Source organism: Spea bombifrons, chromosome 8 (assembly GCF_027358695.1).
Source record: "Spea bombifrons isolate aSpeBom1 chromosome 8, aSpeBom1.2.pri, whole genome shotgun sequence".
Classification (NCBI taxonomy): Eukaryota; Metazoa; Chordata; class Amphibia; order Anura; family Pelobatidae; genus Spea; species Spea bombifrons.
The window spans coordinates 34,713,499-34,785,587 of record NC_071094.1 but is presented as its reverse complement, the minus strand read 5'-3'; the positions used below and the strand labels follow the sequence as shown (position 1 = coordinate 34,785,587).

Sequence of the window (72,089 nt, the reverse complement as noted above, 5' to 3'; positions counted from 1 at the left end):
GTGCCTAAGAACTGCATCGTGATTGGTCTTGTTTTCGGTTCAAGGGACCATTTCCCATCTGTCCGTACATAAAGTGTACATTTCCAATCTCGGCTAAACTGCAAGCACGCTTTTTTTCCCTTATTTTTGGCTTTCTGTACTCGTGAACTACTATGTTCCCGGTAATTTTGTCTTGGTGCATTTTTCTTGAGATGATAGGAGACGCGTTTAGTAATACTACGTGCCCTAGCCTGTGTCACTGCTCTTCCGACGATGACGTTTACTGTGATAAGATGGGATTCAGAAGCCTTCCTCTTAACCTACCTGTTTCTGCAGTATCGCTATACCTGGAAGGGAATCTATTCCGAGTCCTGACATTCAACGCGTTCAAGAATGTCCCAATACTTCAAAACCTTTGGATAAACCAAAACAACTTGACATTCTTGTACCCAGGAGCATTTATCTCCCTCAACAACCTCAAAGAATTAAATCTTAGTGAGAATTCAAGGCTCACCTACCTTCACGCTCATACGTTCCGAGGCCTTTTCAGTCTAATCTTTTTGGATCTATCTTCCTGCAACCTCTTTGAAATTCATCCTCTTGTGTTTTCCCACGTGGTGTCTCTGGAAGTTCTCAATTTGGGTTCCAATAAATTTCACTACATCCCACAGGCTCTGAGGAAACTCCACAATCTTACGACGTTATCTTTGGAAAATAATCACATAGAAGCCATTGGGAAAAATTCCTTCAAAAATCAGCAAGCTTTGCGGGATCTTAATCTGAGGAGGAACCGGATTTGGGTGATAGAAAATGATGCCTTCAACGAACTCAACAAATTGAACGTTCTAAATTTAGGACACAACTCGCTATCTTATTTGCCTAATCAGCTTTTTAGTGATTTAATCCAGGTCAGGATTATGTACCTGGAAGCTAACTGGATTACGAGAATCAACTGTTCCTTTAACAGTCTTGTTAACTTGAAAAAATTACATCTTAATAATAACCGAATAATGCACATTGCACACAACGCTTTCTCCTCTTTGAAGGAACTTCAGTTTCTTCATCTAAATAAAAATAATTTAACTTCTATCCCCGGTGATTTATTTGCGAACATGCCCAAACTGAAGCACGTGTTCCTTTCGTTTAATCCGTGGAGCTGCGACTGCAGAATGGCTTGGATTGCAAACTGGATGCTGACTTACAATGGAGCCGTAAGAGGCCTACACTGCGTCTATGCCTTGTCTTATAAAACGGGTTCTGGCGTCTTCACGCAGAAAGGAACCCTGTGCTCCCATGAGAAAGCTGTCGACGACAGATGCGTGGAAATCTCAATGAGTTCTGCTCCGAAACGGACCAATTCTTTATGTGTTATAAGTATTATATTAATCTTAGTTTGGTTTTAGACATTTTGTGCTAAATGTTTTAGTGTACTGTGCCTTTTGTTTTATGATCGGTTTTAGTAAATGTACCTTGTTTTGTTGTTTGTGATTTTCTTTGCAACAACTTTGTTCTCGTTTAGGAGGATATCTGTAATGAAAATGTATTATTAATTCTAATAACATTTTTGTTTAGTATTGCTATAGAATAATGAAGGTTCAGGGGGTCTATTCATTAAACGGAGAGCTTGCAGGTTTCCGCTCTTTATGTTATGTCACTATACATTATGATGGTCCAGCCCAAAGTGCTTGATGTCTCTTACTGCAGAGACCTGCCAGTGTTGGTCCTTCATAATGAATAGTGAAGCGATGGAGTTAAAACCAGAACACAGCTGACAGCTCTATCCCAGCCAAATCTTGTGAAACTGCACCCGATCTCGTACACCTTCTCATTATCTAAGCCAGGCCATGGTGACATCCCTCAGTCTGTTCCGGGATCACTCCAGGTTTTCACTGGAACTGCGATTGAAGTTGTGTAATTCTGGAATGTGTCTTTTAAAATGTGTATTTAAAATTGCTAAATGTTTTTGTTTTGTTTTTTCTTCTTTCTTTTTTCATTTATTTTAAAAAAAAAAAGCTTCATTTGTATGGTGCTGATTTACTGATTTACAGACTGGAACAAGAAATAAATGTTTTTAAGTTAATGTTTTCTAGACTTTAATTTTGACACTTACCCACGTGTGTGTATGTGTGCGTATATATATATATATATATATATATATATATAAATAAATAAATTTTATATATATATATTTAATATATATATATATATATTTAATTTATTCTCACAAATCAATCAATGCTTACATGTATATTGTATTTATTAGGTGACGTTGATACCTCTTCTGTGGCTAACATAGGAAAAGATGGAAGTTTCAGTCACATCACAAAAACAAACATTTATTTATGCCTGGGTTTATTCTCTGGTTCTCCCAGTCAACACCCTAATCCTCCGGGTCGTGGGAGCGGGGTCTTGACAGGCCCCACTCCCCACCCATTCCCGCTTTTAAAAGGCGGTGTTTCCCACAATTTCAGCAGGAACGCCTTCCTGACATCAGCAGGACCGCCCACCGACGTCAGCGGGCAGTCTTGGCTCGTGTCCCGCGAGGGCAGGCTCCGGGTAGCCGGAGCCCAGAAGTTACCAGTTATGCCTTTATTAAAACCAAATATTGTGATTAAACCCCTTTAGCTGAGGGGCAATAGTGTATTATTGTAAAATTAACACAAAATTAAAGTGTAGCTCCCAATTGGAGACCCCTCTGGTCTATACCTTGCCTGCACAGACTGGCCATCCTAAATATCGACTAGCTTATCCGTGCCAGACCCAGCTAGGCCGAGTCCTGGAAAGTCTCCTGGGCCTGACCCTCAATATGCACCCTATAACAAAACACACTCTGTGTCCATGCCATATGTCCCCTTCTTTCCTAATCCTTTCTCCTTTTTGTTCTGCATTTACTTACATATTGTTTGTTTATATATCCAGAACCAGAAAAAGATCTTTATCTGGCAATACTTTAATTACTTTAGATAATGAAAACATACCAAGTTTAAAATATTTTATTTTTACTATAAAGTGAGGTATTTTTGCACGTCTATGTAAAAATCCATAACCTAATCCACCATAAAAAATAATATACTGTTAACAATGTATGACTTTAAGATTTGCAACTGTCACATATTATATACAACAAGCTAGAATTACGCCCAGATTAATATGTGATGTAACTATTATTAAGGAATTTAGGTGCAAAGTTCTAGAAAAGGGGTTTTATCGCCAAAAAACCAATGGAAAGATCCAATTGGCATGAACAAAAGCATTGATTGCTTTTCAATATTTACGCCAGACCTCCTCTTAATAAATAACTGCGTTTGTTGAAAACTATAAAAGAAAAAAAAATAGTTAATCCTACTGTTACTTTGGCGTTTATAGTTACTACGACTATGAAATTAACCATGTCCATTTTACTCAAGAAAAACACAAAAAAGGTAATGTACGTATTAATATTCACATTTTAAATGACTTGGTTTCATTTATACCCCTTTTCTATATAGCACACCGAATCGCTGTGTAACATGATATTCCAGCACAACTTGTACAAAAATGTAGAAAACAAATTTATCCAGATTAAGTACAACATTGCAGCATGTACTTGAACCTGGTTTTAATTAAATGTTATATTTGAGTGTTTCTAATTTTAGATGGCTCTGTTTCCCACGCACGTTAAACTAAATAGAAAACATACTATTTATCTTATGCACACATTCAATCTGTGATGCTCATGCATGTCCCGGACCTCGGATCTACTCCCCAATGCTATTGGAGGATCATAGGAACTGTAGTTGAACAGCTGTGGAGCTACGTCTTTGACATATCGCATGATGAAAGCGTTATGATATAATAAAAGGAAACCGCAAAGACATAAAACACATTTTGCTTCATAAGTATTGCTAGATACACTGTTGCCCTTTTTCAGTGTGATGTCCCTTTTACAAACTCAATAGATTTCTGAGACCCGAAACATTGGTGACAGGCTGCGTCATCAACATTCTTCATACGTTGTGTGCATTTTTTTCATAGAGGTTTATTCACTAAAGGGAGAGTTACCAGGAACGTTTGCAGGAGAGTTGTGCTTCGACTCTCTGACTTCACTAGTCACAATGAAGGTCCAACTTCTGTGAGCTTCTGCTTTAGGAAGAACATGGCTGGCTTTTATTATTATATAGTTAAATCATAAAGATTTCTTCAGACTTCTCATGCATGAATAATGAATAATGACATGAGGGAGATAAAAACCACAACTCTCCTGCAAACTCTCCCTTTAGTGAATAGACCCCCACAGCATGGATGTGTACCTGTGTGGTTGTCTGAGCATGGATGTATAATTGTGTAAGTGGGGTGAGATGGAGTGTGTGTTAGTGAGTAAGAGTAAGTGTGTGGAATTTGTGTAAATGTGTTTACATATGTTGTATGTTGGAAGGTAAGAGACAAAGAAGGTACAGATCAGTTGTGTGGAGGGAAATGATGGCACAGACTAGCTCTTGAAGTTGGGGGCTCAGGGCATTTTTTTGCACCAGGGTTTTTAGTTATGCCCCTGATATAACCCACAACAAACATAGTTCACCTATTCACCTTATTATACAAAGACCCTGCTGTGTTCCCAGTTAATGCCTACCATTTTGATTTATATTTTCAGGACTGCTTAAAGGACAAGCCACAAGACTTGTTTTACCCTTAGAAATCTCATGGTGCTGCCACAACCACAAGGGATTCTGGGAAGGGACATGCAAATAAGGTCAACATTTTAACTTGTGTCTATATTCTATTCCAGCACCAGCATTCACTAAGCCTCTTAATGATTCAAGCCCAATTGCCTGCTACCCCAATGGTTGTTTTTCTACGTACTCCGTGACCATCTACAGTGACAAGTTCTTATCAACACATGCCAAACTTCTCTTTGGACATTAAATAAAACAATAAAATATCATAAAACCTGAAAATTGATCCTGAAGAGTTCACAATTGTTCTCAAGTTTATTTTAATAGAACACAAGTCCTGGTTTCCAATGGTCATCTTAGAAGATACCTTGTTCATGAGTTGAGCGAATCATGTTGCATTTGTGCTGTGACATGAGTGAGGCATAACATTTTCTTTTCACAAGCCAGTTAATCTATCCAATATTCATCGTTCTGGCACAACATGTCCTTCAAAACACAAAAAACAAGATTAATGTCCTCCGCTGGAGGTGCTGAAACTCAAAAACAATATGTAAAAAATATTCATTGTTTCTTTTGTACATAGTGAAGGGATTACAATAAATATACTATTAATTTAGGAACATTTTTAATTATTTTACTTAAAATAGCAGTTATACAGAAGCAGAAAAAAAAAACGACAGCAGAACGTTTTGTTCTGTACTCAGGAAATAATATTAAAGTGAATCCATAATCCCCCCACCACGCAGAAAAAATGTACATTAATCAAGGGTATAGATAGGCAAACAAAAAAGAACTTCATTCATGAACACAATTCATGTTTGTGTTTTTTTTTAAGTGGTTATGCAGTTTTTTTAATATATTTTAAAATGAAACTTGAAACGTCGATGATTATTTATAAAGAGGGTCAACGTTTAAAAGCGGTAAATTACTGAATACCATATAAAAAAATCTGTACTGAAAAACATCGAATTTGGGGGTATATGAGGATCATTCGGTCCATCTCATCTGGCTGTTTTTTTCTGATATAAAGACTCGGACCTTAATCAGTCCCTGGTCTTGTCTTAGATTAAGGATAGTCTTATCCCTATCTCATGCATGTTTAAATTCTCAGGTTGTATTAATAGAGGCGAAAAAGCGTTCGCTGGACTTTGGAATAATTTGTCTGAAAAAGTTCCGTTTTATTCTACCATTCATGTTGTGCCGGTGATGACCCTCAAGTGCCGCTGGAGATGGATTTTATTTACAATCACCATATCGGCTAATGGATCGTTCCTGTTGATTGCTTTACTGGTATCGCTTGGCACAGGACCAGCTCTCTATACATAATCCTTGTTGGCTCTGGTGCTTGACTGCTCAGCTTACCTTGTCTCTTCCACTTAGAATACTCTCCATCCCACAATCATGACCAGCATTCACCAGTCCTGCCATTCCTCTCTTGCTCATTATTTTATGTTCTATACGTTACTAGAATAACAGAATTCCATGGTATGTATGTTAAATATATGTTTAAATGTGTTATTCCGCTAAGTCCAAAGAATCTCTCTCTACCAATCACTCTATGGCATGCTAACTAAAGGAGCTAAAGGGATAATAATGCCATAAAATAACTCATGTAAACCACCAATGCTTTTGTGTCACGTGTTAATTAAGTGTTTTTGGCACAAAAGAAAATAATGGATTATAAAGTTTTTTTAATTAAATTTTTTAATCCTTTGACACGTTTAACAATGGTTAAATTGAAGATTTTTCAAATTTTTTCTTATGTGTACTTAGAGATATGAAAACAATGCCGAATATCAGGTCATTTTCGGTATCCTTTTTAATGAAGATAAAGATGATGAATTTCTGCTGTTGATGCGGATGATGAATTTTCCCATATTAATAATTTGTTGACAGCTGCAATGGGCGCCAATGACTTTTTTTCCTCCCAAGGAAAGGTCACTAAGGTCCGTTCATCAACACAAGATGAATCTGAGGAATAAATGAGTTATATGTGCTTCACTGTGAGTAATACTTTTTAATCAAGCTTTAATGGTTTTTGTGTTTTTTTCTTTTTTTTTACTAACCTTGTTGATTGAGACAGGACAAAGTCCCTTTAAATGTATAATGCTTAAGCCTCTTGCAAGGTACGTCTGCAACATTTCTGATTCTCCATGTGCAGAATATTATATCTGATTTATCTGGAGGCAAACGAGGTTTTAGAGGCTTTCTGAAAGTTTTGTGAATGCGTGAGTTTGTGGATAGAAAATGAGCTGAAATGATCTGACACATAAAACTTTTAAAAGGCCTTATTCCTTTGAATGCCTAACGATCAAGAAAAAGTGAATGTCTTGCTGGCGCTGAAGATGCTAAATAAATATTGAGCAATATTATCACGAGAGAAAGGGGTGGTATGGGCAATGAACCAATAAATGATGTTTTAAGTGCACTGGTGTGATGATATGGGGGGGAAAAATACCACTATTACTAATTATACTACCGGGACAATAGAGGAGATTTGTTTAAAACATTATGGGTTAGGTAGTTAAATAGATAAGTAAAATAAAACATGGAAATTCAAAGGGTTAAATGAAATGGGATAGGCAAAGAAGCTGATATGCTATATGGGTAAGCAACACATTTTAGATGATATTCAATATAGTGATTTTAACCTGTGTGATGCCAGAGAAGAAACAGTCTCTGGTACTTAAAGAACATTAAGTAGTTGAGATAACGCGTCAAAAAAAGGTATATGTGAACCCATGTATGTAGAATCATCATTATAGTTATAAAAGTGTGGTTGTGTAAAAACATAGTTTTTGTACTGCGTATGTGCTCAGGGAGGGGGCAGTTATTCTAACTTCTCCCCATAGTATTTTTTTTCTTCTTCTAAAGCAGACTCATACAACATTTGGCATAAAAAGTATTGAGCGATTGCTTGGAACAACTAAGCCTGAGACAGCTAATTATAATGCTGGAGTTCACCCAACAAAAATATAAGCAAATCGTCCAAGTAGGGCAGCTCTCTGCTAACAAGCAGATTCTTCTTCTGCCTTTTCTCTGTCCGCATTTTTCATCCTTCCCTCCGCAGTAACGCTACACTAATAGCTAATTTTACTCTATTTTACACTACTTTCCTGCCAAGGTCACTCGGTGCCAATTCATTTTATGAGCAGGGAACTAGACGTGAATGACACTATAGAAGACAAACAGTATGTTTCTGCTGGTGCTGAGGAGCCAGAGATGTTGTTTGTTGAATGAATACAGATGACCGGGATGAAGGCCCCTCTCCTCATATCTTCCTACCCCAAGCTTGTTTACCCTACAGAAGAGCTGACCAGACGCTGCTAACATCAAACATCCCCCTCGGTATTTGAAAAACCGTACTTGATGGTAGGTGAACATCCATGAGCAGGTCCAGGCTGGCTATATGGCACAACGGGCAAATGCCCAGTGGGTCGCTGACCAACAGCTCCCCATACTTGCCCGATCTCAGCGCGGTGGTGTGCAGCGACCAGATGGAAATGCAGGGCCGTACGCTATGCGAGCATCAAAACGTAGTGTGCAGCCATGCATATCCATTAGGTGGCTGCTGGCCTTAAAGCGCCAGAGCTGCCTCACCATCTGCAGTCTGGCCCTGTCCATGAGTTACTTTGCCCACTGCAGGGCAAGTCCTGAAACTCAGAAAAAGTCCTTAAAAACTTTATATAAGATGAAAACACCCCTTCATTATTTCAGTGTTTTCTTATTGTGACAATGTCCAAGTTCATAGCTTATACCCTTGCAACCACACCAGGATCTGGGGAAAAAAGGGGGGGCAAGTCCTATATTAGCTTTGCTTATCAAAGAACCGATGTTTATTTAAACGATACTGTGTGTCTCCTGACCCCTGTTAGAAATGGCCTTAATCTGGTTGAAAATTACATTAACATTCTGTAACCTGATCTATGCCGGGCTCCCGTCCAATAGTCATATCCTTTACTACTTTTCACATTGCTTTGTGTCATTTACAAGCAATTTTGATCTAGTTGTGTAATAAATTTAGAGTTATACTCCGGAAAAAAATGTTAAATGGGCCGTAACTCACAATGGATCACATGGATTATATGTGGGATGTTTTCCAGTGGAACAAAAAAGAGGAGAAGTGTGAACTGAATGATTTACCTGCAATGACTACACACCGGCATCGGCATATTGTTATGTAATTGCTTGTGGATTGTTTGCGGACGCTCGCTCTCAAAATGAGACAGGAGACTTCCGGAACTTCCGGGAGAGTTGGGATGCGTGCATTAGGTGGTAACTTAAGACTATTAGATATCTCGGTGCCAGGAATCATAGACCTACCACATAATGTATAGTTATTATGATCTTAAATATATGTAAGTGGTAAAACCTGTAAAAAACGCCAGGACCATTTAGATCAAAGAGTTCCTTTATAGTTCATCGCGCCCTGGCATCCACATCTTCGGCCCAGAAAGTGAGACATTTTGCTTGACCTCATACACATTATATGCTGTATATGTAACAGCTAGGTGATAATAATCGAGTCGAAACAACTGAGTTTGAGTCATATACTTTGGCAAAACGTTGTAATCAAGATGTTCCCACGTCGCTCGCTAGTTTTTAAATATTTATAAGTCTTCTGTGACAGATACAAACGTTGAGTACAATTGGATGCCGGAACTGAAGTGAAAATTGCCAGAAGGCTACGCCTTCTGAAACGTTCTGTTAGAAAAGCGCTGTGAATTGGGATGCGAGGCCTGTGATATGCCGCTGGGCTGTTTTGAAATACGTGGAAGCAGACGTATCCTGGTCTTAGCTTAATAGGTCGAGGTTGGAAGGTATGAGTTGGTGGTAGCTATCCCGAGGAGGTATAATGCTGATATTCAAGTAAACACACAACCTCAGGTGGTGGACCAAAATACCAGCAGCCCTGGGGGAAATTTGTTCCTTGGTTCCTTGCCCCCTTACTATTTCTCTTCTGTGTTAGTGACCTCTTTGTGATATACATCTAATTTGATTTCTGACCATCTAACCATCATCTCAATTGTTTACTTTTCTTTCATGTGACTTCTGTTCTTGAAAAAAGCATGGAAACGGAATGTGACACGCATTGTGTCTTTGTGTGCATGTCTTTACTGTCATAAGTGTATTTTTTTTTTGTTTTACAAAAAGCATATATCCTTATTTGGTTGGGGCACGCTTTCATTACACCATTCCAGGGACATGTGCCTCATGAGTTCCAAACACTGGGGAAGCTCTCATGGATTCCCAATGGATTTGGGTTGGCACATGCATACATCCATAACATCTTTATGTATAAACCGACTGCCAATAAATCCTAAGTCAATGTTTCAAATGGGAATCAACCCCAAAGGACAAGGAAGTCATTTCGATTTTAGAAGCCATGCAGAAGGAGAAACAAATTTATTTGCTTTGTTTTTCTGTGAATTTATGATAGGACAAAGTAGGTTGCCTTGGGCATCAAGTCATTTTGGTCCAGTTTTCTGATCCATGGCCATCTAAATATAGGGGATTTTAGTGAGAACAGTTGGGGCAAAACTGAGGGACCTGCTCGGCACACATCTATATAAAACAAAATAGACATGTCTTCTGCCCCCAGCAGCTTGCCAGGGACACACAATACAAATACGGAAGCTCTGAGCTAATCAAGAATTACTTCAAAGTGAAAAGGAACTTCATGATGTATCATTTATCAAAGATAAATAATATTGCATCATGGGGAGGGTATCTGCTCCCAAGTGACAAAACTTTATTTTCTTCTGCAGAAGCTCAAGATTTAGGATAAAGTAAAAGTCCCAGATACCCACATTGCAGTCGGAAGGGCTTTTCCCTCTAGAGTAGGAGCGCCGATGCTTGCTTGGTGATTTACTGTGAGTATTATCCAATGTGAAATGAATAGAATTTACATTTCCCTGCCAGGAAGTTTGTGCCAAGAGTTTGTGTTCCATTCTTGGAGTGATGTAGCTTAACGTCTCCCAGAGGAATACACAGAGGATATAAGAGAGAAACAAGACGCTTCAAGCAATTACTCGCTATCAAGGACTGAATAAAGCAAGACTTTTCTTACCGGAACCTTTATATTCTGGTAAGCTACTTTATAATATGTGATAGAACCTTTCCTAGGGTATTGTTAATTTTTTTAAATCATTCTCTCTAAACAAAACTATTGTTTTTAAGAATATATTGAATATGTGACAATAAAAGACAACATCAGTTTGATGTCATCCAAGCATAGTTAGATGTATGTATTCTATATTAAGTGAAGCAAATGGTCCGGTGCCAATGAAAACTTTTTGTTATTCAGAGACATGATCAAATGTACTAGAACTGTGCAGATTACCATAAAATTGTGGTCATAGTATGCTCCTGTGTGTAGTATGCATGCTTAACTTTCAGGAAGATTATGTTATTTTGTATCTGTATATAATACGCACTCCTCTCTGAAGCGTCCTGACAAAAGGGAAAAAAAAGTGTATATCTGCATAAAATGTGTATTGTCAGCAAAATACAGTCTAGTATCTCTAGTACCGTAGTGACACAAAGTGTGTATTCATTACAAGGAACACAAAGTAACTTGGCACTTAATGATAATTCAAAATGTTTTATTAGGTCAAGATATTGACCTTCTGCCTATCCCATTTATCGAGCAATAACTACAATACCTGCAATTCCCTGCAGACTGGATGTTAAGAAACACTATGATTTAGATGTGAAATGTATACTGTTCTCATCACTGGGCTGTTATATATCAGTACGCTGGATTTACATTTACACCAAGGGTAGGAAGGGAAAGCCTTTGTGCCGGACAATACCCCAAAGTCATAAATGGCTTCCACATGTCTGGCCATGGACGCTGTGTCTTTGTGTAGATACTTTACCTACTGCCGCCCTACGCTATCACACGTAACACTTATACACTGCCAATGTCACACTGAGCGTCATAAAGTAAAAGTGCCACGTCCCGTAGACCCAATGTGCAAATTGTTTTACCCACCGAATATAAGTAAGTTCCTCGCCTTTGTAGTCCTCAGTAGGTCATCCACATAAAAATCTGCAAAATTTCAATTTTCACTTTAAAAAGGTTTATAAAAACAAAGAGCTAACAAGCTGTGTATTTGTTTTTTTTTTGTTTTACTTTGCAGAGAACCTGTGTGGAACGCTGCAAACTGGAGAGGTTATACCAACCACCATTATTATGTTCTATGGGAACTCCTCGGTGATCATCATCACCAATGAAACATTCTATGATATGTCGATGACACCATCAAACCTCACGAATGATCTGAAATCTGCAGAATTATGTCGGAACACTTCCTTTTTGGAATATGAATTTGACTTAATTCCTGTGTTCTACTCGATCATTTTTATCCTTGGATTTATTGGGAACAGCTTGGTAATAACCGTACTGTGTCTCCAAGGGGACCTCAAAACCATTGCCAGCATCTACATTCTGAATCTAGCCGTGGCTGATTTATTGTTTTTGGCAACGCTTCCATTTTGGGCCATATACTACGCCTTTCGCTTAAACTGGCTTTTTGGAAAAGCGATGTGCAAAATCTCGAGCTCCCTTTTATCTCTGAACTTATTTGCAAGTATTTTCCTAATTAGCTGCATGAGTGTGGATCGGTACCTTGCCATTGTGTACCCACTACGTTCTCAGAGAAGGACGCTGAGACAAGCATTCATTGTGGTGTTCCTGGTTTGGAGCCTAGCAATTTTCTGCTCTTTCCCCTCGTTTTATTTTCGCAATACATATTATATTAAAAGCCTGGGAGTGCAAGCATGTATAATGGATTTTCCAGAAGGAGCGTATTCAGCTTGGTGTGTGGCACTCTCCTTATTGAAGATCACGCTTGGCTTCTGTTTCCCAATGGCAGTGATCGGTACCTGCTACCTTATGATTGGTTTGCATTTAAAGAAAGCAAAGGGCCCTGCGATAAACAAGCAATACAGAGACAGAGTCCTAAAAATTGTGACTGCGATTGTTTTGGCGTTTTTAATCTGCTGGCTGCCGTTCCATTTACTAACGTTTTTGGATGCCTTGATAAGAATGAATGCCGTTAAAAATTGCAAAATAGTAAAAATGGTCGACATGGCCATGCCTTTCTCAATATGCCTTGGCTTTACAAATAGCTGCATTAACCCCCTGTTGTACTGTTTCGTGGGAAACCAGTTCAGAGAGGATTTCAGGCATTTGTTCAATTTCAGACTTTCCCAGAAAACCAACAGCCAACACAGCACATCAAGAAAGGGAAGCGACTCCAAAGAACAGCCAGCTGCTCGCTGTGAGAACTCCATGGTATGATCATGGGGTGTTTTCTCCAAAGGTTTTTTCCCTAATAAAGGGATGTGCACCCAGTTACACTGACCAGTTTATTACTGGCTGAGAGTCATGGTAGTTGTAGTTTAACCATATGTGATTAGTTTACCATGATGAAAAGTGATAGATTCCGTCTTCTGGAAGGAATCAGATATTATAATTGTGTATAAATGTTTACCGCAAGTCTTTCTGGCATTATAATCACACCTGGGAAACCGGACACTCCGGAAATCAGAGCTGATTACAGACCTCTGGCTTAGTGTGTTTAATATCGGGACCACCAGGACGCTACTCAGTCCCTACTATGTCTTCTACATATCATATTATTAGTGATATTAAAAAATGTAGTGCAGCCTTTTGCAAAATGGAAATGACTAACATTTTAAAGAAACATAGTTTCACAGCAGATAACGGCCCAGATAACTTACCATTTGCCACCCTCTCAGTAAAGTAAAGTATATTCTATTTTATGTATGTTATTAACAAATTATAATATATTTCATACCACTAAATAAGTATTACAATAATCTTATACTTCCTGACATTCATAAAAATGTGCGCGAAAATTTGTCATGGGGCCCCCAACTTCAATTGCTGGTCTGTGCCTTCTTTGACCCTTACCCCCCTTTCAACATACACTCTGGCACACATGTGTAAACATACACAAATTACACACACTTACTCACACATACAATTACACATTCATGCTCACACACAATAACACACCTATGCTCTCGCACACACAATTACACATCCGTGCTCACATACACTCAATTACACACCCATGCCCTCATATACACACACACACTGAATTACACACCCATGCTTCACACGCACACAATTACACATTTAAGCTCTCACACACAGACACAATTTACACATCCATGCTCACATACACAATTATACATACATGCATATATACAAACACATATACATACATCCCACCTCCCTCCCACTCCTGCTTACCTCTCACCGATCCTGCAACTTTATCTCTGGCTGCCTTGGTTTCCCCATGGGTTCCCATGACATAACGTGACCCCGATACGTTCCTGCCTCCCTTTGCCAGTTTAAAATAGTTCAGAAAGGGCCCTTCCAACCTGGACCAGAACGGCCCAGGTTGGAAGGGCCCTTTCTAAACTATTTTGGCCAGACCCGAGGAGACAAGAATAAGAGGTTGCATCCCTGTGGTTACACTGATCGCCATACAAGTTTTAAAATTGTACATACAGTATGTTCTATGGGTGACTATGGAACAGCTTTGGATTGAAGGTATGGAAGAAATTGGAATTTCCATTTATCCCTCAAGATTGTAAGCTTGCGAGCCGAGCCCTCTCCGCGTAATGTATCGGTTTGTCTTATTCTGTCAATTCTTGTCTTGTCATACACCTTGAATATATGTATTGTATTAAGTGCTGCGTGAATTGTTGGCGCCATATAAATAAAAGATAATAATAATAATAATAATAATAATAATAATAATAATAATAATAGCATGCCTGTGGGGCCTTGTTTTTGAAGGCATAGATGAAGTTGCACAATAGATGTTATTCTCTGCTGTTGTTAAATGAATGGAATGCCTTCAAAGTACAAAAGTTTGAAATTAAACATAAAACTCTTTCTTTTCAGTGAATTTTGAAAATAATAGAAATGTGTTCACTATCTAGATATTGTACTACTATAAAATGTTTTCAATGTATAATAAATATTTCTATGGTCTTAAAAATGACTGTAAGTACATTCTATGAATGTTGACTAAAATTAAACAAAAACAGTTTCAAACAGTGAAATATATGCATTATTATTTTTTATATTATTGATTTGCCATACATACACTCAGCGATTAGTTGTCAAACCCTTTTTGTATAAAACGTGATGAAGCCAGAAAGTTACCAAAGTAGATACCAAAGAGGGAAGAATCAGAGAAGATATAGAATTTCGTCCCCACACAGCATTGTTGATGTTGTGCATATTTCATGCCAACATTACTAAGGTAACTAAAAAACGATGTCAGAGAGGAAATTCTGCAGATAGAACAGTAAGTTATCCAGCACTTTCAGCTGTCAACACCAGAGAATGCCTGCAAGATGTATGATGTAACATTAACTCGAGAGGAATGCTTCCCATGCACACTGCCATCATATTTTGGGATGGATTGATACTTGTTGCGCTGCTGATATATTTCGAGAAGTGTCGTTGCTCAAAGGTACAGTTTCTTCTGTGAAGTTATGAAATATTCCTTCTCTATAGCGTCAGTATTTTGAATCTCATGATATGGGTGATGCAGGGAGAAGGAACATCTCTGTGCAAGGGTTGTTGTCTGCTACAAGCTGAGTAAAATACGCCTCACAGACCCCGTAGACCCTAAGATTTTTAGGGCCAAAAATCAAGTTAACGGCCAGCCTCTCCATGTAGAAAAGCCAAGCAGCTGGTAGAAGTCACAGCCCTGATGTTCTGATGTTCTTTCGACCAAGGGCCCGCACGCAGGGGTAAGACCATAACTACTGCAGGGCAAGAAGGGCAGCTGCTCCGCCTGCCAGAAATGCTTTTTAAATTATAGGAAACGAATGCTTACCTTAGTATGAGATTTTGGAGAGGCCGCTTACGACTAACATTATCATGGACCCGAGGACACTACAGTGTATTCTAGAAGTATAATGGCGCTCTATAAAACAATAATAGTTTTCAGTTATTACTGTTTGACACAAAAACAAGACTGATTTACTTTAAGAGGTAAAGAGAGGTTAAAGAAATGGAAAAAAAAATCCTACAAGAATTATTCAAGTACTCACACAACCCTTCATTGTTTAGATTTTACTTTACTGATATAAACACTTGAAACCATTTAAATCTTACAGTCTATGTACACTTATAGCGAGAGGCAGGAAAAAATAGGATTATAGGAAGTTGGAATAGGCTAAAGAAAACCAGAGATACATGAATCATTCTGAAGAAGAGACCTCAGAGGTCCCGAAGGTTACTGTTAAGTAAAGGCAGTAGGAGATCACAAAGGCATTTTAAACATATAACAGTTAAACTGTAATCTCAGTTAGCCTCGCGAGTAATATCAATGCTGACCTGTGAACAACCAGCCCCCGAGGATGAAGACCCCATGGAAAATGATTATATCTGGGCAGTGGCACCAATTTGCTGGATAGCATTGATTCTAGCAGTCACCATGATCATTTTTAGGAAGTGTAATTCATCCAAGGTAAAGATCCATTACAGTGTCCATCCCACTAGCCATAGACAGCTCCATCTGGTGCGACATATTCTTTAGCACTGGACTTGCACCCATCGCCGATCTTATTCTACTGGGTAACATAAGGCCAGGGTAATGAGTTCCTGAGATGGGCCCCTCAGATGAGTTTGACATGTTTCTGCTAAGGGTGTTTAGTATACAGGTCCCCCGGTACCACAGCCCTTGCAGCAGTTACCCAAAGAAAGGTTAACCAAGCAGATACAGTTGCAACAAGGGTTTAAAAATAATGTGGCTTGCGATTTATTAAAATAGGCCACAGCATTTTTGGTGTGTCCAGGCGACTGCTGCAATCATTGAGGGACACATGCTATTTTTAATGGGGGAGTAGAGCGTGCAGCAACGCTGCTCCCGCAACACGGCATTTCCTCTTCTCAGGAAGTCTTCCTGCCCTCATGATCAGGTCTCCTAATCTCCAGGCTGTGGCATATTCCATGGAAGACAAGTTTGAAATGGTTGTAGTGTCTGGGCCTATTAGGCCTGAAACACTTCTTCCTCCTCTATTTTGTACAATAGAATATTTTTCATTTGTTATTATTTACCCTAACCTATAAACAAGGCTTTCGTTTTTTGTAGGACGGAGGTAAAGCTAATGCACCCAGTGAAGGTTCCCGTCAGTCAGGGTCTTTAAATGAACTTTCCAATTCTGGAAATGTTCTTACAAATGATGGGGAAAATGAAAGTGAAACACATGACATCGCTGAACTGGAGAAAAGAATAATGCATAACCTCTACAAAACTGCAAATAGAATCCCAAGGTTGGACTTTTCATGTGACAAGAGCAATAAAAGCCATTGCACTTATCACTGCCCAAAATGTCAGCAAAGAAGAAAACAATAAACGTGCATAATAAGCAATATCTTGTTTTGATGTGTATTTTTGCTGATCAATAGGATTTTGAAACTCCCACAAGAGTGCAAAAAAAAAATCCTTTCACAGAAAAATAATAAAATGTTTATTAGCAAATAATAAAAATTATATTTTGACTCAATGCACTCGCACAGAGATCTGACCGATCCTAAAATATGTTTTTTGTGCTTTAGTTATTTTTTGTAAATACTTGTAAATATTAAAATGTCCTTTTATTCCATTTTTTTACCATGACATGTTTCTTGCCTATAGAACAAACCTTTGGCCCAGACATCCAATGAAAAATGTCACCAGGCAGCGGTAAGCTCAATGAAGACGATGGAAAAAGAAATCATTTTAAGAATGATTCTGGAGAACTTAATTATTATTAATTTACAGCTATCAGCCCTGGAGGGGCTAAAGGCTGAAATTCAAAGACGGGAGCTTCACAAGCAGTAAACAACATCATCAATAAACATTGCATGCATGCAGCAATGTCTTAATGTATTGGTCTAAATGTAGAAAAACCTTCAAATATCCTATGAAACCCCCTGTGCGCGTGCGCAGAAAGCACGGCCATTGATTTCAAGCAGCCAATCAGTGGCCTGAATTGTCAGAGTACTGAGGGTTCTTTGCAGGGAGCTGCAGCTTAGAAGTATTAATGTATTGTATTAACGTACTTAGAAGGTATGTTAATATGTATTCATTGTTAAGGGGCAAAATTCAAGTGAGCCTTGTCTTGACATTTGTAAAATGGTCCCACCTAAAATAATGATGAAGCAATGCTCAGAAGTAAAATAATCCTTTATGTACATCGTATACCACCACTGCCGAGATAAAAGCAATGTGAACCTGTTACCAGCTAGTAACACCTCTGCTGATTTGGTTAATAAAGGGAAAAAGAAAAAATACCTCTAATTTTGACTAATACATTTTATCGTACCAAGGAATAACTTCACTCTTCTTCTGGGTAAAGAAAGGGCACCTTTGGTTAGGATATTATGGATTGTTTGGTGAGTAACTGTCCAGGGTTTCATCACTGATATACCATGCCTTAGATTATGGTCGGAGTATTGGTTTAAACCTCAAAAGGTGAAGGCTGTATTATACAAATGGCAAAGATGTAGAATATATGACCAAAAGTATGTGGAGACCTGACCATTGTACCTATATGAGCTTGCTATACACCCCATTCCAAAACCATGGGCATCAATATGAAGTTGTCCCCCATTGAGGAATATAACGGCCTCCGTTCTTCAGGAAAGGCTTTCCACAGGGTTTTGGAGAGTGTTTGTGGGAACTTTTATCCATTCAGCTAAAAGTTGTTTTTTTTTTGTGAGGTGGAACAGGGCAGACCTAGCAGGGCAGGAATTGTGGCAAAGATGGCATCCTATGACCAATCTTCTACGGCTGTGTGTCATAGAACCGTGTACTCACAAGGTCTAGATCCCGGATACTTTTGTAACCGCTGGAGAAAAAAAAATTTCACTTGAAGCAGGTAAAACATGGAGAAGGGAAGGTGTATGCAGTCCAACTATTCCACTAAAAAAAGGGCAACACTAAGAAACCGGTAGAACAAAAATAATAAATGCCCCATATTTATTTAAACCTCTAATCCATGCACAGCGTAGGTTTTTCTCAGTCACTCTGAAATGCAGTGTTATCGAAACCTTTAAAGTCTGGTGTATCCATATTTTCAGCAGCTTCCATACTTTCAGCACCTTTCATATCTGGTATGTCCATGTTTTTATCGTCTTTAATATCTGGAATGTCGACGTGTTCCACGTTGTTCATATGTTTGTATCTCTCACCACGATTTTTTGCAAGGGCAGGCCCCCATTTTTTGGTTGGTTTACAGCATTTAACAATGCGCTACAATTGAAAAAAATATATATATATAAATTATTACCTAGTAAAGCATATTTGGACGGCGACATATTCTGCCTGTGTATCATACAGGTCTCACGCGGGTTAAAGAGGAACTGCTGCCTTCCCATCTTATAACATAACTCATTTATTTTAATTATCACTACCTATGGTTTTTGGTTTCAATTAGTGTGAGTTACAGATATTTAGCTTTATTGCAAAGAGATGAATTTACTTTAGGGAAGCTAAGATTTATAGCAAAAGACAGTAATAGGCCTTTCTGAAGCCCACTCTTCTTTCCTGCAACCCTTATAAAGTCTGCCTGCACCAATCAGCAACAACCAGCAACTTAACAATAGGAGAAAGACAAAGTAATGGCGGAGAATAATCTGCAAATGTATCTACAAATATTATTACGTTGCTCTCCAATGCATGTGACACACAATTATTATAATTAATATCAAAGATTTAATAAATGAACTCACATATTTTATTTGGCACAATAGCCATGGCATCTCTGTATACAGCATAGCAATTATTAGCTAACGTACAGCTTATTAATCATACCATTTTATTTCTGTTACAAATCAATTTACTTAAATTCATTATCTTTTTAAAAAAAAAAAAATGACTCACCTGCCATAGAGTTCCCGGGGTCTTTATTATTTTCCATACTGCGACTACAAGAATCCATATTAAGCAGAATACAACCATAAGGGCTCCCAGTATTATTCCCCACTCCGGGAACAGCACATCACCATATTTAGGTGGCTGAAATGTTATCAAAGACCAGACTAAAATGACCTGCAAACAATTAAAAGCAGACTTTTGATCAATATTTTAATTTTTTTTAAAGTTTTAAAGTTATAACTTTACTTTTTAAAATAACTATAAAAATATGCAACATGAGCAAAAACTTACTGCTAGAATTACGGGAGATATGAAATACCAACACATTCTCCACCATAACCAGAAGAGAAAAGACTTCTTTCCGAGCATCATCTCTATATCTTCGATTACCCTATTGCCACCTGTTGGGTCAAAAACACCATTGGGCTTACTGTGTGGTTTCTGGCTGTATTTATCTTTACAGTCCTTTCAAAATTCTATCCTGGCCATTTTTAATATGAGTTGAAAGTATATGTTTGCTGATTAGACATATAAATGTTCTTGGTTGTTGCTACGTACCATAAATCCAGATAATTGCTATTAGCTCTAGCACGGCCACGATTAAAATAGTCCATCCTCCACAGAAGGTGTCGATCAGAAGCACCCAGTACAGTCCTGCCTTGAAATGACAATAATTTAGAAGTCGATGAAGTTACACATGTGATACACTTCAAACGAAGGCCAAGGGGTGAAGAAGCTCGAGAGAAACTTGAGCATTTTACTTGGCCAAGATATCTGTCACTCAGACTTCAACAATATCCTTCCAAGGTCTAGTGGAATAAGCAAACCTGGAAGGCGTACGAGATACAAAAGGAAAAGAAAAGATACAAAAGGAAAATAGAGAAATCGTCTGTTATTTTTCCTTTTTATCTTTGTTATAAATCGAGTACCTGGCTGACACACGGCAAGCCAAGAAGAAATAGCACAGCACACACTGCAATCGTAATGGGGATCCTCATTTTCTTCATTGCCTTTGGAAATGCATCTTGTATTGATGTTGTAATTGTTTCTGTTAAAATAAAAATAAAAAGCATGGAACCATCATAGCAGATACTAGGCAGGTATTATTTGTATTTATCTGATGGACGAATCTTTTTTGCATTTAATAACAGATCATAACAAACTGCTATTTGTTAAAGGGATGTTCATGTGTCCCACGCAAACCCCACCAATTAACAATGAATATTAAAATACTCTGTAAATACTTCAATGTGGGTTATTGGACCTGTAGGAGGGGAAACATAAGGCATTAGTAGATGATAAACCTTAAGTGGAAGCTGCAGCAAACCACTCCCTCTGTGATCCTGGTTTCATACCACTTCTGGCTACTTGAAGCAGCCAACCAGCGGCAGGAACGCACATATCCTACAAGATTAAGCGTTGGGGGGAGGAAAGAAGCAATTGCATAGTGGGGGGATCGTGCAGAACCCCCTTCCATTCATTTGGAATTAGGATAAAACCATAATTTCTAGGGGAGACTCCACCATCGTGTGCAGTAAATATGAGTTTTAGTAATTACTAAAAACCAAATTTGCAACTAAAAATGTAAAAAAAACAAATGCGATGCAAAAATTACCAATCATAGCAAACTGAGAGTCGAGTCCTAAAGTCAGGAGCATGAAAAAGAAGAGGATGGACCAGAGAGGAGCTACTGGGAGCTGGGCTAATGCTTCAGGATATGCAATAAATGCCAGATCAAAACCTAAAAAAACAATAAACAACATGTTGTGTCAATGGCGTGTCAATAACTATTAAACACAGATTTTTAAATAGGGTGACTGTCAGCAAGTGGACTCTCCTTTATATCTGACAATGCTGCAATGGCCGTAGTGATGTGTTTACCTTCATTTATCACTTGTGAAACGGGCTTTCCGGAAATAAGTGCCATGTGCCCGATGATAGAAAAAATGACGAATCCTGCAAACAGACTGGTGAGGCAGTTTATGACGCAAACCACAATGGAATCCAGGTAACAGTTATTGTGGAACTTGTTATAAGAAGACAGGGCTGTCAGCCCTCCCCAGGCCGTTGACAGAGAATAAAATATTTGGGTGGCTGCGTCTCTCCAGACCTAGAAAAGATGAGAAAACAATGATAATGTACATGTCCAATAATGGCAATAATTACACACAATGCTAGATAGTAGACTGCAAGCTCTTGAAGTGCCTTGGCCGCCTTATTATCCTCAGTCCGACCCTGTCTTAACCAACAACCTCAACCCTTAACCCAACCTAAGTTACATTTTCAAGGTAAAACAGGAAATTTGGGGGCAAGGCATTGATTTTGAAGTAATTGTCAGGAACATTGGAAGTTGTGAGATCCACTATGAATATTCCAGATCTATTTGTTATTGTTGTGAATGTCCTGGTGTCTTCCAAAATTATGGATAATTCATGTTTTAATGTGAAAAACTAACAGAGTTGTTTATAAGCGGTTCAGAAACGTACATCTCCATTGGAGAGTTTTGTGATATTAGATTGTTGTCCAATAAAATACTCAATTCCATCTCTAGCGCCCTCCAAAGTAGCTCCTCTGATGAGAAGGATCAACAGCACAACGTACGGGAACAAGGCTGTGAAATACACCACCTAATCAGACAAAAACAGTCATCAGTCACAGCACTGACAACGTTACTCTCATGGAAATTGAGTGAGAATTCAAGAAATTGTGTTAACTGATAATGAAAGCAAGTGCAAAACGACAGGTTATTAAGAAGTCATCTAAGAATGATTCTGGAACGTTTAATAAACAAAACTCTATATTATATCTTTATTACCTTTCCAGAAGACTTTATCCCTTTTGCTAATGATGCAACAACGATGATCCAAGCCAGGAGCAGACAGAGTGCCAAGTGCCACACCACCACTCCTGTCTCGCCCAATCCCCCCGATAACCTGAGAGCCACTTTTCTGAAAACGTGAAAATCGGCAGGTCAACATAATTCCACGCTAAATGTAATTCACATACAGGTATGGAAAAGCTTAGGGGAATATGCCCAGTATATTTCAATACCAACAATAAGGTCTCATCAGAAATAATATGTTTTGTAACATTATTTTCCGGTTTGGTTTCTCATTTTGACATTTCCAGACTGTTTAACTCTTGACAATATTTTATATATTAAAACATTTGCATTAAATGTGTTTCATTGAAACAAAACTAATGCAAGGTTAAAATTGTATACTTACTCCCAGTACTGTTTGGTTGGTAATTCCTTTGATGCGTCATTAATGCAGGAGAGATTAGTTCCACGAATCAGAGATATATTCATAAGTAGTGTTTCATCCCCCAGAGTTACGTTGCATGTTTCTAGAAAAGGTATGTTATATTAAGAATAAGTAACTCTCTTAATATATTGCTTCAATATGTGCTTGCGTCCTTATATTAAAGGCGTATATTCACTAAACCAAGAGTTGAACAGCTAAAACATTTCATCTCGTCGACTTAGCTGTGCATTCTGAAGGTTCATTCCCACTGTGTTACGCTAAAATAAATGGTATTAGGAAAAGGCATTTTTTGTTGAGCGATGGCTATTATCTCACCAATTAAACTATACATTATGCAGGTCCAGCCCAGCCATTCTTGCCAGAAAAGCTAACAGCAGTTATTATTATTGTATTATTATCTTTTTTTCTATATAGCGCCAACAATTTATGCAGCGCTTTTTACAATACACATAATCAAAACTAGAACTGACAGACAGATTCATTCGGTAAAGAAGGTCCGGTTTTTATTATTATTATTTTTGTTTTAGAAGTAAGCATATTAAAGTACTCACAGAGGGTTGGGATGCTTTAGTATGCATTGTTCTATAATAGAGGTGTCTGGGACATTACAGGGTCCCGCTAACTGTCCGTCCGCCTAAATCCTATATAAGTTTGTCCACATCTGAGTTGATGACTGCATTGGTAGGGACCACCATCAGTGATATGCCTCTGGTGATCTCGCACTGGTGGTATCCTTCTTTCTCTAATACTTTAACGTTCTTTAACGTTCCCGTCTTATCTTTCCCCAAAATGTGCAATTTAAATAGAAAAAGATTGCTACCAGAAGTACTTGAGCCTGTCATTATATTAAAAAAATGCTAGCGTATTTTATAAACTAATCAACGAATAAATTATAATAATACATTACCAGTTTTGCTGCTAAAGCAGTTCTCATCTGCCCACTCAAAACATTCGGACCACGGCAAATAACTTCGAAATGAGGCAAATAAATAGTATAGGCTGTAGGCAACAATGACGTTGTAGTAAATTGATACTAACGCTGATACAAGCACCATCGTGAAACCAACACCTGGAGGAGAAAACAATACAGGTAGAAGCGCACGGACAGAATGTCTGCATATGGGGAAGACTCTGACTCTTTGACTCTCAACCTTTATGGATTGACTTCCAAGGTCACACAGATGGATCTGACTCATTCTGTTCTGATTTAATGGTATCTGGGCATTTGAATAAGGCTGCTGTTCCACTTTGATAAAACATTGATCACTCGCTCTAGGATGTTCAGTAAATGAATGATAAATAATGTTATTCTTTCACCTGAATGTTTAGCCACATGAAAATATCATAAACTGTTAAGAAGTGTTTTTCGGGTTCTATGGCAGCAACTTATCATTATCTCAACTTTTATGTCTTATGGCAGTTAAGTGTTCCTGGGAAACAAATATATTACACGACATAATGAATTCATTCTGGCAAGGGTTTGGGAATTCGGCGTTAGTAGTAATGAGGTTTTTAATGAGGCATTGATTTACAAAAGTTTTAATTTAAAATGATCTCTGCAGGTTTAAGGTAAGTGAGTGAGAGTGTTCATGCAGGCTGCAGACCAGTGGAGGGCTGGGATCTCCAGGAGGCAGGTATAGCTGAGTGGCCCTCGGCATACACTCACTTTAACGCTTTTACTTACACTAACAAACACACATACACTCTCGCTCTGAAAATCAGACAATAAAACATAGTCACTTCTCAATGACACCTCTATAACATCTCACTCTGAAAGTAAATTGATACTTTTTCGGATCTGATAAGAAAACTGTATTTTGATTTTGTAGGTTTAAGTAGATATATGCAATAATAAATTCATGATTATGGCTCTACTGAGAAGTACCTTATTTAACTAACCTTGAAATAGTGGTACAATCTCCCATACGGCCACAGGCCCAAGACTTGCAAACTGGCCCAAGGAACATTCTAGAAAAAACAAGGGTAAGCCCGCCACTGCCAACATTATAATATAAGGAATAAGGAATGCTCCTGATGGGAAAAAAACAGAATAAAATGCAATTATTACACTTTTTCCTGCCTTGTAGTGAAATAATATTTGATTATGTATCAGTTACATTGCTATTTGTTGTTACCACTTTCTATTTGTTATAGGGTCGGCCCTGCCATATATAAAGGACCCAGAAGTGTGCCTAAGGGTCTAAGTTTATATGGAGTGCTACCAACTGGTTTCTCCCAAGCAAGTGAATCCAGGTAGGCACTTGGAGACGTGGTTCACCTAAAGTGCTAGCGCCCCGGATCGCTTATAATGTATTGCACATAGTTATTTTTGTGCATTATGTGACGCGAAAGGCTCAACATTATAGAAGATTTGTGAAAGTATTCTTCACTGAGAGGGAGTTGGATATGAGGAAAAGCCTTTGAGTAGAAGTGGTAGTGGTTACTACATTGATGGACTCACAGCTGGCACTGTAAGTGTATTGTTATGATGGTCTTGCTGGACCATTATGGTTTCCACTCTAATATTATCTTTATCCCAGTAAAAATCATTACCTCCTCCATGATTAAAAGCAAGGTAAGGGAATCTCCAGACATTTCCAAGTCCCACTGCGTATCCCACCATAGAAAGCAGATAGTCTGATTTACGGGTCCAGGTTTCTCGCTCAGAGTTTTCCTCACCATTCTCATTATCAGTAATTTCATCATCCTGAAAATACATATACATTCAACGCATTGGAGTAACTGTATGAAGCTGACCACAGTGCATGTGCCAGATTTACCTTCTACAACATGTACACCTCTCAAGAGACACAGCATGCAGCTTTTGGGCACCGGCCCCGTGGGCATTTGCCTGGTGTGCAAGATGGCTTTTCTGGGCTTGTATCTATGTCTCCGACCTCATGACCTCATGTATTTGCATTTTTCCTCCCTCAAAGTATACTTCCCTCTAGTACTTTGATCAATTAGTTAGAAATGAATGTAGCCCAATTTAAATAATCATACCCCCCCTTCCAGTCTTTAAAACCAACTTCATCAGAAGTTGCCTCCATATTGATGAGAACTTCCCTACGTCATAAGGGAACAGTCTTTTCTGAGTATGGGATCTCTTTATGCCTCCATAGTTGAGACAACCCTCCAATCTATGCCCCTATCAGTTAATTAAACATTTATTTTCATTAAAATATATTATTTTACCTGTTCAGTGGGTGGAAGGAACATGAGAGCTACACAGTAGTATCGCAGTCATATATTTTACAAGGTGACTGTATTCTATTACAGAGCAATTTATCAATGTCATCATAGTTTGGTTTCTAACAGCAATATAGTTGCTTAATATAGCATCTGGTACCCAACCCAGAAACTGCATTAAAGCAGACAGTCCACTGATAAATCAGTATTTTGTGAGCATTAAATACAATGACATATAGTAATCTAGTTTAGGATGGAAAGAAAGTGGACACCACACAATGGAATCCTTATAGCAATACCAATGAAGGTCTATTGAAGTCCTTTACTACATTGTCTTTCATGAGTCAAGGAGTCCTGCTGGGTGATTAGGATTGAGCCATTCAATTCTTTACTAAAAGGCAGTATGATAAGGTGTTTGCCTAGTAGATTCAACTCAGATATCAGAGTTAGAGCTAGAGTACATACACATGCCAAAAATATGGCTGTCTAAAAACATTATATTGTGTGAAAAAATATAAATATTTAATAATGCACTTTCATGGAATATTAGTAATGTAACGTTCCACATTTACATACAATATCTTTGGAGGAGGACAGCATATAGAACACAAAGATAAAATCTTTATGTGCAAAAAACAGTCCAACAATATGCCAAGGAAGATTTAAAATATATCAGAAAAACAATAATATATTAAACTGATGACTTACTTTAATTTCAGCAGATTTTTTTCTGCAGCATCTGAGAAATGCTGGTGCCTGTATATTTCCCATGGCCTGTAATCAGATCGGACTCTCAGATAATCCCTTTGTTATAACGTTGCTGATGTCCCGGCACTGACTATAGTTCTGTATAAACTAGTTACACAGCTATATGAACTATAATTACATATGTAAATATATCAACTCCCTTCCATTGCCCAATAAGCTCATCTAAATGAAAAAGCAAGAGTTGATGGCACAATCATGCTTGCAAGAATTAAAGGAACTATAGCACGGCTGCTTCGGTACGTAAACATTTAGCCACAGCTTGTATCTTCTAAAGTTATTGCAAATTAAGTTTTACATTTAGTATTTGAAGGTCCACTCAACAGGTGAGAGTTGGTGCTGTGTTAGCTGTAGAAACACAGGAGTCCAGTAGAGTCAAGTTGACACCTTTATTGGCTAACTAAGTACTTTTAGAATGCAAGTTTTCAAGACCTCCTAGGTTTCTTCCTCAAGCATATTATACTCAACAGAATCACTGCTTCCACAGGTACATTCATTGCTTATTTACTTAAGATTTCCTGGATGGAAAGCAAAGCATCGTTTACTGGAACACATCGTTTGCTCCAAGAAAAGAAAGGCTTATTAGTTTTTAGTTAGTAGACCATATGGTTGGTCCATAAAGCAGAACCAGACGGTGAGGCTGGGTATCAAGATCGATAACAGCCCCAAATAAGTGGATTATTTATAAGAGATATGAGCAATAAAAATCTTTTGTTAGTCTACTGGGGACGGAATCAGTTTTCACATCACAATGCTTCTCAGAAATGCCTTCCAAATATTTCATAAGTTTAGTTTAATCTTCCAGTCGTCATTTTGGATCTCCAGCTGTGGTGATGATGGCTAGAAGGTGAAATTATCTAAATTAATTTCATGTTTTTCTTTCATTGGGACTTTTGTCCATTGTGTTCAACATAATCCGCTTTGGGTGTTAATTTAGCCCTGTTTAAATAATTACTGATTTCGTCATTCATTACGGTTTATGAAAGCAATTTCACTGAAAGGTCAACAAGACTTGCTAAAGACAACTCAGCAACATGAAAATTGCAACATGGATCAAATGGATTCAAGAACAATGCATTCAGAGTGTATGCCAAGATATTTATTATGTAATGTGGCTGTAGTTTAAAGTAACTATTCAAAAACACAATAGAATCTAAATGGGGTTCCAAACTATTTTAATGACAGTCCTTCCCTTGACTTATGCTGCACCTCATTCCTTTCTACAGGGCATCTGTGGCAACGAAGGCCTGCAAGGCTATAACATGACTACAGCGACTGCTGTTCAGTTTAGATTAACCAGATATGGCATACGCCGAGGTCCCAATGTAGGCATCTGGAGTACATGATGGTCAGCAATCGTTCTAGACAAAGAAATGTGTCCATGTTTGAGTATCATAGACTCCGTAGTTCTGTAACAGTGGGCGATACATGGATGGCATGACACATTACATACTGGTTGATTTGTTGGTAGTTTCCAATGACTTGACTTGACACTTTGCCGCGGCCTCAAGGGTCCCTGTGTAGTTTGTAGTCGCCCTTTCCTCCCCTGATGTCCCTTTTTCTAGGAGCTCAGAAAGTTTGTTAGGTATGAATGCCTCACAGTGCTTTGCAGCCAAACGTCACAATGATGTGTATATATAAACAGAAGAAAACACATTTATAAGTTGGTTAAATAAACGACATTACTCTGCTTCTCATTCCATTACTCAAATAGCTATCAACAGATCACATTGGTAAACACTGTCCCCTATTCCTGCTCCCTATTCCTAATGTTTCCATCTTTAGTCATTCGAAACGTTGGGAAGTATGTGACATTGTCCCAAGTTGTAGGACTATGTGTGCCCGGCACTCAGCTATTTAACCATTTCTGCCCCATAAAGACTCCTGCCGGGGACACCCTCTTCTAGCTTAGAACCTAGGGCTGGCTCTGCTGGTAAGATTTTAACTGTTTCGGATTCCTAATACTAAATACACAAAAGCAGTATTTTTACAGGTTTTATCCTCGTTAAGAAAAAAAATAGATTGGTACTCATTTCATTTCTTTATTTTTTTCATGCATAATAAATGTTACCCTATTTAAATATGTGGAAAAAAGACTTTTTTCACTCTGTGGTTTGCATACAGGTTTCTGACATGTATCCAATGCCTGATCATTCTTACACTTCTACCCTTTATTTGCGTACTTTGGTAAGGTTTTGTGCATTTTTTATTAATATCTTTATACTTCCTTTTCTTTTTAAAGTGCATATAAAAAAACTTACACTTCATTATTGGAATCATTGTTATAAATACTTTATTTCACACAAATTCATAAAAATCAACAGTCTTGGGTTGTTCTGTAAAATCCAAATCCCCCAAAAAAACAATTTTACAAAAATCTACAACAGTTCTGTGCCATTGGCATTGATCAGAGATAGGCGCTATTATCATATCCACTCAAGCCACTGACGGTAGGAATCTCTTCCATATTTTTTCCTTTGGTGCTGTCTGGAATGTGTTGGTATCTCTCTCCTCGATGTTGACTTAAGGCTGGTCCCCAGTTTTTAGTTGCTCTGGAAGCCTATAGAAAAAAATATACTAAATTACAATAGAGTAGCTCATCATATGTCATTTTTCTGTACCAGCATAGAGCAGCATAATAAAAAATCCCCAAACTGGTAATACATGATCCCGCCCAAAAACCTGCTATTCCAGATAATTAAATGGCGTAAAATAATAATGGATCTTTTCATTGCATTATACTACATTATGGGTGGTTCTCTCGGGAGGAGACTGAGAGTAATACTAATGAGTTTAGGTACTATCTACTGTTTTATTTAAAAAGGAAGAAACATTTCAAATTGTTTCATGTTTTCATTTCATTTGGTTCTTTAGAACATGGAAGGTTCTAAAAAAAATGGTCACATAGTCAAAGTTATCACATACAGAAATAGACCCACTAATTAACAGTAAAAAAAGTGCAGATTTGGGATTCATTCACTCCACTATTGAAGAGAAAAACACATTTGAGAATTATTGCAAAAAGTCACATTTTTTTACTGAAAAAAGTTTCCACCAGTGGGGCTTTTTTTTTAAATTTAATTTTCTATTGCAAATAAATGCATTTTTGTTATTAACCACTCGAGGGTCTCCCGGATTGAGGTGTTCAGTCACTGTCACCATTCACAAGCCCTGATAAAGCCTTATTTCTCCTTTCAGTATATTGTCCCCTTGTGGCTGGACGTGCCACCGAACGCAGCAGCTCCCAGTCCAAACCGCTGCCTTGAAAGCATTTTTAATTAGAGGCTACGATATAAAGTTCTTGATGTCTCTGTATAGTGTGTCTTCTGGAAACACATTGCAGAAGCATAATAAAGATAGAACAGACATAAGTCTTACATTAAACAACAACTGAAACAAACTTTAAATAGTATTTGTACCATTTCATTTGTTGATTTTATCTATTACAATTACTTATATTACACTAAATGAGTTTGTATATTGTTACATTTCCTTATGTGAGTTTGTGTTCTTGGAATGACTTACTTGGATCACATTGCCTTTTGCCCGCACAATTTTCAGTATCGCTACAATAGGTATCCACAGAACGCAGAAGCCGATCATACACCAGCCAACTGCCACTCCCCAGGTGGGGTACAATACAGTGCCATATGATGGATATTCAAAGGTAATGAGGGACCACAGAAGGATTGCCTGTGAAGTAGATAGGAAGGTATATAAGACTGAACGCAAACGTCCCTATTCACTACTAAGTTCTAGCTACCAAGTAATTTATTTGAATCCAATGAGATTTAAAGGGACCAACTGGGACAAAGACTAGGCCCTGGCGTTTAAAACAAAAGAGCCTAAAGGTCAAATAGTACCTGCCCTTTGGACTGGAAATTAAGGCCAGGGTCCAGTAGCATTCGCCCCGTATGTTCTATGACCAAATGAGGCCAGATACAATGGACAGTCGGACAGTAACATCGATCTTAGACAGCACTCTGGGATTCAAAATTGTCCAGGCAACCTCAATCATGGTCTCAGGCACTCTGCTGGCCCTTAATATACGAGCTGTTTTACTGGCCCAGGTATTTGCCCAGACTGTGTAACGGCCAAGCCGTGAATCAATTAAGAAGCATGTACAAACAAGGGAGCCCGGGAAACAATGGGCGACATTCCTTCTCTGTGCGTTTCCATGTCTTTGTCTAGAGGATAAACTCTATTGGGGATTTTGTGATTTAGATTGAATCTTTATATTGTACACATGTAAAAAAAATGCATATTTGCTTTACAGCGAATATACTGATTTATCATAATAATTAACTAGGGTAGGGTTGACCTAGATTGAAATCATAATTTAGTCTGCGGTGCAAATGGATGTGTTCATTAATAATTGAATCATAATAATTAATGAATAATAGTAAGTGACATGAAAAGTTTGCATGCATTACAACGCGCTTGCTTGTTATGGTTGTCTGTTCGTTGAGTAATACAAACTGCATGAGTGGAGGCTTGTATGAGCGGACTGTATATCACTCATACACAATAAGTGATAAATTATAGAGCACGAGTAGGGTTTCTATTTTAGAGAAGCATGCCGTACCCCCAACAAAAAAAAGGTCAGGTGCATGTAATTGAACACTTTTTTAGGTGGAATGGTTAAAGGCGAGGATAGGATGATAAACCTGCCTTAAACGTCCAATCACAATGTATTCATCATCATATACTGGGATATTACATCATTTTCTGGTTCTCAGCGTCAATGTGACACAAGGCAGCCATGTGGGTACTGCAATTAAGGTCTGTGCTACAATAACACAGACTTCTGTCAGTTTCACAGCTCAGTAGGAGATCCACTGACATCCATAACTGGCCCAAGATCAGGACTCTCCTGGGCAAAATGGGACACTTGGGATGTATGCAGGAGGTACTGCATTACTATCTATCCCTATAAAGCAAAGCAGGCACTCACATCAACTGTCCATTTTTTTAAGTTGCTGCCTAATGTTTATGAAACTTGGGGGTATTTTACTGCTTTGTTCATATGATTCAAACACATTCAAGTTAAGGAGCAGAAAATGAACAGTGTACTTGGTGGAATAAAAATGGAATGTATCCATAATAAAGGAAACGCAATGAGAAATAAACTTTTGTTTTGGTTCATATATGAACATAAATATCTTTTATCGCATTCAATACCAGTGATGTTATTTTTCAAGGTAGTATTAAATCAAATCACTTGGCTGGAGGGGATTTTTATAATGCCATGGACTATGATAAATATCTTGACATTTCAAAATATTGCTTTTATTGAAAATTCATTCACCTTTACACTTTAGAGAGTTTCAATGAATGATTCCAGGGCTAAATAGAAACCAGGGACAGAAGTCTTAACGGACTTAATGGACTGTGCCCTAAAAACAGGGACATACGACCTTCCGTGGTTAAATGGACATACGCCACTGTATCCCCCCACAAACTATCTACGACCAGAGGCTGGATATGCCAGGCCGGACGCTACATTAAATTAACCCATTGATAAAACGTTTTATATATATATATATATATATTGTAATGCACAGACCAGTCATTTTGATTGTAAGCTGAAATGACTACAGAGTATTTTAATAGACTTGCCAGAACATGTCAATTTCTAACAAGAGCCTGGAAATGTGGTTGCCTAGATTTGTTTATTTCAAAAGAAAAATAAAATGTCAACAAGGATACAACGTAAAAATATTTCCACGTAAACACTAATACAAAGGATCTTTAATGATTACTCACTGTCAATAGTACAGGCGAAAGGAAAAACCAACAGGCTCTCCACCACAGCCAGAAAGCCCAGTGTTTCTTTCCAATCATCATTTCAATATCCTTAATGAACCTGTTAGCACCTGCCAGACACATCATGAATGAGTCAATTTGTGAAGGTAAATGATGCAGAGATGCCAAATAGACATATGATTCTATCAGAAAAGACACGTTACAATGAGCAATTCGCTCTATGTCTTTATCTGTCTGCCGCTAAGAATGGACAGATATTGCCCTCTAGCGAACAAAGAGTACAGGAGAGTTTTTCCTTATTCACTATTTACTAGGAGTAAAACTTCATTCATTCACCAGTACATTGGTATTCAAGTCACCGATCACTAAGATGCTTAAAATTTTAAATCTTCGCTACTAGTTTAAAACAAAGTGCCCAGAGAAAAATATTAAGGCACAACATAAGATGGACAGGAAGAAAGGAAACATGGTATTTAGGAGCCTATGGTTCTACATAAAGCAATTATATTTAACATTAATTACTTCTGATATAATATTTTATGCAATAACGGTTGCAATGGAATCACTGTTAATATTTGCTTAATCCAGTGTGTTTATCAGCGACCGTGTATGGCCACCTTACCATAAATCCAGCACACTCCAACAAGTTCTAGAACCGCAGCAATGAGAATCGCCCATCCACCGCAGAAGTAATCGATCAGGTTAACCCAGTAAATTCCTGCCTACAAAAAAAGTGCGAGCCAGGATTTATATAAAAAACTATTTAAATATGTCATCAGTTGAATTATTTGTAGATAAGGACGCCTTACCTGGGTAACACACACAAGCCCAAGAAGAAAAAGAAAGGTACAGCATGCAATAGTGATGGGAATCCGCCTTTTCCTCATTATTTGTGGGAATGCATCTTGAATGGACGTAGTTATTGTTTCTGCAGACGCACAAATCAACTGATAGATTACATTTTTATTTATAAATATAATGTAAAAAACAATCCTTTTGTTTTAAGTACTGTTAAATATCATATTATAAGACACATTTCTAAGAGTGCTGCTCCTAACTGCTTGCTTTAAAAAGCATATTGTTTTTCGAAAGATTTATTCTGTCTGCCAACATGGCTCATTGGGATAAAATTCAACATTTTGCATAGCAGGACAGTTATTTAGTTAATAAAGCCAATAGGTGGCGCTACTGTGTAACAGGAAGTGCAGAACCCTAAAGAAGTATGACACAGATTGTAATGTTACATCACTATTCATGGTTTTAAGGAGGATCATTAATAAAATGGCAAATATTTAGAGTACTGGACAATTTTTTGTAATAATGTATCATTTACTTCAATATGTATCCAAATTTTTTTTAAGGTCTATGTAAAAACAGGCTTCACATGACATTGGAGAAATTGATCTATTTTAAGAGAGAGAGAGGTTTTCAGCAAATATATAAATAAATATACATTACATTTTCTGCACTCATTTTATAGAAAGGGATCCTGGACATGAACCCTTTGTAGAGATACTTTAAGCCCGGTTACCCAACACGGGCCACTTACCTATCATGGCAAACTGAGAGTCCAGGCCCAAGGTCAGGAGCATAAAGAAAAACAGAAATGACCACAAAGGAGAGACTGGTAACTGCGACAAAGCTTCAGGGTATGCTATAAACGCCAGTCCAAAACCTAAGGGATAAGTACAAGATCACAAATTACTACAGTTACTGTTGGTTTGGGAAATTCTAATGATTCTGATTCTCATACCACTGAGGAGTATTTTTATATTAGCGACTGCTCAGTGTACCTCCCGACAGTCCTGGTTTTCACAGACAGTCCTGCTTTATGTCACTGTCCCCCTAGTGTGTACCCAGAGATCGTTATAGACTGTAACGTATAGTAAATGTGTGAATGTATACATATAATATTACTTCCTCAGGCAGGAGAGAAGCTTTTTTTTTTTTTTTTTGCTTTGAACCCGTAGCTCCCTACTTTTCTCCCGCCATTTATTTCAGGGTGTGTAATTACACGTTTTCCTGGGTGGGGCTTTTATGTGGCTTTGTGACCTATAGGGTCACTATTGTGAAGGAAGCGCACATGGACCAAACCACTTGAGGCAGGGGGTAGTGAACACTGTTGTTCTCCGTCAAACTTATTTTTCCTGGTGGTTTCTCCACCGCTGATATTTCCCCCGACACCCAGGGTTCAGTCAGGTCTGCGAAGGACAATCAACAGGAAAATGAAAGCTGTCCACGGGTCCCTGTGGAGGTTGGTGCCCTAGACCACTGTCCCTATTTCTCTGTGGTAAAGGCAGCCCTGGGTATAACGATTAATAATGAATGCACTAGGCCACATATTTTGTAATGGTGGAAATTAATTGTGTTATCACATAGCATAGCTGCACAATAGTGTCTATTCTATTTTTTTTTCGTTCTCCGCATTATTTTTTCATAGATATATTTCTAACTCCCAGGGCATTGACATTAAATGTGGATTTCACCTTTACTCTTTTTCCAGTGGTCAAGGATATCTACTTTGTAGTTAATAGAACACAAACTTTACACGTTACTCTACAGTTCACTAATTCATGCGGCATTTCTGGTGTTCCTGATGTTCCGGAGTGAATTTTCGAACGTATATCTTAATGAAACCACTTTTCATTTTACTGAGCTAAGATCCCTAAATCATTTGTGCGATTGTTTGCCTGATTCCTATCGTGGCTTAATATTTGCATGACATGTGGGTTTATTCATCAAACTGTTGAAGGCAGTTTAACATTAAAGAAAACAAATTTCATGTTCCAATAAACTTCCTTTATCTGGAGGCCGCCATTGTTGTCAGCCATGTGATATTTTTGGGAGACTTTTCTTACACAAACACGACACTGAGCTGATACTTTACGGCAATGCTAATGAAGTCTGTTTCCCCCATAGACTTACATTAGTCACAGTGTCTAGCTGGGTGATTTTAATGATCTAATGGGAATATATAAGATACGATAGATCTAAGGATCTATTCTATTATTTAACCCAAGGCGTGTTTGTCTAGTAGACAGGGCTAAGGTAACTGAGCTGGAACGTACAAATACCTAAAATGCAGCTGCCTGAAAACATTGAAGAGCTGCAGCGGCAAACTTATGATTTGGTGGGTAAAACCGGCTAAGGATCACAAAATGGAGTATTCGACAGTGAGTAGAAATAGGATAAGGATAAGATCATGAATGTATAGCCAAACAAAGTACCTGAATCCACCACATCTGGCACAGGTTTCTCTGAAACAAAGGCCATGTGACCCAGGATAGAAAATATAGCAAAGCCGGCAAAAACACTAGTAGCACAGTTTGTGACACAAACTATTATGGCATCGGTGTAGCAGTTATTATGGAATTTGTTGTACGATGAAAGCGCTATTAGTCCACCCCAGGCTGTAGAAAGTGAAAAAAAGATCTGGGTGGCAGCATCTTTCCAGACCTGAAATGGAAAATATTGTGTGTAATTTGCATTAGCAGTAACGATTATGGATTACTATGTCAAATTTCATAAAATACTGAAAAGCCATTTGCTGAGTAGAATGTATCACACTGCAAGGCTTTTTGTGCAAAAGATAAAAAGATAAAAAACATACATTTCTTAAGCAGTTGAGACAAAGAAGTAGCTACCACAATTCGAGACCTATAGTTCAACCTCCATGAGCCATAATGGGGGGGGTTCATAAAGACCCAAAATGCAACTATAAAAATAGATAGACCAGCAATGGAAAACATAATGCCCTATAGACAAATGTATAAAACAATGCAGAAATTGGTCCTCATCCTGGAACAGGTATTTTTTAGAAGGTTATTTGGTCGGCCGCCATCAGTATAGTGTTAGGACTATCCGGGGCCCCTGGACAAATGGCTTTTGAAGCCTCCAAGCAAATAAACACGTATTTACACTTACTGTTGGGCACTTGGCACATAGTAGGAGCTGCAATGATAGTATTGTGGTGTCATAAAAAAAAACTGATAACAATGATTATCCAGTAAAGCACCAGGGGCTCCTAGGCACGCGCCTAGTGTGCCTATTAAATAATCCGGCACTGGCTGCTATATCACATTTTAAACTGGTGCCCAGCTAGAAGCTATTTTTTTACAGAAAAACAATCTGTTTTTGCTAATGTGCAGTCTGTTAAACGAATGGACACAGGAAGCATGTGGAGAGAAAACGGTCACATACCTCCGCCTCCATTAATTTTGTAAAGTTTGATTGTGTTCCGATATAATAGTTAATCCCTTCAAAGGCTCCTTCCAGGGTAGCTCCTCGAACCAACAGGATGATAAGGACAACGTAGGGAAATACTGCGGTAAAGTAAACCACCTTGGTGGACAACAAAAATTCACACAATATATGTCAAGATAATGAAAATAATGAAATATCACAAACATTTGATTATTATTTTTGAAGAGTATAGTACCACTTTGGTCAAAGATAAGATTTATTTATCAAATGATGTTATGGTAAAATCAACTCGAGTTGGAAAGTATTATTTTAACTAAATGGAATCTTGCCATGTATCTCTCTTGTACAATTATCCAGGTCCTTCAATGTGGGTCCGAAACAAGGACCAAGTTCTCATTATTAAAAGCAATCAGGCCCCTGGGTTGTACAGCTAGAAGTATTATCATCTCCATCTCCAGAAGTATATTGACGTTGAGAGACTGAGGGATCTCAATATGTAGAACTAGCAGAAGAGAGGGAGAGGGGATGCGATAGAAACATTTAAATACATAAAGTGATTTAACAAAGTACAGGAAGGGAGGGAAAGGGAGGGAAATGTTAGAATCATAGGTCATAAACTAAAACTAGGGGCTCAGGAGCTTAGATGTAATGTAAGGAAGTTCTACTATATGAAGATGTTGGTAGATAAGTGAAGGAGGCTCTCAGAAGAAGGAGTAGATAATATTACAGTGAGGGAACATGCAAAGAAGAGGAATATGGCTGTGCTTAATCTTAGATGAGACCAAGGTTTGAGTTTTTGCTTCAAGAAAACATTGGCAGGTTAGATGGACCTACTGGTTCTTAAAGTTGAACTCTATGCTTTATATCTATACGATATATTTTGTCCTTACCTTCCCAGATGATTTAATTCCTTTGAAAAGGGCAGCTCCAACAATTATCCATGCTAAAAGGAGACAAAGAGCCAAGTACCACACAATTCCACCAGTTTCACCGAGACCACCTGAACGTTGAAGTGTTACTTTTCTAAGAAAAAGATTTTTAAAAATTAGAATTGTTTTGCCATCTTATTTTTTTACACCTACAAAATAGACATTACATTACCAACATGTTGGTTTGAGTTAAGAGAATGATACCATTCGTGTATCTTAATTGAGAAAGGCCAAATCCCTCTGCCTTATTTCTTCCCTTGAGGTCCCTGTTTTCTAGGAGCTCAGAAAGTGTTCTGGGTATGTCTATCACAATGCTATACAGCCCTATACAGTACTTCACAATGAGGCAAATTGAGTACTTTATTATTCCTTCTCTCAATGCCTTACTCAATCACAAAAATAGGTATTGAAAGTTCACAGTTGCATAAAAAGGAAAACTGTCCCTCTTTGGCTACTTGTTAGGAGGCATAGGAAAGAACAATAAACATAGACTTAATAAGCTACGGCTTTAAGCAGTCAAACCACTACATTTTGGGAGAAGAAGTGGATTTCTGGGCACTGTTCTACGTAGCTACCCAACAGTCCTGCTTTTGCAGGCAGTGACAATCATAGACCGGCTCAGGGAGCTGTAAAACCAATGGAGGTCTGTACTGTTGCAGCACAGATCACCAGCACTGCTCCTACGTGGTCACCTTAGGATGCTCAGCGCCTGAGCACCACAAGGTGTCTGTTTGGGTATGGTGGGGAAAATTGCATGATCTTGCCCCTAATCAATGTGCACACCCCAAATATTGGGGGAGGGGGGGTGCTATAAGCCCAACATAGCCTTAAACTTGCTAGCACAGGTTCAGCAGAGATAGAGGATAATATTTGCTTACTCTATGGTCAGTACATTGCTCCCATTGCCTTCAACAGTGAGAACTCTCCAAACCAGGAGTGTTCCCAGGTATGGACATATGATGGACATATCCACCTTAAACGGCAAGAACAATTAAACATGTCAGCTTCCAGTCTCAGGGTTATCAGAGGGCAGCGCAGCAGTTAAAACATGTTTGTGTGGCTGTGCTGTGTAAATTCTGATTTATGCATTCCTGGTGTGACCCGATCATAATATTTGTAACTGCCTATGCCGGTTGTTACCATGCAAATGAGGCTATATAGACATATATGTCTCTCGGTGCATTAATAACTTACTCCCAGTACTGCTTGCTTGGCAGATCCGACTCTTCCAGCACTGTAGTGTTTGCAATGCAGGTTAAGTTATTTTCTTTTACCCAGTCTAAAGGCATCCATGTGGTGTTAGTTGCAGATATTGTCACATTACATGAACCTGGTTCGGGTACAAAACAGTAAGATTGTAACTAAAGTTGACTAAAAAACAAACTATACACCATGCTATAGGTAGTTTGATAAATGAATCCGATACTAAAAACTTTGATAAAGTATGGCGGGTTGGGTCAGTTCCCGACGGAAACCAAGTGCTCTTGGAATGCAGTCACTCCAGAATGGAATTCTTCTTATAGTTCAAAAGGCATGCAAGACCCTCACTTGAGGGGAAAAAAAACATTCCCAAGTTCTAGTACTTATAGTTATACTTATAGGAAAGGTTCAGTCATCCTACTAACCTAACGAGCAGGATCATAATTAGCAATATTAAACCATCCAACGATGAATACCATTCCATCACACCCATACATACACAATCTTCCGATTACAAATGTAAATGTAAATGTAAATAGACCATGATGAGTTGAGGCCCTTTGAAGAATAGTTATATGACATATATAATCCCTTTCATAAAATGCAAATGACCAGGGACAATGAAATTAAAGAGCTCCTTTTAATGTGTATCATGGACATGCCGCGCTCGTCTGGTATAATTCACCTATTTACTTGATTGTAAGAATGTCAAAGAGATGTACAAACCTCGTGTTGTCTTACTGCACTTCTCATCCGCCCAGTCGAAACAATCAGACCAGGGTAATATTGATTGGAATGAAGCAAACATATAATACAAACTGTAGGCGATAATGACGTTGTAATAAATGGAAACAAGCGTCGTAATGAGAACCATGGTGATACCAACACCTAGAAGAAAGCAGAACGATGTTATTAAGTCATTTGTTTGATTCATCTCCTTCAAGCTATTAACATTTCGGTGGGAGTATTTGTGAATATCTCGTAAGGTTTTTAGCTTTCTCTAAATCTGCCATGAAACTTGACGTGGTGCAAAATAACCACTTATTGAAGCCTCTAATTCCTGAAATATAGTGTGCACTTTCACATACTGTTAATGTCGTGACATACGTGACATCAATGGCGTTGGAAACCATTCCCGGAAGCACACGGTGCAGAAAGTATCATTTTAAAGCATTTTAAGAAGAGTGATGAATGTTTTTGTCCATCTTTAATTAATCAGAAAGTGACAGCAGAATTCCAATACAACCCCTGATAAGACATCTTGGGAAACAGAGAACATTTTATTGGAAAATCCCTGGGTATGACTTTGGGGATGCTTTGACGGCAGATAAGTACCATTCCTTGGATCTACGCTGCCCAGTTTTCCTGATGCAGAGACTTAGACCTTTGTAAGTCCTTGGTCTTAGAGTCTGGATAGCTTTATGTATATTCCATGCGTGTTTAAACTCCCTGTTTTCTACCACTTCTGCTAGGAGGCTGTTCCATGTATCTACCACTTTCTCAATAAAGTAAATCTTCCTAATATTACATCTAAATGTAATGATGGAGACATTCCTTCTTTTAAAATAAGTTTTCCTTTAATAGTGAGAATTCCAGGAGGACCGGCAATGGGATATGGGGATAATTGTATGTATAATTTGTGAGCTGTCACACCTTTACTACCTTATGCCAGAGAGGATCTTTATACATGACCAGCTAAGAATACTTTTTTAGATTTACTATTTGGACCAGAAGGATAACATAATATTTAAACTCTTAAAAAAGCCCCATTTCCTATAATTACAGAGTAAACTCAGTGATCTACCAAACTGTGGGACAATATTTATTTCTGCCAACTTCCTCATCCCTCTTATGTAAATAAAATCTGAACGTGTTTTTCTAAAGCCATATGCCATTCACGTGCCAAAGATCATATTGCTTGCACAGAAAAAGGCTTAGGAAAACAGTTCTTACCTTTAGATGATATATATGTTGCAGAACATTATTATCATTATACAAGGCATGTAATAATTCGTCTGTCTGCCACTTAAATCTGATTCAAAAACCATCAATAACAAGGACTCCAAAACCCTACTTAATGAGTACTGTGATTCATTAAGGATTCATAAGGATATAGAAAAGGATGATGATGATGTACAGAAGTAATATTGTATTCACAGGTGCAGTATAGGTATACCTTGGAAAATTGGCACAACCCTCCACACTGAAACGGGACCCAAACTCGAGAATTGCCCTATCGAACATTCCAAGAAGAACAAAGGGAGTCCAGCAAGTGCAAGCATGATGGTGTAAGGGATCAGGAAGGCTCCTGTGTGAAGAATATATACATTATCAGTCAAAAGCAAAAAGTACAACTATGCAGTTAACATTATAGAATTAAAGTTTATATTAGATTAAATGTAAAAAAAAAAAAATATATATTACAAATTAAAAGATCTTGATCTTGACTATATGGCAATTTGTATTTCAAATGTAGTTGGTTGAAATCGTTTGTTGTAATTGCATAATCCAGCCAAACCTAATAAGGGGTTTTTCAGAATAAGAACCACCCCTGAGGATAAGATATTAAAGAGAAAGTGGCTCCTCAACATAGAATTTTCTAGATTATAAACTTCTTGGATCCCTCTCCAACCTTGGTTTCAGTAAGTCCACATACACATTTCACATATGTGTAAACTGGATGTACATGAACATACACATGTTTCACTACATGTGAAACATGTGTGTGTCCTGAAAAAAAATGGCTGATGTGGTCACCCTAGTCAAGACCCTTTCTTATATGGAAAATCATTTTGCTTAAGGCATACATAGAGCAAACTTTGCTTTTAGATCATAAAGCAATCTTGATGTCGCCATGGAATGAAAACAATTCTGTAAATTGGATCATTGCCATTTCCTATTCATAATATGAGTACTAATTATGGAAACCCCATTATTACTTAGCGACAAAAAAAAAATTCGAGATTGCTCTAAATTCCTTTGTGGAGATTAGTCAGTGGCTGTGTTTACTTAATAAATCCCTTCTGATACAATGTAAGGCGCGTCTATCTTTTTAATCACTCTGCAAGTTGTGTTCTGAGTTAAAATAAATACAAAGTATGAATTAGAATTAGATTTATGGCAATCGCATGAACACGCATAGTTCTAGAAGTATACAAGGAGGTATAAATCTGTGATGGTATCATATTTTTCCTTTTTAATTAAGCGTGATATTGTGTGTAAAAGTTTAAGTAGACCTGTAGATTCATGTCACTTATTAACTGGAAACTGAATAATCAACAAGGGTTTGTCCTTATTCTGCCATTGATTGACCAGCACTAAAAACAATGAGACCTTTTAGAATAAGTAGCCCAGTGAGAAGGGTCAAAATCACAAATGATTTTTAGGAATAAGTGTCAGAATCTCTCTATTTTCAAGGACACCCAAGTCTGTTACAACCCTTTATAAAGTATTAAAACTATCTAATTGACATATTATGACGCTATAACACATCTAAGCAGTAGTGTTATAGATTATTACATTACATTTATTTATAAAGCGCCGGCTGATTCCGCAGCGCTGTTACAGTCAATAGAACAATTTAGAATCACACACAATAAAAAAACTGTTGCAAAGGAGAAGAGGGTCATGCTCTTGTGAGCTTACAATCTAGTCTGTGGTTGAGGGGGAAGTGAGACAATAGGAGAGGACTGCTTGGATGGGGATGAGTTGATCTGGTTCCGATGATATGTTTATCATGTAATCCTGTCTGTGTGCCTCATAGACAGCACTGCTAACCCAAACCTTAGATGGGGTGTTTCTGCCACTTTACAGATCTCTGGTCAGACCTTACCTTTAGTATTATGTACAGTTCCGGAGACCCCATCTCCAGAAGGATATTGACATTGATGTTTTTTACAGTTTTCTTTCTCTGCAGATCTATCTGTATTATTATTATTATTGGCTCCTGGAGCACTTCCGCATCAGGGAAGGGGCCTCAGCATGCATTACGAGGACAGCCTCCAATCAGTGGAGAGCACACCAAGGCTCCACCCTGATGTGGAAGTGCACCAGGAGCCAAGGGTAACGCAGAGAATCACTGTAGAAGAACGAAGATTGAAGAAGCAGAGATCAGGAAAAAGAAGGAGAAGAAGTGAAGAACAAGAAGCAAAGCTGTGGAGACACAAAGAAGGTTGATTAGATATTGTGAAAGTGAGTGTGTTTTTTCCTATCCCCCCCCCCCTAATAAAGAAGCTCTCTGAATTCTGTCTGAACCAAAAGGACAGGGAATGAAATTAATTGTCTGAAAACTAATGGGTCAAAAACTACACAAAAATTTTGTTCAAATCGTTTTGGTCCATATACACAAATATAATAATCACATAAACACATGTGTAGTTAAAACAGCAACAACCTATCAGTTCCTTCTTTCATGTCATTAAGTAATCAAGGCACAAATTATGAATGAGGCAAATTTTATTTCTGGGAACGGCTTGGGGCATCAGGCAGTACAACGGCTGACATTTGTAATGCTGCATTTAAATTCAGCAGAATATATCCTTAAAATACTGTACCTCCTCCATTCTTATAAGCCAGGTAAGGAAATCTCCAGACATTTCCCAGTCCAACAGCATAACCAATCATTGACAGAAGGTAGTCTGATTTTCTGGTCCAGTTTCCACGTTCCTTGTTTTCATCAGTAGACTCAGCATGGGAGTCCTGAATGAGTAGACAATAGAATATTATTTTTCTTGTGGATAGTTTTATCAATATTTTATATTTTTGGCTCCTGGCTATAGACGCTGATCAGGAATATTGGTTAAATTATTAACTCAGTTGAGGGGAGGAGAGGAGAGGAGAGGGGGGGAAAGGAGTGGAGGAAGAGTGAGAGAAGAAAGGGAGAGAAGGGTGAGAAGACAGGGAGAGAGATCGCAGGCTCCTCATGTAGCAGATGGAAGGATTCTGGGATTCACAGTTTGGTGCATAATATGAAAAGGGTTCTTATCGCTGTAGTTTTCAATAAGATTTTCCGGAATTAGACCATAACAGCGCTACGGAATTTGATGGCGCTATATAGAACAATAAATAATAATAAAAATAATAATAACATTGGTTTTAAGACAACTCAGCATAAAATGCTTTTTTTTATTACCCCCACTTCCTTCTCTTTCTCTGTCCCTGCCTCTTCATGTGACAAAAAAAGAGCAAAAAGGGACCATCATGAACCCGTTACATTTATACTTATTTACTGATATACCTCAAAATAATCCATATATACCTTTCAGTTTTATATTTATAGCTATATCTCTTTTTTCTTAGTTATTTTTTTTAATAAATTATTAAAAGTTATGGTTTAATAGGTTACCTTGCTCCTTCTGGTTGAATTTTGGTAATGAATTAGTCGTAGTAATCTTTTCTGGTGGTATTAATTACTGTTAAACGATGTAATTGAGCTGCTAATATTAACAATAGGTAGCTCTTATTCAATCCACACGAGGTTAATGATTAAATATCAATGTTATTTGATACGATGTATACCCGCAAAAACTCAACATGCAAAATGGATTATAAGGTAGGAAAGTTCATGAAGTAATTCCGATTACAGCTAAATAACTTGCAAGAAAATATTTAGTAAGTAATGAAGTCATTTTTCCACCTAAAAGTTATTTATTTTCTGGACCTTGTACTGTTTTTGTTTTCCTTAAAAAATGTGTTATGTTAATATAATATCTTGATTAACATGTTATAACAAATAAAATTAATGATATAATTGTACAATAAAAATAACGCTCTGCAACAAATTATTGTATCCTAATAATTTGACATAAAAACTGAACAGTGGATCCTCGGGGGAAGGTACCATTGTGGGTCCTTTTTAAGTGAAAAGTTCCACCATAACAACCACTGGAATGTATCAAGTTTTTGCCCCATTCTTACCAACAGAACTATTCAGATGACAAGCATGGGAATTTAAATCTATATTCTTTTCTGTAACTATAAGTAGGGTATAACTAATAAAAAGAATAATAAATAAATAATTACTAATGAATACAAGTTGCGACTCCCCCATCTAATAGGCAAATAAAGCAATCAGACCATGCTAAAGGTTGTCTTATCTTTTTGGAAGCTCTCACAGATACAGTTATCCCTCACGCTTGTTTGCTAAAAAGGCTTTAAACTGCTCACCTGCTTTCCTGATTTTGTACACGAACTTAAAATGTTTTTGATGCCCATTATTCCAGTCTTTGTTTTCAGTTTGTATGATGACCCAGTTGACTTTTTGGAATCTCTCTCCTTCCTCAGGGTCGCGCTGGTACTGTTAAGCTGCACTCCTGGCTTTTATTCTCGTGGATAAGCATGTGTGTGTGTGTTTTTACATAGGTGTGTAGTTAGCACCTCCCATGTCATTCAGTTACAGGATAAGGCTACAGCAGAAACAAACTCTGTACTTGATACTGAGTGATGCATATTCATAAGTCCCTGTAAAATTCCTACCTCCCAACATTTCAAGTGGCCAGAGGGGTACTTCTGTGTAAGGAGGAACAGTTGGAGGCTTGAGTAGGTGGCAGAGCTTTAAAGAGACTTTTTATGTAATTTTTGTGAACCATTTAGAAGAAGGATATTTATCAACACATTTTGTGCTGTTCTATACACATGATTTTGATTTGACACAAAACATCCATTTTCACTCTTAGAAAGAAGGAAGAAGAGAATAGGGATTTGGCTGCAAGATAAGGAACCGGTAATACTTGGGCAGCATGATATTTCACGAAGAATATTGCCTCAAATAGCTGCAGTTTATCAAACTTCATGCTCGGTGATATTTAGAACATAATAGTACTTAAACAAATATACATTGGAACGATATAGAACTGTAAAGGTTTTGCTATTTTGTAATGATGATGATGATAAGGGCTTCCCTAGTGATGTAGCATGAATACTAGAACGCTTTGCCAAATGGGTCAAGGGTCCATCATTGAAGTAGAGTGTCGACTGGACATTTGTAGGTGTGACAGAATGACCTGTCATACAGGGGCCCAAGGTACTCAGAGATGGCTCCAGCCTGGCTGCAAAACAGGCAGGAACTCCATTGTTAAACTAATCCCATTAACAGGATGGCTACCAGGGGGGTATTCAGTAGCTAAAGGGGATTAAAGGTTGGGTTGTCTACCTGTTTATCAATGTTGATTTATGTTAATGAAGTTCTGTGGCTATATCAGTCTATGTTTTACAACAATAAACTGTTCATTCCTGCTGTACTCAATTCAAGGTAGTTGTGTCTACTTATTGGGTACACATAGCAGGGTTCCAAGGTGCGCATGCTGACTGGTGCTGGAAGTGATTCCGTGGACAACAGAAGGATACTGGGTGATCTCTGAGGGTTACTACAGCTCTCTTGGTGAACCCGTTACAGTAGGTATCGTGGATTAGGCTGCATATGAAGTGCCAGCCAATGGGTGATATGTCAACATAGATTTTTATAAATAATCGGGGCATTCATTTCTTTGATATGCTTCTAGAATGTGGGTATGATTAGATCTGGAGACCCACTTTTAAAAGCTCTACAGTAATGTTGTCAGTAACTTAAAATGAGCGGTGTATCTTCCTAGGGCAATACTAGAGGATCCCAGCCTTGTTGGACAATAGAGGCTTTCTTAACATTTCTTTGCTTGGTGTTTGAGACGTGTTGGTTTTGTCCAAAATACAGATATATATTGTAGATTATTAGCTATGGGATGGATCAAAGTGAGCAGTGAGGGCTGAGAGCGTCATGTTTGTCTTGCTGCTGTCTCACTTTCTCTTCCAATAAACATGGTTGAAGGGGCATAGTTTTTATGCAAACATCTCCTCTACAACTCTTAATATATTGACCTTTTAAAAGCCCATTGCAATGTTCTATAGTAGGGATTTACTAAGCGTGACAGCCGAATGGCTTATATAACCATCCTTATTTTGTATAAAATTCTTTGTTTATTGATTTTACAATGTCCATAGTTCATAGTACAAAACAACAGCAACAGTCACAGGCATCCTTGCATATCTGACTGTAGTAGTCAAGACGTACAGGATATTTGAGACCTGTCTGTGCACACAGATGTATGACTAGGAGCATAAATGTCAGGAGGTACGGATATTCTGCGTTAAGCCACTTGTATTCAAGCAGGGATTTCAGTCATGATAGACTAATAAGAACAGTACCAGCTGACATGCTCAGATATAATTATATATATAATTCTATAAGAGTACAATATAAAGGAGTCAGTGGTAGACTGAGTGACCTGAGAATCTGCCCATTCACTCTGCTTTTGGCTTAAAAATCCTTAGACTCAGGGGCAAGTCCTGAGAGTTCCCAGGAATGTGTATAGGGGTATTTTATGACAAACCGTATATTATATACAATAACCATATTCACTGCCTGTGTCATTACCATGTGCACGTAACAGCAGCTAATCCAAGATAGTGGAAACAAAACCCAAAGTCTACATCTCAGTAAGACTGAGACAAATAACTCTCCATCTGTAGCTGCTGCTTGCACAATGTACAGACAGTGACTGACTTTAGCAGTATTGTGAAATATGTACAAATCTGTCAATGTATCCCCAGTCGTATATTAATACTCTTTCTTTTCTGTTTGTGGTATAAAGTCATCAGTTAATACCAGCGGCTGTATGACCGGGTTCACTGCCCTTGTTAGTTTTTTTACATGCCCTCCCATCCCTAGTAGATTGAGGTCATTGAGGTCAAATAGGTGCATGAAATATACTGTTACCAGAAATAAATCAATCTGGAGCCAAAACCTAGGTATCTAAACTAATAAGCCATAACATTATGACCACTGACAGGTGGAGGGAATAACACTTCATGATAATCTTGTTATCATGGCACTTGTCAGTCGGTGGGATATATTAGGCAGCAAGTGAACATTTCGTCCTCAAGATCTGAGTGACTTTTACAAAGGCCAAACTGTGATGGCTAGACAACTGGGTCAGAGCATCCCCAAAATTGCAGCTCTTGTGGGGGGTTCCCGGTCTGCAGTGGTCAGTACCTATCAAAAATGGAAAAATGGTGAACCGCCGACAGGGTCATGGGCAGCCGAGGCTCATTAATGCACGTGAGGGACAAAGGCTGTCTGTAGCTCAAATTGCTGAAAAAGCTAATGCTGGTTCTGATAAAAAAGGTTGCCTATGGGGCTGCGTAGCCACAGGCCAGTTAGGGTGCCCATGCTGACCCCGTCCACTGCGGAAAGCGCTTATAATGGGCAGGTGAACATAAGAAGCAATGGAGCAATGGAAGGAGGTGACCTGGTCTGATGAATCACATTTTATTTTACATCGCGTGGATGGCCGGGTGCGTCGCTCACCTGGAGAACACACGGCACCCGGACGCATCCATGAAGGCCGCACCTCACAACTTAAGTGATCTGCTGCTAAAGTCTTGGTGCAGATACCACAGCACACCTTCAGATGTCTAGTGGAGTCCATGCCTCAATGGGTCAGGGGGACCTACACAATATTAGGTAGGTGATCATAATGTTATGGTAGATCAGTGTATAGATAGAGTATGTGGAAAAACCTATTTAAGTACGTGACCTAACACATGTATTGTAAAGTTCTCAGCTCAGATTAGCTGATGAGCATTAAACAATTGTGAAAATATGTGGTAGTTTGTGGATAATTTGTAATAACATCACAGGTTCAGTTGTTCAACAAAACAATAGTGTAAGAAAACAGATTTTGTAAGCATCTTTTTATTGCATCTCCTTCTGAAAAATAATTTGTAAAATCCCATGCTCCATCGCTAAATAAGGATCTTGCCGCCTGATGATCAGTATTTTAAACTAAAAAAAGGTGTCAGTTTCATGAATCTGGATCTTTTTATGTCAAAAACCCTAAGAAGTACGCATCAGGTTGGCTGAATTGAGACATAGTTAATGTTAATGTTCACATACATATACATTTAACAGAGACATCCCTAGATCCCTACATGCACAGGGTATCTCTGCTCCCATGACTGCAGGCTGCTGGCTGGGGGATCCTGACCTGATATATCTTGTAACTCTGAGACTTGCCTTTTCCTTACAAGCAGAGAACCTTTCAGATTCCACTCTTACTGATTGCCCCCCTGTCACTGTAAAATGACCTTCTTACTAGCTGGTCATGTCACATGACAGGAAGTGAGAAACTTTCCTTCTGCCATCACTGTTCATACTGGAAATTGAGTTTGTGTCGTAGCAAATACTGGACGTCATGAAGCGGCCACTGACCTTAAAGTGCCATGCCCACCCTGGCATTGATAATTGATAATGCATTTTTATCGTTAGTGGTGGGACTGAAGAATGGTTAAAGGAGGCTCAGTTTGGGAGAAAAATACATCATACACTCTTTATGATATAGTGTTTTCAAAATGATGCACCATAAAAATACACTGCTCTTCAGAAATATATACTTTTGCAACATAGATGATACACACATTCTCATGTTAACCTTATAACTAGCAAATATAGATGGCAATCTAATGTACAGTGAAAAAGAGAGTACATCCCTTTTGAATTCTATGGTTTTTCATATCGGGACATAATAACAATCATCCATTCCTTAGTGGTTCTAAAAATTAGATAAATACATTGTCAGATGAACATCAACGCATAACATATTACACTATGTCATGATTTATTCTACTAAAATAAAGCCAATATGGAGAAGCCTTGTCTGAAAAAAAGTACACCTTATGACTTAATTGCTTTAGCAGCAATAACTTGATGTAATCACTTTCTGTATGACTTTATCACCCTCTCACATTGATGTGGATGAATTTTACAAGGTTGCTTCAGTTCATTGAGGTTTGCGGGCATTTGTTTATGCACAGCATTTCAATCGGGTTGAGGTCTGGACTTTGACTGGGCCACTGCAACACTTTGATTTGTTTTTTTTCAACCATTCTGTTGTAGATTTGCTGATGTGTTTGGGATTATTGTCCTGTTGCATGACCCAATTTTTGCCAAGCTTTAGCTGTCAGAAAGATGGCCTCACCTTTTAGTCTAGAATACTTTGGTATACAGAGGAGTTCATGGCCGACTCAATGACTGCAAGGTTCCCAGGTCCTGCGGCTGCAAAACAAGCCCAAATCATCACCCCTCTGCCACCGTACTTGACAGTTGGTATGAGGTGTTTTTGCTGATATGCTGTGTTTGATTTTTGCCAAATGTGGTGCTGGGCATTATGGCCAAACATCTCTACTTTGGATTTGTCTATTCCAGAAGTCTGGTGGTTTGTTCAGATGCAACATTACAAACCTAAGGCGCCCTGCCACAAGAGAGAAGATGCTTTCTCCTGGCAACCCTTCCAAACAAAGTATTTTTCTATTTGCACTTCATGAACTAACATTTAACATGCTGAGGCCTGTAGAGTCTGAGATGTAACTTGGGTGGGTTTTTTGCAATTTCTCTGAGCATTGCAAGGTCTGTCCTTTGGGTGAATCTGCTGGGATGTCCACTCTTGGGAAGATTGGCAACTGTCTTTAATGTTTTCCATTGTAGAATGATGGACTTCAGGACCAGGGTGACCACATCAGCCATGTTTTCCAAGACACATATAATTTTTACATATTGCTGAGCAGCACAGATAAAGTGCCATATGTGGGATGTATAGACCTAGGGAATTAGTCAGTTATGCATTCCTCATACTGCAGGGCAGCATTGTATCTGGGCTGGTCAGCTATATGTACTGATGATCAGTTAATCAAGGGCATTTGATTGGCAACACCTGTCTGCTACTTAGCATCTTAATTCCTATGGAAGCAGTAAGGTTGTATTTAGTTTTTACACATGGATTCTCCATTTTGGCTTTATTTTTGTAGAATAAATCATGACACAGTCTAATATGTCATGTATTTTTGTTCATCTGAGGTTGTATTTAATAAATTTGTAGACCTGATATGTAAAACCATAGAATTCAAAGAGGGTATACTTTCTTTTTCACACAACTGTATATGAGATATTTCCAAATTCCATGGAACTTAGTAAAGTGAATACTTTGTTGAACAACTGAACCTGTGATGTTATTACAAATTATCCACAAACTACCATATATTTTCACAATTGTTTAATGCTCATCAGCTAATCTCTGAGAACTTTACAATACATGTACATGTGTTAGGTCACGTACTTAATTAGGTTTTTCCACCTACTCTATCTATACACTGCGATTTATTACATCGCTATTACTTTTAGTAATTAGTTGGTCAAGTATTAAAATATGGTTTCTGAATTTTATATAAGAGAATACTTGTTAATCAATTTAAATACAAAGATGTTATACATATCCCAGGCTTGAAAGTTATAGTGTGTGTTTTACCAAAGTCAATCTCAAATAGCAATTTGGAATACATAATTAGTACTTAAACCTTTAAAAAAGGGAAACAAAGTATATTTAATCAAAATTTTATTATCAATTTTGAAAAACAAACATTAAGACAATATTAAAAAAACATCACTGCCTATGTAATTTCCCATGTCATTTGTACCAGTGTTAGCAATTTAAAAAATACTGTGATGGTAATAAACGCTTGTCTGAGCCTCCTTGGTATGCAGAAGATCTATTCTTGGCAATGCAGGTGTATTTAAGGCAAGAAGCCTCCTACTCCAGTCCAAGAGTACCATCGTAATTTAATAATTAACAATTAATTACTGATCACTTTTACCACTATATGTAGAATTATCCTTAAAGTCTTGCCGCCACTAGTGAGAAAAAAATAGCCATATTGGCCCAAAAAAACATGGAATCTTTAATCAAATCAGTCCCACTCTTGAAATGAACTGTTTAATTACAAGCTGGCAGTATCTCTGATGTTAAGATGTGAAAATGCGCAGCATATTTTTCTTGAGGCCCAGGGGAAAAGAGCACCTTATATACCATAAAATGTCTTGCTTTGAATTACATGTTTTCCATACACACACAGATAAACTGTTTCTTTCTTAGATATGGCTGATGGTATACTGTACAGGTATACATTAATTACAATTGGCATACTATAGGCAGAATGGGAACCGTGTAAATGAGTGTGCCAATATAGTTCTTCAACATCTGACTGTAGTACTGTAGATGCACACTAGGTGGTGATGTTTGGTTTCTCACATCTCACCCAAAATATGCCATACCTCAGTGGCTCAGCTCAGCTAACCAAAACACTGTGATGCTACATTATTACACAATGAACAATTTAATACAATTATATGCAATACACATGTAGAGAGACAACAAGAGAATACACCAGTGGCCAAGTTTACATAAATCCATTCTCATATTGTGTGTAAAACAAGCTGGCACATAAAACAAATGTGGGCCCCCTAGGGGATTTAAAGGGAATTTCAAGAGATTTAAGCTACAAAAATACAAGTGACCAGCAGTGCATTTAAATAAAAATAGAAATGTAATTTTAGAAGAAAAGGGCTGGGTATTTAAATTTAACATAACCCATAACTTAAAATGTACTCAGGTGGGGGCTCCATATGGTCCCAAATTTGTAATACTTGCTGTCTGTATTGTAATAATAATACTTTATACTTTGTTACCAAAGAGGCAGGTTATTCACATTTACAATTAAAGAAACCTCGATTCAGTTTACCCCATGTTTAATCAAATTTTCCCTTTGTCAACAATGCTTATTATTTTTTTTTTATATTTTTATTTATTGATATACTTATTCTTACTAAGGAGTATCAGATGGGCAGTTTTTTTTAAAACCTGGGGCATATTACCTAGCACATACGAAGTTGCCACACCACTACTGCGGGAGAAGTGACATTGTGTCACATAATCCAGCTGATTGCGCAACTCCAGGTGGCACATAAAAAGAAAAATCCTGATCTAGGGGCGGCTTGGATGCCAATCCAGTCTTAATTGTTAGTAGACATTCAGGTTTAGCAAACAATGACAATTTTTTTTGATTAGTAAACAATTACAGAAGTCCTATGAATAGAATATAAAATATAAACATGTATCTATCTAATCTCTTGCAATACACATATACATATATAAAACTGCGTTGGAGAGAGGTTGGATCAGAAAAAGCAAAATATACATATGTATCATATATGTACAGAAACCTGCTGTAAATTATCAAACGAGAATCACATTTTCATTCCCAGGTTAACAAAGACCAACCGTATACCTGATGTTTCAATCCAACCAATGCAGCTTATCTTTTGTAATTGTGATAACTAAAGTGTCCCACTATCAATATTTAATTTGTGTATACAGTTAGCTTTCCAATTAGGATTCAATGTGTCCTTGGTGAGGAAAACAATAAATAAATCATTTTTTTCCATGTTCGTGGCATTTTTCGGAACATCAATACTAGGAAAATGCCTTGTTGTCGTATCCTCCCTCAATTGTCGTTATTTCTACACCATTGGGAACTTTATGGAGATCACGAGTGCCTTTATATCTTCCCTCACGATGTTTTTCAAGGGCTGGTCCCCATTCTGGAGTGGGCTGGCAGATCTTCTTAAATCGCTAAGAAAAAAAGCATAAAACCATGATTACATTCCTTATGATACACGTGAACCTAAAATATACATCTTTTCAGTATATCTTTCTCTCCCCTTATGGTTTGCAGGTCATGCTCGCTTTATGGTGGGTCCAGGTATTCTAATAGTATATCATGTTTCATCAATCTTATGTTGGAAGGGGCTGAAAAAATACATTTAGTGGCCTGGTGTGAAGCATATCAGAATCTGCCAGTGGAGGTTTTAATTGTAATATTATTATCTTTTATTTATATAGTTTAAGCAGCACTTCTTACAGTCCAAATATAACAAAATAAGAACTGACAAAGACAAACTAGGGCCCTGCTTGCAAGCTTACAATCTGTAAAAGGGTTTACCTAATTATCCACAAACTAAGGCATTGAGTCCATGTATATACTTGTGTCCTTGTTTACAGGTAATAGTGATGTAAAGTTACAATAAATTGGGTTGCCCTTGTATATGACTAGTGACTATCTCTCTACCATTTGAAGTGCCACCATAGAGTTATTCCCCTCTTAAATGTTTCCTAACCACAAAGCCTTCATCTAGCATAGCAGTAGCATGACCCTAAACTCATCGGGTATGACCTGGAAGTCATTAGTACGGATTCTGTTGCGTCTAGGTTACTAATCGATCTCTGGGCTTACCTGAAGAAAGGTTCCCTTAGATTTGAATATCTTTATTCCGGCTAGGATAGGAATCCATATGATGCAGAAAATGATCATGCACCAACCTATAGCAATGCCCCATTCTGGGTATTCAATCGAGCCATGCTTTGGATTTTCAAAGGTCACCAATGACCAGATCAATATGGCCTGTGGAAAAAGCAATGAGTTGTAGAATTATTCATGATACATTGTATTCAAACATTGTTATGCAGTTATCCAAACAATACATAGATGGCTATGAAGTATATAGCATAAAACTAAACCTGACAGAAGTTCAGGAAGAGTCATATAGAACCTGATGGCAAGGATACTTCTTTACAACATGGATAAGTACAGAATTATCTTTTACCATGGACATGGAGTTGCATTAGCTTACCATCAGTAGCAAAGGGGTAATAACGAACCAGCAGATTCTCCACCACAGCCAAAAGGACCAGTGTTTTTTCCCAATCATCATTTCGATATCTTCAATGAAACGGTTTCCGCCTACAAAAAAACACAAAAAAGTGTATCCTGAGCATTTCTGTCCAGCCATGTTTGCTAAAGCAGCACAACACATAAAGCTATATAGAACCCCCATTTTCTAGGCGTGGTATGGGCGGAACAGAGGGTGGGGCCTGCAGTTTAGCCACACCTTTGGTTAAAAGCGTGTTTTATAGAAAATATTGGCTTATGCTATTTCTTTGATCCTGTACATATAATTTCCATTTCACTCGTATTTGTGGCTGAAATGCCGTGTGAACTCACCATAAATCCAACAAATTCCTGTGATCTCCAAAATAGCTGCAATAAGGATTCCCCATCCAGCGCAGAAATTATCAATCAGATCCACCCAGAAAATTCCTGCCTGCAAATAAAGAGTTAAAAATGTCAAGTGATTACCAAGCTGATGTGTGTGATGATCTGGGCTTCATCTACCATAATAATTAAAAAGGTCACTTGCATAATACCCATTCCATCATTTATTAGATTGATTTAAAATATTCCATGCGAAGGATAACTAAGAAGAAAGGGGTCTCTGCACATCAATCCAAGTAAAAAATTATTTAAATCAATTTCATTTTATTTGCCAAATAATGTATTTTTCAAATTTTATGTCAATAAAAAACAATCACTATTGCTTTTTTCAGATATCCTTAGGATGGACATCAAAGACATACCTGTGTAACACAGAGAAGGCCGAGGAAAAAGAATACGATACAGGCTCCCACTGTAATAATGCCTCGCATTTTCTTCATCACCTGTGGATAAGCATCATGTATGGTAGTTGTAATTGTCTCTGCGGAAAAATCGACATACAGATTTGTGTTACATTTCAATAGATTGGCCAACTTTGATCTTCTGTCTGTCTTCTGTTTGTCTCGATTTACCATCAGATATTAACCACATTATTGGCTTTATTATACAAATGTTGTAAATCCACTTGGAGTCTTGCTGTGTCTTTTGTTGTAAAACCTGCATAATTATTCACTTGGCCACAGATAATAGCCCTGACCTTACTTTATGGAAGCAGCCATTTGGCCTGGTGGCTAGTTCCCTTATTACTTATTACTCCTGCGCTGAATGAGTAGACCATAGATCTTTTAATCTACCATCAAGATAGAACTCACAATAAGTTTTAATATAAGTAATTTTTACCAGATAATTGATCCTTCATTACACAGAGCCGTGAGATAAAATTGTTACTTAATACTTTAGTAAATTTATCCCCGGATGCCCAGGAGAACTCTGGAACCCTGTCCAATGTGGGATGGTTAGCATTTAAAATCTCCTATTAAAAGTGTTTTTAAGTTACTTTAGAATTGTATCCTCATTTTATAAATATATATACCCCTCCCTAGTGAGTCAGATAATTAATTGTGAATAATTATACGATTAAAAATGCATCAGCCTGGGAAGTGAGTGAGGAAAATGCTCAATAGACCAGTTCTGACAAGAAGGTTACGGCAAATAGCCAAGATACTATATGTGAAAAGAAAGTATAAAATGGCCAGCAAAAGGATGTAAATACTGATAATCTTTCTCAGATTATACTGTTTATATATCAGTGTTTAGGTGTATAGTTCATTCAACAGGAAACTGAGGTTCAATATTTATTACAAGAGGAGTATATTTGTGAGTGCAATTAGAATATCAGATGTAATATAGGGATGTGTAATATAGATATATAATAGAGATAGCAGATAATAGCAGATAATAGCTAGCCATTAACAAAAATAAAAATAAAATGCAATATTTATAGTGAAGGCGGAGTTGCTTTTGAACCCAGTAAACAAAGTACTACGATGAACGTGATCTCTTAATAGGGTGGTTGTACTCACCTACAGAAGCAAACTGAGAATCAAGCCCAAGGGTCAGGAGCATGAAGAAGAATAAGATTGACCAAAGAGGGGCTACTGGCAGCTGAGACAAAGCTTCTGGATAGGCAATGAACGCTAATGCAAACCCTAGGATATGAAATATATATATTAATAAATGCACCAAACTCAGCCGATAGTTTAACCAACATATTGTCAGAATAAATATTTGTTTAGGGGAACATATAAATATATTCTTAACATTTTGTGTTAAACTTTCATTTGCAAAGTTAGATGTCGATTAGATTTACGCTCACCTGAATCTACGACGTCCTTCACTGGTTTTTGGGCTTTAAAAGCCATGTGTCCGAGGATGGAAAATATGGCAAAGCCAGCGAAAACACTTGTCAGGCAGTTGGTGACACACACCATAATGGCATCTGAATAGCAACTGTTGTGAAATTTGTTGTAAGATGACAGAGCCACCAAACCGCCCCAGGCCACCGATAAGGAGAAAAAGATTTGAGTGGCCGCATCCTTCCAGACCTAGAATGAGAATCAAAAACATTATATGCCGCTGAGATTCAGTAGCAGGTGAGCGTTCCTCCGCTGGATTGGTTATGAATGGACTTGTTGTTAAAACTCCAACCTGCTATCTGCATCATTAGGTACCTAATGCAACCCTACCCAAAGCCTTTTCCTAAATGAGAAAACCTTCTAATGATTTCCATTATGTAGAATGATTAACTTAGACGAGAATGTTGGAGAAAACTAATTCTGGATGCTATGCATCAGGGCAAGTATTTTCATTCACAAAGATTTATTCTAGGTCGGGGTAGACAACAAGCAATGTGGGTTGGTTAGCATTTAAAATCAACTATTAAATATATTTTTAAAAATACCCCTCCCTAATGAGTCAGATAATTAATTGTGAATAATTAGAAAGTGATAATTTAAACTGTATCAGCTAATTTTAAGTATTAAGTGTATACTAATAGGATTAGGAAGGGTAAAAACTTACATCTGCGTTGCTTAGCTTGGAAAAGTCTGACTGTTCTCCGATATAATAGCTGATCCCTTCGTAAGCACCTTCCAGCGTAGCGCCTCGTACCAACAGAATGAGAAGGACCACGTATGGAAATATTGCTGTAAAGTATACCACCTAAAAAAATATGATACATATTATAAGCTGTTTATTACAATAAAAATATTTCTGTCGTTTTCATGGAACATCTTGCAAGAATCTTTCGATTTTCAATAAACAGACATGAAGTCTACTTTGTATTCTACATATTCTCAACATCACTGACATGATAAGCAGAGGAAATTGACTATAATAAACAACTCTGGGGAATATTTTCTGATGCAGTCAACAAGGAACCCAATGGAATGCTCTTCATTATTGCCCCACAGCTAGACATATATGTTCCAAAATCTCCTTATGACTTATACTATATTGCACTTATAATGATGGAAAACAGAAAATTAGCAACTTTAAACAAACTATATTACTGTAAATAAACAATAACCCTGTTATTAAGCCCTTAAAACCTTTGCACACTGCTACCAGACAGTTACCAGATGCTGGGGACCATCATTCAACTTGGAAGTCTAGCGCGATGACGTGATCATGCGAGACTTCCTTCATGAATGGACACCTCACATCTATATACACTCAATTCAGGTATAGTGAGTGGTGATTTGTCAGAGACTGATCAGCAGCCTCAGAAAAGTAAAAAAAAAAAAAAAAAAAAAAAAATTTAAAAAAAATATCACTGCCTAAGATAAAGTAAAAAAGTTTCATTCAATTTCAACAGGACGAAACCAAAAAAAACAAAACAAACTAAATGTGTACAAAGTATGATGAACAGAGAGGAACACATTCTAAAATGAAGAACAAGACTGGATTTCTCACAAAGGGTGATTAGTCTAAACCCTATGGGAAAAAAGCTCGGATGAGCAAATATGAACTACAGGTAAAACTGGTATGTTCAGTAGGGAACATAATAAGAGTAAGTAAGATGCAACTTAGTGCCAAAATATACCTTCACGTTCTTCAACGTGTCACACATAAAATGAAATTATTCAAACAACAGATTGGGTGGTACTGCAGAATGAATCACAAAACTTCCTACATCACATCCTTCAAGCACACCTATACCAAATATGGCAAGAGCCCTGAATTTCCTAGGGCAGTCCCGTTTTTTGGGTCATGTGGGTCTGCCCAGGCGTAAAAATACTGCCTATGCACAGTAAATTACACCGTGCACAGCCAGCATTGTGTTTTAACTGTGTATGTCTAAGACACGCACAGCCTAAACACGTGTGAATGAGCTCCAAACTACCCAGTAGCTGTAGCGGGTAGCCTAGAGCTCAATGTTGCATGTGAGTGTGTGGCCCCACCCCCTTTAGACCCCACCCCCTTTTATCCCATTCAGAAAAACACAATCATTATATGGCCAATTAATTATACTATAGAATCTCAAAACTTTTGCTCAAGGTCCAGTCAACCCTCAACAAATGGGATAATAAGAGACAATGGTCAAAGTACCTCCTTGATCACTGAGTGAAGGAAAGCATGTCCATGTTGTCCAGGTATGGACAGAGGTTTCTAAGCAGTAGTCTGAGGGACTCATGGGACTTAAAGGCTGATTGATACTTTTAGCCTCAGAAAACAGGTTGGAAGCAGCAAAATAAGCCTAAAACATAGTGAACAATATGGCTCTTTGTTGTTGTTCCATCCATTCTGCAGAACACTTTTGTAACCGAAAGTCAGCACAAGAAAAATCTTTCATAGCGCTGTTGACTGCCTCAGACATAAATCCTTTAATTATGTAAAATAGTCACGTGACACAAAAGCAGACACTGATAGATTATTTCCATAGAGACCCAAAAAATCTTCTCAAAAGTTCCAGTTGTTGTTTTTTATGTAATAATCATGACATTTTCTCTATTTTCCATGGAATGGATTGGGAATTTTAATGTACAGTGGAGCTAGACCATGCCAAAACATCCTGTAATAACAGAAAGCGTTTCCTTCTGGCAGACATGGTAGGACCCTCAACGACAAACTGCTTGTCCCAACCACGAAAAACTCTCTCCAGTTTGGAAATCGTACGGGAAATACGTTTTTTATTACAGCGCCAAGCACCTACAGCACCTAGCAAATTATGTTAATATTTGGTTCAAATGGATTCTTTATGTGGCAATATAGATTCATATTTGACATATCAGTTCGCTTTATGGTGCAATATATTTTAATGGTTTACTCTACAGTATGTTTTAATGCGTTGTAGCTTATATTATTGACAGTTCAATGACTTGGGTTTAAAACCCAATATGTTTTAATGCCAAATACAGTGGTATCATTCACTTTAATATGCTATTGTATATGGGGCATTAAGTTCAATAGGACTTGCCCTTGCAATGTCACGGATTTATAGTGCCGTGCAATCTTCATAACAGAGTTGATTGGTAGGTGCTGTCTGTTAATGATATACATTATCAGGCTTCTAAGTGTAATTTAGTTTTATGTTGACTAAAAATGTCTGCATTTTAGGGCACCCTGGTACATAACAAACATCCCATCAAAAGGAAACCCTTCTTACGTACTCCGGCTTTGTTTATCTATTACAGTTTATGATGTAATAGTGTTTAGGTTTTATTGTCATTTTACTGTTCTAGTAGGTCATTTGTCATAATGAAGCAGTATGTCAGAATTTGCTTTCAGAAGACCTATGACATACATTTACAACAAAGGGTTAGTGGTCTCAAAAGCAACAAAAGTGATTATTATAATGCCCAAGTTTTTCTCTTCTATTTCAACATGCCCCCTATATGGCTGCCCTTGATCTCGGCTGATTAAGAAAAAAAGGTTTAGAACGGTTTAATGTATTCATTTACTAAAACTAAAGCCGTGCTGGTGACAGCCCCCCTTTAAGCTCATCTGCTGTCATTTAGCCCCCATCCAAAAGTCCCCCACTTGCATGTCTACCAATAAATGACATTTAAACCGGTGTGAAATCGATCTACCAATGTCAATGATACAAAGTTAGGAGGTTTTTTTTTTGAATGGTTATTAGATAAATGCTACATTTAATTTACAAGTAAAACTGAAATGCATTCAATTAACAAATATTAAACCACCATGCTTAAGGCATTTAGTCAAACACTTCCACAGGAGGTACATTCCAAACTTTACTATCCAGTACTGTTCTTTGTCTCAGACTACTGCGTGTAGGTGGGTAAGGAAGAAAAGTAAAATTAAAAAAGTAAAGTAGATAGATAGATAGACAGACAGACAGATAGATAGACAGATAGATAGATAGATTTACAACCTTTCCTGATGACTTGATTCCTTTAAACAATGCAGCTCCTATTATTATCCATGCAAGGAGGAGGCAGAGGGCCAAGTACCAGACGATTTCCCCGGTCTCATCAAGTCCACTTGAACGACGAAGTGCCACTTTCCTAAGCAATATCAACATAACATTTTAATACAGCTATTTATACAACAATACAAAAACAATATGAGTATTTCATGTTAACACAATCAAACAGGTCATCAAATAAGGAGAAGAATAATCCTGGATTGCAGGTATGCGGTTAAGGTTTGGAATTGGTCATCTGCAGCCTGTATCTGGGAGGTGGGCCAAGGTAGACATCGCCTTTACCATTGTATTAAGTAGTTACATGCGCAGTTTATGTTCTTTTATAGGGTGTAGGCGAGATTTTAGATTAAGCAGGAACTGTTCTGTCTGAACCAGCCAAAAACAGCTTAACAGAGGACAGATCGTCATACAGATTCTTAAAACAGACAGGATGGCATGCAGATATATATAATATCATGCAGATATATATTATATATATACATTCTTTTAATCCTCTAATGTTTTTATTAGTGTATACAACGTGGATTTGGAAAAAGTCATACTCATCATAGGTAAGAGACTTCAGCCTACATGAAGCACTTAACCTCAAGAAATCTCCATATAGATAGTGTGGAAGCGATTTATTTATTATCTTCATATACTCACTCCCAGTATTGTTTGCTTGGAAGTTCTGCCTCTAGAGTCACTGTTGTATTTTCCAGACAGGTGTAATTGTTATCCTTTACCCAAGTGGTATTAACCGTTTCGATACGATTAGGATCCAGAATGACATCACAAAACTCTGTGAAAGGAAATTCATCAATCATTATCATTAAATTGGTAATTAAACTAATTTGAGAGTTGAATGGGCGCAGCGTTGATACCTTATCTATCTTTTTGTTAGTTAGAATGTCAAACATTTGAAAAGAGAAAAAAATGTAATGGACGTGATTAATAAACCTCTGATAAGCTTCCCAAACAATGTCCACTTCCTGAACAAATATCCCACTGAATGTTCCTGATGTGTTTTCATCACATATTCTGTAAATCTATGGGATGTTTCACTTGTGGTCCGGAATGCTAACACACCGGTAGAGCTTAATAAGTAAACCATTCAGAAGTAGTTTAACTAAATTGTCTAATTATATAACAGTTCCCTGATACACATTACTTAAGTGATTTACATTCCAAACCAAATCAATGAAAACGATCGAAAGCAGGTCATTTTGGTGTTTTCTCACTAAGCTCCAATGTGAGTTGAATTTATAGTAAATGCATTTAATGAAATTAACGAGTTTCGTTTATAGTAAATAAATGAATTTTGACATCATCTCTAGTTAAAGTCATTTGACAATAATATATGCACCTGTGTTTCCAGCAAAGGGATGTTAACATATATATTGATTTCTTTACGATACATATCAATAAATAAACCGTCATGTAAGTTTGCGTGATTCCTACTGGTCTCTCTAGCTATATTTCTTGCCTGTAAATCTATGCATTTGTGACCATTTTTTGACCAACTATTTGCTTTTATTTTTGGGAAAAAAAACATTCACGCTTTTCATACACATTTTTTTTCAACAAAACAAAAGATTTACCTCTGGGTGTTCGACTACATTTGCTGTCAGACCATGCAAAACACTCGGACCATGGAAGGACGCTTGTGAAAGAAGCAAATAAATAATACAAGCTGTAGGCAATGATGACATTATAATATATGGTCACCATGGTTGAAATAAGGACCATTGTAATCCCAACACCTAGAAGAAAACAAAATAACATGTTTACTTCTTCCATATATGGACAAAGAGCATCAATTTGCCCTCTGTAATCATTTAATACATTGAAACTGTCAGATATTTATTATTTCTATTTAGGTTTCCCGCACACTGGTGGGATTTAAGGCATTGAATTAGACATGACCTTTCTAAAGGTCATTATTAAACCCAGGTGGTCTTTTATTAGGGACTATTTTACTTTAGCTGAGTTCAATGGCAACCCGTTTCAACCCGCAAATTCTATAGCATGGCTTTATTAGGAGATGCATAATGCATTGGCAATTCCACCATCAGTGATCCTGTCTGCTAGTGCTGCTGCCATACTCAAATACATTTATGGTAGATTACCTATTCTATTGTAGAATATTTTGTAATTATTAATTTTAGCCATTTGAACGTTTGGTTTATGATCCACTGGCAGTGTGTTCAGCCTCAGTCACTATCCTTAACACTTATAAAAGAAATAGTTGACCCTTCATCAGGTGTTGGTCTACTGACCTTCAAAGATAGGGAGGACTTTCCACATGGCTACTGGTCCCAAGCTAGAAAACTGTCCAAGGGAACATTCTAGAAAAAACAGGGGCAATCCAGCAAAAGCAAGCATGATAGCATATGGAATAAGGAAAGCACCTGAAAAAAAAAGAGACACAGGTCATTAATGGTATAAAGAAATAATGATGTGTTTTATATTGAAATAGTCATATATATTGATTAGATTTGGTTATGCAATTCCCCAATGCAATTATTCAAATCAGAAAAAAATTAAACTAAAGTTTACAAATAAATACCCACATTTGATGAGCCATCCATGTTATTATCTTCACTGTTGTAACATTTGCAGTGTGCGATACAAAATAAGCAGGGAAACCATTAACGGGATAACTTGTACTGGTGTACATCCTATGTGGATGGTTTAAACCTTTTTTTTTTTTATTTCCCTTGGTGTGTCATTATAATTTGAATTGTTTCACATCTTTCAATAAATCTGGTGACTCAAATCACACAAAGCATCGGGGTCACGTTTATTGACCAAAGAGGTGCCAAAGGATTGCAGGCTCTGCGATCTTTTGTCACCTTCAGGCACACATATCTGTAATTCATGCACTGCCTCGCGGGTTGCGGTGCCAAGTTTCCGGGAGGGATAGATATACCTGGACTAATCTCTGCTAAAGCTTTAAGAATTTGAGCCATAAAGGTCAATGATGTAATAGGTGGGTTTATTGCGCATAAGGAGAAATCAAGCATGGACAGGGCAGTCCTGCCGTAGATATTTATACATTTTAGGATGTCTATACGTTTAACATATTTTACTATGCATGTCACATATATTGGCAAATCTTCTAACCAATAGCTAAAAACATATTACAGAGACATCACACAGGAATCATAGGAAACATCTGGTTTCAAGTTATCTAAGGCTACGTTGCAAGGTGAAATTGTGAAATGTCTCAGGATTCTTAAGAACTTATAGCAAAACCTGGTACCAGTCATGGTCATGTAGTCGTACAGTAATGCCGCTAACCATATCCCATGATGTAATTACCTCCTCCATTTTGAAAAGTGAGGTAGGGGAATCTCCACACGTTCCCTAAACCCACGGCATATCCCACCATAGACAGGAGGTACTCTGTTTTACTGGACCAGTTTCCACGCTCGGTGTTCTCATCTCCACTTTCCACCACACCTTTATCCTTGACATTGAGAAAAATATATACAAAATGACGCATTTAGGCATTGTCTCTGTAAGATCAGTGTTAAAACAGCCTGGTATAGACAAGAGAAGCTAAGAACATCATCAAATCCAGCTACAGTTTCAGATCCATATGCCGCTCTAATACTTTGTTTTACACGCTTCTTGGAATACAAACAGCTGATGTATAGGTCATTTATTCAAAAGTAAATGTCAGTATAAAGCAGAGCTCAAAGGGATGTTTGCGTTATAGTTTAGGTTACAAAGAGTTTGCCACTAAGATCTGATTGGGGTTTAAACAAAGGTAGCTCTATATAACAATGTTTAGTTCTTGTACTCCCATGAAACATAATAATTTGCTGGTAAAAGATACGAATGTTCAATATTGAACCTATCTATTACCTCTCCTATAATAAAAATCTCCCAACAAGTATTTCATTGTTCTTATCTCTAGTCTGAGAGTACGTGTGGCTGTAAGAAGGTAAGCGTAATACACGGTGAGCTGTCCCAGAAGCTGCTTCAAAAGGGATGCATGTGAAGAAAACTAGTTGATCAATGCCCCCACATCGCTAAAGAACCTTTGGACCAAATGTTGAAGAGACGTCAGTTTAACGTTTAAACACGTAGATCAAATGCAGGAATGCATCCGCAGAAATGCAGTATTGCGAAAACAGGTTTTACCAGAACACATCAACCCAGCTTTTATTATTTTTAGTCTATAAATTGTTATTATGTTCCCTTTTCAGAATTTCCCATTTCCAGTGAGATGGTTAGAGATATAATGTCATTCAAACTCCACCTGTCTCCTGTAATTCTACGGCTAACACGGTACCAACTCCCATCTTTTATAAGTAAGATAGAAAGACTGATCAACAAACACGTAGAAAGGTGATGAATAGATAGATAGATAGATAGATAGATAGATAGATAGATAGATAGATAGATAGATAAAATGTACGTATAATTAAGGCTTCATATATATATTTAAATAATAATAAAGCTTTTAGACTACAGTAAGACAAGAAAACACGTAGACATGTTTGCGATCATGCTGCTTCTACATGGAAGTTAACATTGCATTAAAACACATATGTATGTGTATATACAAATATGCATATTTTTTTTTACACATTTTTGGAAACCAAACTGGTCAAACAGGAAGAAAAGCACCTTTCCAACTCAAACTGACCGCCAACTACCCGGGTAGTTCTTAACACACGGTGTAATTAATGGCACTTACCAGATCATGGCTTTCCTTCTTGTTGCAACACTTGAGGAAGTTAGGCAGCGAGATCCCCATTCCTGAAAGCAAAGAGAGGATAAATCGTGCTTGTTACTTTCCCAGGTACTTGTCTGTCCTTGTGTGGCACTTCGCCTGATGTCTTAGCCAACCTCTGACCCACCCTCTTCTTTTCACTCCACTCTCCAGTGAAACCAACTGGAAAGACTTCTTACACAATGCTCATTTTATACAGCCTCGCCACCTCCTTTAATTAATTCAATTCCAGCAAAGATGGCTTTCACGAATGGGATGGACAAATTATCTTGCAACATCTTCTGTAAATAATTTGCGTTAGAACAATGAAACACTGAGAGAAGTTTCAACGAGATTGAGTTTGGCTGACAGGTTCAGAATGTTTTGTGACTAGACGACCTGTTCACCTTAAATCATGAAACGTATTTAAGGAAATATTTCTGTGGAAGTCTTCCACATCGAGCGCTTGTGTAATCATTGTTATATTGCCTTGAATTATCTTTTTTTTAAAACATGTTTTATGCTGTTTTTTTTTAAAAAAATAAAAATAAAGAAAATACATGGATTTTAGTGTATAAGACACAGGTAAGAGATCCTAATGAAAAACATACCGCTCCGTGACACTCAGAATTACTTAAAAAAACCCAACCGATGCATCAAAAACATCTTAATGTAACAATTGAATTGTTTGAATAATGACATCATCTAATAATAATAATGTAATAAAAGTATCATGGTAAGTGATAAAAGTGCAAACAGGAATGAATCTTTATGTTTCTTTACAGATAATAATAGAGCGCCTTTGGAATCCGTAGCGCTATTACAATAGGGGACAACATTGTAATTTACAATTTCACAATGAGATGAACGCAGGTGACCACATACTGGTACAGAACAAGAAGACCCTGCTCTTTCAAGCTTATATGCCGATACTTGATTTATTTAGTGTTTTTTAAACAAACTTTTTATTCACAAATTTTCAACAAAGAAAAATACAATATCCTCCCTCTGCTTTATTTTATTATTATTAAAAAAAGAAAAGCAGCAGCTTACAGGGGTGCAAATGCATTGTGGTTGAGCGTAGGTCTCTTGTGCCTATCTAGGGGGGTAACAGCTATGATCCAGGTACCCGACATTATATCCAGTAACTCACCTACCCCTAGTAATGATACTGATAAGATTGCAAATGTCATGAATTAGGAGTCTTAAGTGACTGCCCAAAATGCCTTTGGCATCATGAACAAATACACGTGCAAACATGTTAGGGTGTATTCCAACCGAGGCGTATGGTAAGTGCGTGCTGAAACAATTCGGCATTAACCTGCACCCTGCTGATATGTTTGTGTACAACAAATATGGCCGAGCTCACCTACAATACCACCTTAATGCAATTACTAACTCATTTATTCTAGTTTGTTGTTGAGAAGTGATCACCTTCCCAGGTTCAGATTGCCTCCAGAACTGATGCCTTTGTGCAAATTATATTTCAAAACAAACATGGTTTAAATGCTCTAAAATATATTTACCATAAAATGTATTGCCATTAATTAGACTGTGAAATAATGTAGCTAGAACATGAAACAAAAGTACACCACCTCTTCATATTGTCCTGACATGATTTATTCATTGCATTAAATTTACTGGATTTTGTCTAAAATTTTTGCCAACTTGATTTACAAATCATTTCTCCCCTAACAAATATCCTGAAGGATTCCAGGGAACTATATTTTGTTGAGAGCCAGCTAAAACTAAGATATTTTTCTTATTATAAAATGTAAATTTCCTTTACATTGTGTATTTTTTTTATTTATAAAATCTGCATGCTTTTTAAAATATATACTGATGGTAGTAATCTGCATTTGTTATAGTAAATCTAAATTTGACATTTTTAGCAGAAAAAATAATAGATGAAACTATTATTACAAATACATAAAATTAAATAAATAATTTCAACAGCCTTACAATTATACATAGTTTAATAAAAAAAGAAAAATATTGGGGGGGTGTTAGCCATGCTTGTTCCTGCAATTTAAATACCCAAGAAAAACTAATAATCTCTATATGAAGAACGCATTACTACTAGTTTTAAAGGGCCAGCTTGCACACAAAGAACCCTGGAGCCTCTTCAGTATTCCATGTCAAAATTCTTATTTTATAGTGTATATAATGTAAATATTTTATTTGATAATGAGTTTTGATTTTGCCTTGGTTTCAGTGTATATCCATCAAATTGTGTTCTTGTTTATCACATAATATATACATATATATATATATATATATATATACATATATATATGCAAATGCATATGGAGTAAATCTTATTGTTAAATGGGATGATGGATATAATGTTGTGAAACTTTAAATATAATCAGGGCACCATTAATCTCTTAAAACAACAGCCACCCATAAGGACCTAGATGTTCTCCTCCCTGTCGCCTTGTTGTAGATTAGCTAATTTTTAATTTATTACTGTCATTAACAAAACCCTATTAAATAGTAAAATTACCAGTTAAAAAATATTTACAATATTAGGTGCTGTTCCCTTAAAGGTAAGGTAACGGTTAGTAAAGCACATGATGTTGGCTAATCTAGCGGGCAGGGACATGGAGTATTGGCTCGTGAACATAATGCCAAGGCATATATATATATACATATACACATATGTGTGTGTGTCACTTATCACTAGAAGGAAATGGATACAATCCTACAACTTAATGGCAATAACACTCAGAGAAAGGGAAATTGGCCAAAGTTTTTTCTTTTCCGAGTGAGAGAGAGGATATTGCCGTTAACCACTCTCTGGATAATCATTCACTTTTCTGTATTCCCTGGAACTACTTCAGTTTATTTGAGTTTCTTTCAAATTACCAAGGCACACTGCACTATCTCCAGCTCACAAGCAGTCGATAAGATTATCTTAATCCTCCTGATCCTCTGCAAATGTACCTTTTCTATAGCAATGATGTGTCTCCTTTAAAATATAACATATTTACACGAATATTGTTGACCATATTACAACTCTTAGCGTTACGTGAAATTTTGTCCCGCCATTCTAAAATAAACCACGTAGACGTAATTATTTAACACAATATGCTTTTATAAGCAGTCCATTATTATCCCTCTATAGAATGTCACACCTTGAGTGACAAAGCCAACTGAAATCTATTTAACTCATAAATTACATTCAGTTCAATGAGTGTAGGTTGTATACAGATTAAAGGAGAGGAAACAGTGGCAATTTATTCTGCAGGGATACTGGCCCCAGTAAAGTTTAACCATGCTGATGTTAAATTCCATATGGAACGATGGGTCCTAAAGGCTTGAAAACACCATTAAAAGGCACAAGTGCATAGTGACTTATTAGATGTACAGGGAAAGGGGCACTCAAGGACCAGTCAGGAAGGGGGATATGACTGCTCGTCTAGGCCTGTAGGACTTGTCAGCACCCCTCTTCATTTTTGGGGAGCCTTGTAACATTGTTGCAGTCTCCAATGGGCTAAAAGGAAGGTGGAAGAAGGGATCATCCTGTTTATCCTTCCACTGCAGGCACAGTTCAGGCTTTCCCGCACTTTCCCTGTGTTGGGTCAGGTTTGGTTGGTTGTTTTCAGCGGCAGTACTCCCTCCCGTCCAGCACTTAAAAGGTTATTGATTCTGGTGGCCAAAGAGCTTGGGAAGGGCGTCCTGAAGATGGCTGATGGCATCGGATGGGCTATGACACTTGGTGCAGGTGGTAGCGTAACCAACAGAAGTTTCAGTAGCTGGCGAGCCGTTTGGGTCATGTTTGTATCATGCTGTATTATGTTGTGTTTCACTGGTCAAAGGGGGGGGTATGTATAAGGTTGTGGCCTAATACCGTACCCACACCAATTCAGATATAGTGTCTTTATGGCATAAGGGTAAATTTAGTGGGGTTTTGCTCAATGCAATAGGCCTAAGCAGTCAAGCATTTCTTATTCAAATTAATCATAATCAGCCTTACATTGCTAAATGGTTTTAAATGAATGCAATGAAAATACAGTCATGGTATCATTCTCTTTAAAAGTTAACCCCTTAAAAGTCTAAGGCTATTTTCAATCATAATTTCCTGCCCTCGCATTTAGTTTAACCACATAAATTATATAATGTTTTTTCAGGACAAAAATAGGTTTTTTTTTAAAGAAAACATACATATACAGAAAAACCATCATTAAACAAAATGGAAAAAAAATGTAACCTTTTTTTTTTTTTTTTTTTTTTTTATCTCTGAACACTATACACATCCAGTGCATACAAAATGTATATACTGCTATTTGCAATTTTGTTTTTATACAAAGGTGTCAGTGCAGAATCTTTACTCGTTATTCGTTATTCGCGGACACTGCAGGGATGACTACCTAGAGCCCTCCTCCTCAGGGGGAGTGGCTTAATGAGGGGCCCCAGATAGTTTGAATGTGAATGGGAGGGGTATAGGGCTGCGAGTGGGTGTGACTAAATGATCCAGAGAACCACAGAAGTGTCGCCTCACTCAGAGCGTCCAATGAAACCCAGAGAGGGGTATGGTGATCAGGCAGCAAAACACACAGATAAGAGTGATCTTTACCTCTTTCTACTTTAAAAACAGATTGTAGAAGAGAGAGCCAGTAAACACTGCTGAAGGCAAAGTTTACAGACATTGCTGTTGGCATCGTGTCTATGATTGGTTCTTTGATCAAGCAGATCTTGGGTGTGAACGGCAGTTGTCAACAAAAACTTTATTGACAAAATCATGTAAACACTGGTTATTGCTCGCCTACCTGGCAAACAAATGGCTCGCTGGAGGTCAAATGATTAAATATTTGCAGTTCTGAGCGTTTTGGGAAGCCGGGGCTTATGCTTTCCATCATGTTTCCATCAGGAATTCACCCGAATACTAAGGCTTTTAGAACTAGAGACGTATGTGAGGCATTGCAAATTAGAGGTCATTAAAGTAATAGTGAGCTAGAGACATAACTATTAATGCCAAATAATACCAATTCTATCAAATGTTTCATTGTTAATGAACTAGATGTGACTTCAATCACAAAATCATTAATACACACATACCAGTGGGACAGCACCTAAAAAACCACGACTGGGAGGCATGTTAATAATCGTTAAAGAAGATCCTTGCTGTTTTTTAGCATTGGGGAAACAAAGAGTTAAAGATGGTTAAATGAACTTATATTATCATAGAAAGTTTGCTTTTAGTTCTGATTTTAAAGTATTTAAAGTATTTACAGTAAAATTCACATAAAACTAGGCACATTAGCGATTGTGTAGATTGTAAAAAAAAGTTAATCTATATGTATAGGTTTAGGTATTAGGTATTAGGTAGGTTTGGTAGTAACAAACTAAAGAAGATAAGCTCAAAGGATGAGAAATGTAAGAATGAGAGATCATAATCTAAAACAAGAGCGTCAGATGCTTAGATGTAAAGATGTTTTACTTTACTGAGAGTGTTGTACATAAGTGGAACAGCCCCCCAGCAAATGAGGTACAGATGAGCCTAATACAGTTAGGACATTGAAACATGCGTGGGATAGGCATCAATCTATCCTGAATCTAAAACAGTATCCAGGACTGATTACGGTCTGAGTAGTTTTCTGCCATCGGATTCTTGGTTTCCATGGTAACTACAGAAAACTGTACAAATATCAGAATTACATTTATATTACATGACATTTTATTTATAAATTGACATAGCGTGGTATAGTGCCACTAAAATAGAGAATAAACGTACAGCAATAATAACACGTTAAGACAAATTGAGTGATGAAGAGGGGCCCTGCTCTTGTGAGCTTACAATCTATAACACGATGTAGCAAGCTCAGTCCTACACACTTTAAAAGGAGCGCTTGGCCCCAACTCTGCTCTTCAGCAAAAACGGTAACTTTTGTGAGATTCAAAATGTGACAAAAAGATCCTAAAACACACTGAGTGCCAAATAACCGGCTGGACGAACGTCAGCTGCGGTTCCAAGATTTCGGTGATTCAGGGGTTTCTTAATCAAAGGGGATTGGGTTTTAATACTTTTCCAAAATATGAAAGATAAATTTCTTTATAGACACATTTATTAGACCCAAGAGTCCGAGCAAGATTAAAGATTCGGCATGCTTGTTTCACACCCCTCCCCCACAAGCATTCTGCAGGTAGTCATGTTACACAATCACCTAACACGGTTTCATTAAGCGTGCGTCGCACTAATGTCTCCTGCACGCCAACAATACTAAAGCTTATCTATATTTATGGCAGGGTCTGATCCAAACAAATCAAAACGACTGTCTTCTTAATTGTGAAACCTGTGACTAACACACAATTAAAGTATCGTAAGCTTTTGTTGTCTCGATAGAGTTTTTTTAAACACAATGACATAACAATTCCCAGATCTCACTTAACCCTGTAGTGACCATGTACTCAAAGGAACAGGAATACATATTCTTTTATAGTTTTTTTTTTTATTAGTATTAGAAAATATTGACACTCTTATCACTTAATGCAGCAATCCATGCCTTCTTACATAAAGAGAAATTGTTTTTCAAATTTTTAAAACTCATCATATCAACTATAACAGCTATAGACATAGCTGGGAACTTTCTGGCTCCCTGAAGCCCACCCTTGCGTTATACAGGTAGGAGGTCCCGTCGACATCAAT

At 37.6% G+C, this 72,089-nt stretch overlaps 5 protein-coding genes across 6 annotated transcripts; 2 read left to right on the top strand and 3 right to left on the bottom strand.

Annotated features, from left to right (window-relative positions):
- Positions 1-191: 191 nt before the first annotated feature.
- On the top strand, positions 192-1,382 carry LOC128503855 (nyctalopin-like). Its single transcript, XM_053474050.1, has one exon. It carries the CDS (start codon positions 192-194, stop codon positions 1,380-1,382), a length of 1,191 nt encoding a protein of 396 aa, XP_053330025.1.
- Positions 1,383-11,867: 10,485 nt separating this feature from the next.
- On the top strand, positions 11,868-12,939 carry AGTR2 (angiotensin II receptor type 2). The gene has a single exon (XM_053473948.1). It carries the CDS (start codon positions 11,884-11,886, stop codon positions 12,937-12,939), a length of 1,056 nt encoding a protein of 351 aa, XP_053329923.1. The 5' UTR covers positions 11,868-11,883.
- A 5,632-nt stretch (positions 12,940-18,571) lies between these two features.
- On the bottom strand, positions 18,572-27,022 carry LOC128503054 (sodium- and chloride-dependent neutral and basic amino acid transporter B(0+)-like). The gene is made up of 14 exons (XM_053473066.1): positions 26,719-27,022; positions 25,375-25,528; positions 24,721-24,852; positions 23,729-23,890; positions 22,783-22,903; positions 22,371-22,503; positions 22,042-22,182; positions 21,437-21,665; positions 21,171-21,296; positions 20,485-20,603; positions 20,114-20,213; positions 19,847-19,956; positions 19,562-19,729; positions 18,572-18,931 (listed from the first exon to the last, which is right to left on the bottom strand). Exons 1-14 carry the CDS (start codon positions 26,779-26,781, stop codon positions 18,698-18,700), a joined length of 1,992 nt encoding a protein of 663 aa, XP_053329041.1. The 5' UTR covers positions 26,782-27,022; the 3' UTR covers positions 18,572-18,697.
- Positions 27,023-29,051: 2,029 nt separating this feature from the next.
- SLC6A14 (solute carrier family 6 member 14) lies at positions 29,052-45,191 on the bottom strand. 2 transcript variants are annotated; one of them, XM_053473553.1, is made up of 14 exons: positions 45,039-45,191; positions 43,427-43,571; positions 41,050-41,181; positions 39,600-39,761; positions 38,868-39,003; positions 37,635-37,767; positions 36,742-36,882; positions 35,769-35,997; positions 34,091-34,216; positions 33,351-33,469; positions 33,164-33,263; positions 32,542-32,651; positions 30,301-30,468; positions 29,052-29,335 (listed from the first exon to the last, which is right to left on the bottom strand). In XM_053473553.1, exons 1-14 carry the CDS (start codon positions 45,084-45,086, stop codon positions 29,183-29,185), a joined length of 1,902 nt encoding a protein of 633 aa, XP_053329528.1. In that variant the 5' UTR covers positions 45,087-45,191; the 3' UTR covers positions 29,052-29,182. The 2 variants fall into 2 exon arrangements, with proteins under 2 accessions (XP_053329528.1, XP_053329529.1); XM_053473554.1 differs by lacking the exon at positions 43,427-43,571 and having other exon boundaries at positions 45,039-45,159.
- Positions 45,192-52,051: 6,860 nt separating this feature from the next.
- On the bottom strand, positions 52,052-65,639 carry LOC128503512 (sodium- and chloride-dependent neutral and basic amino acid transporter B(0+)-like). The gene is made up of 14 exons (XM_053473628.1): positions 65,426-65,639; positions 64,039-64,186; positions 62,994-63,125; positions 62,316-62,477; positions 61,381-61,516; positions 60,682-60,814; positions 57,366-57,506; positions 56,662-56,890; positions 56,369-56,494; positions 55,208-55,326; positions 54,795-54,894; positions 54,424-54,533; positions 54,027-54,194; positions 52,052-53,365 (listed from the first exon to the last, which is right to left on the bottom strand). Exons 1-14 carry the CDS (start codon positions 65,483-65,485, stop codon positions 53,207-53,209), a joined length of 1,923 nt encoding a protein of 640 aa, XP_053329603.1. The 5' UTR covers positions 65,486-65,639; the 3' UTR covers positions 52,052-53,206.
- Positions 65,640-72,089: the final 6,450 nt, after the last annotated feature.

Excerpts from the sequence above, each read along its gene's own strand:
- LOC128503855 (XM_053474050.1), top strand. The coding sequence starts at position 192 with ATGATAGGAGACGCGTTTAGTAATACTACGTGCCCTAGCCTGTGTCAC.
- AGTR2 (XM_053473948.1), top strand. The coding sequence starts at position 11,884 with ATGTCGATGACACCATCAAACCTCACGAATGATCTGAAATCTGCAGAA.
- LOC128503054 (XM_053473066.1), bottom strand. The coding sequence starts at position 26,781 with ATGGGAAATATACAGGCACCAGCATTTCTCAGATGCTGCAGAAAAAAA. Across the intron at positions 25,529-26,718 it reads AAAAATCTGCTGAAATTAAA|GATGATGAAATTACTGATAA; the intron begins GTAAGTCATCAG and ends ATGTATTTTCAG. Across the intron at positions 22,183-22,370 it reads GGATAAAGTCTTCTGGAAAG|GTGGTGTATTTCACAGCCTT; the intron begins GTAATAAAGATA and ends TTGTCTGATTAG.
- SLC6A14 (XM_053473553.1), bottom strand. The coding sequence starts at position 45,086 with ATGGGCATCAAAAACATTTTAAGTTCGTGTACAAAATCAGGAAAGCAG. Across the intron at positions 39,004-39,599 it reads GTGCAGTAAGACAACACGAG|GTTCATGTAATGTGACAATA; the intron begins GTTTGTACATCT and ends TACCCGAACCAG. Across the intron at positions 29,336-30,300 it reads CAAAAGGCAATGTGATCCAA|GCTTCCAGAGCAACTAAAAA; the intron begins GTAAGTCATTCC and ends TTTTTTCTATAG.
- LOC128503512 (XM_053473628.1), bottom strand. The coding sequence starts at position 65,485 with ATGGGGATCTCGCTGCCTAACTTCCTCAAGTGTTGCAACAAGAAGGAA. Across the intron at positions 63,126-64,038 it reads CACTTTTCAAAATGGAGGAG|GTGCTTTCCTTATTCCATAT; the intron begins GTAATTACATCA and ends TTTTTTTTTCAG. Across the intron at positions 54,895-55,207 it reads GCCTTCTCTGTGTTACACAG|GCAGGAATTTTCTGGGTGGA; the intron begins GTATGTCTTTGA and ends CTTTATTTGCAG.